This window comes from Myotis yumanensis, unplaced genomic scaffold (genome assembly GCF_028538775.1).
Source record: "Myotis yumanensis isolate MYYU_CA2020_CCGP unplaced genomic scaffold, mMyoYum1.0.hap1 SCAF_18, whole genome shotgun sequence".
Classification (NCBI taxonomy): Eukaryota; Metazoa; Chordata; class Mammalia; order Chiroptera; family Vespertilionidae; genus Myotis; species Myotis yumanensis.
The window spans coordinates 1,753,096-1,821,172 of NW_027223769.1; the positions used below are offsets into that span (position 1 = coordinate 1,753,096).

General features: G+C 47.9%; 1 protein-coding gene across 4 annotated transcripts; it reads left to right on the forward strand.

Moving 5' to 3' along the window:
* The first annotated feature begins 17,425 nt into the window (after positions 1-17,425).
* On the forward strand, positions 17,426-54,095 carry LOC138997076 (cell adhesion molecule CEACAM6-like). 4 transcript variants are annotated; one of them, XR_011468891.1, is made up of 10 exons: positions 17,426-17,517; positions 18,396-18,755; positions 22,197-22,475; positions 22,933-23,187; positions 24,603-24,881; positions 25,834-25,954; positions 26,740-26,890; positions 27,302-27,333; positions 27,716-27,757; positions 27,994-28,006. XR_011468891.1 is itself a non-coding variant. In XM_070398497.1 (10 exons), the coding sequence occupies exons 1-10, from the start codon at positions 17,454-17,456 to the stop codon at positions 53,097-53,099; spliced, it is 1,551 nt and encodes a 516-aa protein (XP_070254598.1). In that variant the 5' UTR covers positions 17,426-17,453; the 3' UTR covers positions 53,100-54,095. The 4 variants fall into 4 exon arrangements, 3 of the variants coding, with proteins under 3 accessions (XP_070254598.1, XP_070254596.1, XP_070254599.1); XM_070398497.1 differs by lacking the exons at positions 26,740-26,890; positions 27,716-27,757; positions 27,994-28,006 and adding exons at positions 26,911-26,963; positions 52,753-52,794; positions 53,034-54,095; XM_070398495.1 differs by lacking the exon at positions 26,740-26,890 and adding an exon at positions 26,911-26,963 and having other exon boundaries at positions 27,994-28,466.
* Positions 54,096-68,077: the final 13,982 nt, after the last annotated feature.

Consider the following 68,077-nt stretch of genomic DNA (forward strand, 5'->3'; position numbering starts at 1 on the left):
GTTCGCAGGGAAAAGGTTGGATTTTGCAGAGGAAACACTCTGGCGCACTGACTGAGCTGCAGGCACTAAGCAATCAAGGCTGTGTGCCTCCTGCTGGCCCTCATCTCACAGCTCCCACCTCCAGGAATAAGGCTCTCTCCTCATGTCCACCTGCCCTCCCTCACCTGTGTTCCTTCATGGTCCACTCTACATGAAAGGGCTCTGGGTCTCTGTCCTACACAGCAGGGAGGGAGAGGGGAGGCTCAGTTTCCCACAGTCAACCCAGCAGTGGTGTCCTGAAGAGGGCAGGAGTCAGAGAAGTCCTCACCCTCCCATTTCCTGGGTCCTAATCTGAGAGAACCTCCCTCGCCCACCCTGAGCAGACTTCCACCTTGACTGCCATCATCATCAACCAACAGCATTTGGACACTTTCTTTTAATGGTGGTCAGATGCTTTTCAGCTCTAGGGGAAAATGTGACTCTCTAAGGCCAATAACACATCTCTCCTCATTCTTCAATAGGAAGGTTTTTGAAATACCCACAAGGACCGCCCACTGAGGAAGGCCCTGTCTGAAATATTTCACACCAGCCCAGCCAAGACCCAGATGCTAAGTGGCAGGGCCTTCAGAGCCACAGGCTCATGACCATTGTCCCCTGTGACCACCCCTCTTGCAGGAACATCTGGGCCCTGGGTGTCTATCCTATATTACCCACTGCCCCTGAACCATCTCCCTATACAATGACTTAGGCCCTGGGGTTGGTTCCAGGTCACCAGTCCATGCTGCCACACCCCAATGTGAGGGGCTCCCCTGGGGACCCTGATGTCTGAAGCAGGAGCTACACCCTGAACAAATTTAAAAAGTATTTGAAGTGAGGAAGATGGCGGCGATATAGGCAGACGCGTCCCAGGTCTTGTCCTGGAGCAAACGGAGTAAGAAGCTGAAACTAATAACACCCACCCCGAATTGGCAAATTTACTCAGCTGGTGAGACGGTTTGCAGCCGGGAAGGGCAGACCTCCCCTGGAAAGGTTAAAAACCAGGGATCTGGGCAGGAAAGTTTGCCAGACCTGAGCCCAGAGGGTCGGAGGGAGACCGCATGGCAGACAGCCGCGTCTCTTGGGACAGACACAGACCCTGACCGGGGTAAGGAGTTCCTCGGGTGCCAGGAGATTTGAGATTTGGATTTTGTGATTGCGGAGAACTGAGACTAAAGGGGGCATCCTGAGGAACTGACCAGACCATGCAGTGCCCATAAGAGAGGAGCGTTTCCCAGATCATGCAGTGCTGGTAAGAGAGGAGCGTTTCCCAGACCGGTAAGAGAGGAGCGTTTCCGCGCCCGGCCGGCGTTTGTCTGTTTCTTTGTTTTCACTGAACCCTGCTCATAGGACAGTTCAGATACAGACACTCACCTGTGCTGAAGACAGGGCGAAGGTGCAGACGAGGGGAATCTGGGGAGAGGCTGAGGAAAGAGGGGGAGCCGGAGGAGGTGGCAGCGAATTGAGTGCTGAGACACCCCTGGGCCCAGGACTGGGGCAGCCATTCCCTCCAGAGGGTGGAATTCCTCCCCCCAGCCCCCCAGGCAAGGAGCACAGCCACACCCAGATTCCACCCTGTATGAGATAAAGGATTAAAACAAGCTAATTAGTCCCTGGGAGTTACCAGGGTCTGGCCTATAGAGGGACTTTCAGTCCCACCAACAACACAGAGCAGGGTAAGGATTAAAAAAGGATAGAGAAGCTGTATAGCCTCAGAGGCCAACCCAAAAACACTGCCACCCAGAGGCTGAGCCACAAACTGACTCTTAGGGGAATACAAATTAAGGCAGACTGGATCACAAATACGGCCTGCTTTAAAATCAGGACTGTGATTTACAACACGGAGGAACAGTGTAATGCAGGGAAATTCAACACTCTCCTAAATACCTGGCAGGACTAAGGCGAACCAGGCTGAAGAGTAGAAGAACCGAAAGACCATCACTACTGCAAATTTTTTCTTTTTCTTTTTTTTTTATTTTTTCGCCTTTTTACTAAGAAACCAATTTTTTCTTTCTTTTTCTTCTTTTTCCATCACCTGATTTTACCCTTTCAATTACCACATTTTTATTTTTAACCAGTGTTATTACTGCTACCATTTTACCATTTTTTAAAGTGCCATTTTATTTTCTCTTTATTTTCTTTTGGGATTAGTGTTCTCCATTCTATTTTCATCGTTCCTTTTGCATTAATTTTCCCTATCTCAATTTCACCTCTTTGCTAAAACCCTCTTCCTTACTTTTCCCCTTTTGGTGTCCTGTTTCTCTTACCCTATTCCTGCTTCAGATTTTCCCAATTCCTTGTTTTTACCCCCTGTCTAATTCCACCCTACTTATATATCCTATTTCCAATCTACTGCTCTAAATCCTTATACACCTATTCTTTATCCTTCTTCACTTTCGAAACATTTTTTTTCTCTTATCTTTCTATTGTTTTCTTGATTGTTGAATATATTGGGCTTTGTTTTTTTTTTATTTGTTTGTTTGTTTTGTGTTGTGTTTTTTCTTCTTCTTTCTTAGGACTGGTTGTGAGGTTGTTTTTCTTTTTCTTTTTCTTTTTTTTTCTGCTGGTTTTTCCCTTCCCTCTCCCACCCCACCCCGGTTATTTTTGTGCTTCTGTTTTCCCTTACCCCTCTTGATATTATTGGTGGTTTGTAGTTTGCATTCATCTCCAGGGATCTGTTGCTGGAATTTGTTGAGATTAGTGGCAGTTCTATTGGAGTTTGCTCCTCATACAAATAGTCTCTTCCCCACTTCTACTTCATTCTCTTTTTTCGCTCTCTTTTTTTCCCCCCTCTTTTTTCCCAATTCTATTTTTGCACTCCTTTTTTGTTTGTTTTTTTCCTATTTTTCTTTTCTGTTCTCTCTTTTATCTTCTTCTCTTCTTTCTCCCTTATCCCCTAATTCTCTTAATTCGGGTGGTCACCTTTATTTGGGGTTATTAATATTGTGAATATACTTGTGTTCAGTGCCTGGTATGTTGTGCCTTGCTCTGTTGTATTTTGTGCCTTTAAATCAACGCAGCAGATCCAAGCAACAGCAGCCCCCTGATCACCGCAGCCTCCTGATCACCTCAGCCTCCTGATCACCACACCCTCTGTCTGTGGAACAGCAGCTGTACGTGAAGCCTCCCCCTACCAGCCAGAAGAGCCAACACAGCTGTGAACAACACCCACCAGAGGAGCTGCTGCCAACTGGAAAGCAGCTGCTACCGCAACCATCTAAGCAGCAACCACAACCCAAGGAGCCCCTGCCACCCAGGGAGCAGCCACTGAACATCTCAACATCTACATATGTCAGCGAGATCAAACATGGGTAGGCAAAGAAACCCCCAAAGGAAAGAAAAGGAGGACTCGCCAGAAAAGCAGCAAAGTGATACAGAGGCATGCAACATGACAGAAAAAGAATTCAGAATAAGGGTCCTAGCATGCATAAACCGGATGGAGGAAAAATCAACTACTTATGCAAGAAGCAAGAAGAAACAGATGAAAAAATCAATAACTTATGCAAGACCCAAGAAGAAATGAAGAGCGATATAGCTACAATAAAAAACACCATTGAAAGCATCAACAGTAGACTAGGAGAAGCGGAGGACCGAATTAGTGAATTAGAAGACAAGGAAGCAAAACACACCCAAACTGTACTGCAATTGGAGAAAAAAATTAAAAGACAGGAGGAGAGCCTAAGGGAGCTTTGGGACAACATGAAGCGAAACAACATACGAATAATAGGGGTGCCAGAACAACAGAAAGAGGAAGAAGGACTAGAAAACCTATTTGAAGAAATAATATCAGAAAACTTCCCTGAGGTGGGGAAGAAAAAAGTCACACAAGCACAGAGAGTCCCAAACAAGGTGAACCCGAAAAGACCCACACCAAGACACATCATAATTACCATGGCAAGTGTTCAGGACAAAGAGAGAATCTTAAAGGCTGCAAGAGAGAGACGGAAAATTACATACAAGGGATCTCCCATTAGACTATCAAATGATTTCTCAACAGAAACACATCAGGCCAGAAAAGAATGGATGGAAATCTACAAAGTGATGCAAAGCAAAGGACTGAATCCAAGAATACTCTATCCAGCAAGACTATCATTCAAATTTGAAGGGGAAATAAGAAGCTTCACAGACAAAAAAAGTCTAAGGGAGTTTAGCACCACCAAGCCAGCAATGCAAGAAATGCTAAAGGGACTGGTGTAAAAAGAAGAAATAAAAAGCTCAGAAAGAAAACAGCCACACATAAAAAAAGAAATGGCTACAAACAAGTACCTTTCAATAATAACTTTAAACGTAAACGGACTAAATGCTCCAACCAAAAGACATCGAGTGGCTGAATGGATAAAAAAACATGACCCATACATTTGCTGTCTACAAGAGACCCACCTCATTAAAAGGGACTCACACAGACTGAAAGTGAAGGGATGGAAAAATATCTTCCAGGCAAATGGAAAGGAAAAGAAAGCTGGGGTAGCAATACTTATATCAGACAAAATAGACCTCAAAGTGAAGGCCATAACCAGAGATAAGGAAGGCCACTTCATAATACTAAAGGGATCAATACAACAAGAAGATATAACCCTGGTAAACATTTATGCACCCAATGCAGGAGCATCCAAATACATAAAAAAAACTCCTGGAAGATATCAAAGGAGAGATCGACAACAATACAATCATAGTAGGGGACTTTAATACACCACTGACATCACTGGATAAATCCTCTAGACAAACAATCAGCAAAGAAACAGCAACCCTAAATGACTCACTTGATCAGATGGACTTAATTGACATCTTCAGAACACTTCACCCCAAAGCCACGGAATATACATTCTACTCAAGGGCTCATAAGACACATTCAAAAATAGACCACATATTGGGTCACAAACAAAGTCTACCCAAATTCAAGAAGATTGAAATCATACCAAGCATCTTCTCAGATCACGATGGCATAATATTAGAAATGAACTACAAAAAAAAACAACCCAAAATACGCAAACACTTGGAAGCTGAATAACATGTTATTAAATATTGATTGGGTTACCAATGAGATCAAAGAAGAAATTAAAAGCATCCTGGAAACTAATGACAATGAAAACACAACAATCCAAAACCTATGGGACGCAATGAAAGCAGTCCTGAGAGGGAAGTTTATAGCTCTACAGGCCTATCTCAAAAAGCAAGAAAAAATGGTAGTAAATCATCTAACTCTACAACTCAAAGAATTAGAAAGAGAGCAACAAGAAAACCCCAGAGTGAGCAGAAGGAAGGAGATAATAAAGATTAGAGCAGAAATAAATGACATAGAGACCAAAAAGATAATACAGAAAATCAATGAAACTAAGAGCTGGTTCTTTGAAAGGATAAACAAGATTGACAAACCTCTAGCCAGGCTCACCAAGAAGCAAAGCGAGAGGACCCAAATAAACAAAATCAGAAATGATAGAGGCGAAATAACAACAGACCCCACAGAAATACAAATGATTGTTAAAAAATACTATGGACAGCTCTACTCCAACAAACTAGACAACCTGGAGGAAATGGACAAATTCCTAGAAAAATACAACATTCCAAAACTCAATCAGGAAGAATCTAAAAATCTCAATAGGCAAATAACTATGGAAGAAATTGAAGCAGTCATCAGAAAGCTTCCAGCAAACAAAAGCCCAGGGCCAGACGGGTTCACAGGAGAGTTTTACCAAACTTTCAAGGAAGAACTAAAACCTACCCTCCTCAGACTACTACAAAAATTCAAGAGGAAGGAACACTTCCAAGCTCATTCTATGAAGCCAGCATCACCCTAATACCAAAACCAGGTAAAGACAACACAATGAAAGAGAATTACAGTCCAATATCCCTCATGAACATAGATGCCAAAATCCTCAACAAAATCTTCGCAAATCGGATCCAGCAGTACATCAGAAAGATCATACACCATGACCAAGTAGGATTTATCCCAGGGATGCAAGGATGGTACAATATACGCAAATCAATAAACGTGATACATCACATAAACAAATTGAAAGAAAAAAACCACATGGTCATATCAATTGATGCAGAAAAAGCATTCGACAAAATCCAACACCCATTTTTGATAAAAACTCTCAGCATGGTGGGAGTAGAAGGATCATACCTCAACATAATAAAAGCCATATATGACAGGCCCACAGCCAACATCATACTCAATGGACAAAAACTAACACCATTTCCCCTAAGAACAGGAACAAGACAGGGATGCCCACTCTCACCACTCCTGTTCAACATAGTCCTGGAAGTATTAGCCATTGCAATTAGACAAGAAGAAGAAATAAAAGGCATCCAAAATGGAAAAGAGGAAGTAAAACTGTCCTTATTTGCAGACGACATGATATTATACATACAAAACCCTAGAGACTCCATCAAAAAACTACTAGACTTAATACACGAATTTGGCAAAGTAGCAGGATACAAAATTAATGCCAAGAAATCTGAGGCATTTCTATACACCAATAGTGAACTTGCAGAAAGAGAGATTAGAAAAACAATCCCATTTACCATCGCACCAAAAAAATTAAGCTACCTAGGAATAAAGTTAACTAAAGAGGTAAAAGACCTCTACTCAGAAAACTACAGGACATTGAAAAAAGAGATAGAGGAAGACATAAACAGATGGAAGAACATACCGTGTTCATGGATTGGTAGAATCAACATCATTAAAATGTCCATACTACCCAAAGCAATCTATAAATTCAACGAACTTCCCATTAAAATACCAACGGCATACTTCACAGATCTAGAACGAACTCTCCAAAAATTCATCTGGAATAAAAAAAGACCCTGAATAGCTGCAGCAATCCTGAGAAAGAACAAAGTAGGTGGGATCTCAATACCAGATATCAAGCTGTATTACAAAGCCACTGTTCTCAAAACTGCCTGGTACTGGCACAAGAACAGACATACAGATCAATGGAATAGAATAGAGACCCCAGAAATCGGCCCGAACTAATATGCTCAATTAATATTTGACAAAGGAGGCAAGAACATACAATGGAGCCAAGATAGTCTCTTCAATAAATGGTGTTGGGAAAATTGGACAGATATATGCAAGAAAATGAAACTAGACCACCAACTTACACCATACACAAAAATAAACTCAAAATGGATAAAGGACTTAAATGTACGACAGGAAACCATAAAAATTCTAGAAGAATCCAAAGGCAACAAAATCTCAGACATATGCCAAAGCAATTTCTTCACTGATACAGCTCCTAGAGCAGTTGAAACTAAAGAGAAAATGAACAAATGGGACTACATCAAAATAAAAAGCGTCTGCACAACAAAAGAAACCATCAACAAAACAACAAGAAAACCCACTTCATGGGAAAACATATTTGCCAACATCATATCTGATAAGGGCCTAATCTCCAAAATTTATAGGGAACTCATACAACTTAACAAAAAGAAGATAAACAATCCAATAAAAAATGGGCAAAGGATCTAAATAGACACCTTTCAAAAGAGGACATTCAGAAAGCCAAGAGACATATGAAAACATGCTCAAAGTCACTAATCATCCGAGAGATGCAAATCAAAACAACAATGAGGTATCATCTCACACCTGTCAGAATGGCTATCATCAACAAATCAACAAACGACAAGTGCTGGAGAGGATGTGGAGAAAAAGGAACACTTGTGCACTGCTGGTGGGAATGCAGACTGGTGCAGCCACTATGGAAGACAGTATGGAGTTTCCTCAAAAAACTGGAAATGGAACTCCCATTTGACCCTGTGATCCCACTTCTAGGAATTTATCCCAAGAAACCAGAAACACCAATCAGAAAGGATATATGCACCTATATGTTCATAGCAGCACAATTCACCATAGCTAAGATCTGGAAACAGCCTAAATGCCCATCAGTAGATGAATGGATTAGAAAACTGTGGTACATCTACACAATGGAATACTATGCTGCTGTAAGAAAGAAGGTACTCTTACCATTTGCAACGGCATGGATGGAGCTGGAGAGCATTATGCTAAGTGAAATAAGCCAGTCAATGAAGGAAAAATACCACATGATCTCACTCATTCATGGATAATAGCGACTATTATAAACTTTTGAACAATAGTAGATACAGAGGCAGAGCTGCCTCACACAGATTGTCAAACTGCAGCGGGAAGGCCGGGGAGGGTTGGGGGGCAGGAGGGAGGGGGTTAAGAGATCAACTGAAGGGCTTGTATGCATGCATATGAGCATAACCAATGGACATAAGACACTGGGGGGTAGGGGAAGCCGGGGTATTGTCAAGGGCGGGGGGGGGAGGGGGAAAGGACACATATGTAATACCCTTTGTAATGCTTTAAGCAATAAAAAAAAAAAAAAATATTTGAGCCGTAACCGGTTTGGCTCAGTGGGTAGAGCGTTGGTTGGCAGACTGAAAGGTCCCAGCTTCGATTCCGGTCAAAGGCATGTACCTTGGTTGTGGGCGCATCCCCAGTGGGAGGTGTGCAGGAGGCGGTTGATTGATGTTTCTCTCTCTCATCAATGTTTCTAACTGTCTATCTCTCTCCCTTCCTCTCTGTAAAAAATCAATAAAATATATCTTTTTCAAAAAAGAGTATTTGAAGGGTGGAGCTGTTGCAGGAAAAACACTGGCATTTGTCTCAGGTGATGGAAAGGTCCCCAGGAACTCAAGGAAGACTGTGGGTGCCCTCTAGTGGTTTGTTCTTGCTAGAAGAGGAGAGAAAGGAGCAGTAGAGTTGAGAGATTAGGGCTGACCTTGGACAGAGGGCACATTCAGGAGGCATAGTTAGAGGTGATGACTGATGGCTGCCCACAAATCAGAATGATTCCAGTGGGTTCTACTGCAAAGTCGGGTGAGGAAATTTCTGTAGACACTGCAAGAGAAAATCATAACAAACCTATATGCCATGCCATTAGACAACCTACTCTGATGTTCTTACCATCTCAAGCATCTTAGCAGTAAACCCAGTCATTTCTATCCTTACGAAGAAACATCTTATTAAATAGAAAACTATATCATAGGAGTTTGTCTATATTTTCAGAATCATACACTGTGACTTCATAACTTAAAAATGAATTTATGCCCACAAAATGGACAGTGTCAGGTCTCATTCCCAGCACTGTGGGCTGACAACCCCTGTCCCAATCCGTAGGCCCCTCTCTAAACTACAAGACCTTTAATGTTCCCTCATTAGCGAGTTGGGTGGGGGTCTTTGTAGTGTCCTCACCATTAATCCCGCCACCTCTCAGACTCTGGGCAGATCTTCTGTCCACTCTTGGGTATGATACCTCAATTACTGACCTCTATTTCTGTCCTTCCTCCATCTGAACTTGTGACAGGTGCCTTCTGCAGGCAATTTTGAGGAAAACTTTCTCAAAAACTGTTGCCTTTGCCCACCCTGAACAGACCTCCACCTTCAGCGCCATCATTATCAACCAGAAGCATCTGGACACTTTCTTTTTAATGGTGTTCAGATGTTTTCCAGGCAAAATGTGACTCTGTACAGGGATGAGTAACAAACAGACAGAGGGAAATGGCATTAGTGTTCACAGAAGGTGACCTATATGAACACTTAAAATCACAGGAGAATCCACATAAAGTCCACATTCTTGAACTAAAACATGGATCATGGGCGGCTTTCACCACTTCCTAAGAGCTAAACTACAAAAAGTGTTATCAGTGATGAACTAGAAAAATTAAACTTGCATCACAGTTACTGATAAATGGAAAATGGTTATTGCATTTCCTTTAAAGAATATTCCAGTGCATTGTTTTCATTTTACAATGATGTAAGAGTTCCTTCTATCAAGAGGCTAGCTACATTTTTTTAAAACAATTTCCATTGTTGACAGTAGTACAGATGTCCCCCACTGCACCCTTTCCCCTTCCCATCAGGCCCCTGCCCCACCCTAGGCCTTCACCCCATTATAGCCTGTGTCCATGGGCTATGTATATATGTTTTTGGTTCTCTTCCTGTTGCCCCCACTCCCTTCCATCTGAGATCTGGTCCATGTATCCATGCCTCTGCACCTATTTTATTTGTCCGTAGGAATTACTACCCTTTAGCACTTTATATCTGAAAAGCAAAAGTAGAGACGGCTAGGGGATGCTCACCCAGATTCCACCACCTCCCACCAGCAGAAGGATAAGCTAACAGCTAAGCTCCCATGGCCCTCAAGACAGATGTGTGTGCCCTGCATGCTGTCCCTGAGCCCTGATAGCCCTGGACCCACCAGCACTGATTGGTGGCTCTGGCCTGAGGCTGGAAGAGTCCAGCCCCTCTTTATTCAATAGGGGCCTTTGGGCCAGTCCACAGATAGCAGGAAGCTCTTGAAACCAATTCAATGCATGAAAGCACCCACAGGGCTCTCAGCTCTCAGGGCAGCTCCTGGGTGCTCCCGGGTGCACCCTCAAACCACATGCCACCCACCATGATAGGACCTGCCAGTCCCCACAGGTGGTGCTTACTCAGAGCTGGAGGCCCTTTCCCATGAGGCGGCACTGATTCCAGCACCTGCCTCCAATGTCTGGAGAGTTACTGACGCGTATGGTTTGATCACTTGGCGCTTTGAGTGCCTGGACCTTGTGCCACAGCGGCCGTGCTCAGCAAGGAGGGAATCAGGAGTCTGAGGATGAGGGAACCTGCAGTGAGAGCGAGAGGTGGAGCCTGGGCACTAGCATCTAAGATAACCCCTGATGACAGATGGGAAGGTCAGTCCTTGTGCCCAGGCAGGGAATCTGAACAGAAGCCTCATTCCAGCAACAATGTCAGTGAGGATGAGACAGAAGCCAGATCAATACCCAGCTCTGCCTGTCTGTACCCTCACATTGCTTCACAGACACCATTAAGTAAATGATGAAAACCACACAATTAAAGCCTGGAACCTGCCCTCTTATCCTACCACCTGTGACATCTGTGGGCAGAGAATGTTCTGTGGAGAAAAGGGTCTGGTGTCAGCATGGGAGGAGGCCAGGAAGTTTCCTTCTTTGTCCCAAAAAGGGAGGGCAAGGGTCTCCTAACAGTGAGGGGTCAGACCCCCATTCATTCCTCCAAAATCACAGCCTTACCCACCTCTACCTGGTGAGTGACATCTCATCTCCCCAGGGTAGGTCTTGGTGACAGCCTGTGTCCTTCCTCCTCTCAGTGACACCTGACCTGGCACAAATTCTGGACTCTGGACCCGGGTGGAGTTACTACCAAAGGAGGAAGGAGCCCACCTTTACCTCAAAGGAAGTCAGGGGGCAAATCCCTGTGCCAAAGGCCATGATCTGTGGGGTCACCTGGCTGTGTCTCTGAAAACATCTCACCAGCCCATGATGTCCTGGGGAACTTCCCATGCAGGATGGGTTAGGAGAACCCAGGATCTAGGGTGCTTCCCCCTCAGAGGAGCTGAGTGAGCCAGGGGGGGCTTCCTGTCAGGATCCCCTGGTTGAGTGTCCATGTGGAGCTGCTCCAGATCCTAGGCCTATGGGGAAGCCTATAGCAGCTGACAGTCAGGGACACAGGGGACTTGGATGCAGTACCCAGTGCTGCGATGGGGACACACAGGGCATCCTGAACATCTGAGCCCCAGGCCAGCACCCTCTCCTGGAAGCCCCACAGGAGCCCTCACCAGGCCCTTCCTTGAAACCTCAGGGACAGCGAGCTCCTCCTGGGTGAGTAGTTCTCCTCACACTGGATCCAGAGTCCTCTGGACAACCACCACCCTCTCCCTGCGCTCACCCTGTCCTGGGTGAAGTCAGGCAGCCTGGGACACACAGTGACTGGCCACTCAGCCTGGATGTAAGAGCCCATCGCTGCCCAGGGCTCAGGGTCAGCTCCCACCCTCTGGAGCAGTGATTCCCAAAGTGGGCGCTACCACCACCTGGTAGGCGCTGCAGCGATCCAGGGGGGCGGTGATGGCCACAGGTGCATTTGTTTTAACTCTTTTTGTGTTACCTTTCTATTCTGAGTTTAATAAATAGTTTCATAATTTCAAACTTCAATGTTTCTAATTTACTCCTTTCTTTACTATATTTTACAAAAAAGGTAGAAACATTGATACATATATCTTTCTGTTTAATTGCTATTAAAATTTTTAAAAAATTAATTTCCAGGGGGCGCTGAGTAATATTTTTTCTGGAAAGGGGGCGGTAGGCCAAATAAGTTTGGGAACCACTGCTCTGGAGCCTAGTCAGCAACACTGAGCCAGCTGCAGGTTCCCTTATGCCCTCCAGGGAGCGACACTGGGACACACAGACAAAAGGAAATTAACATAGGAACTGGCTTTGATGAAGGAGATGGGAAAGGAGCCTGATTTCCATATCACAGACCCTTCTGGGCCCCTCCCATGTGTCTACTTTGTCCCACAGGCTCCTTCTAAGGGACTAGGAGCACCTGCTCTCTCAGGGAGAGTGGGGACCTTGTGGAGCTCCCCACTCCCTGCCTTGTACCATCATGGGGAAGGCAGGGGGACCACAAGCAAGTTCCTCAGGCAGAGGACAGAGGCTGCCCCAAGGGTCAGGGAGCACATGGACCAGCTTAGCCAACAGAAAAGGAGAGGGAAGATTTCCCTAAAATCATGGCCCTCAAGAACCAGGGAGCTCACAGCCACATGACCTCCCACCACAGTCCCCTCTTCCCAGGACACGCAGTATACCACACACACACACACACACACACACACACACACACACACACTGAAAGTCCTACTGAGACTCCTGGTCCTGGGACTCTGTCCCTGGAAGCAGAAACCAGGCTGGTGACACCCAAAGACAGAAGGTGGATCCACACAACAGTCATCACTCAGACAGCCCCTTCTCACCCCCAGAGTCACCTCTGTGACCTTCCTGCGGGGAGGAAATCCAACCTTCCCAGCAGTTTGAGAACACAGGGAAGGTGTGGTGCCCAGCTGGGTTTCTGTGTCACACAAATAAATCATCCCCTGGGTTTGGGGATCCCTGGGGCTCTCTGTGTGGTGCTGACAGACCAATGGCCAGGACACAGCACAGGACAAGGGTGGGGTTAAGTGGGTAGGTTGTCCTCTTAGGGAGCAGGGATCCCCATCATCCTTGCCATTGGAAGTGATCTGCAGACCAGTATAATCAGCATCTCCTGACAGCTTATTAGATGGAGACTGTCGGTCCACTAAACACCTTGAGTCACAATCTGAATTTTTAGCAGGACCTGCAGACCCTACCTGTGCACAAGAGAGGGGGAGGGGCTTCCCCATCCCCAAATCCCAGGGTCTCATTCTGGCTGGGCATCCACCTCAGCTGGCAGCTGCCGAAGCAGCATTTCTAAGGTGTCACCTGGGCATTGAAATCTTTAGAAAGTTCCATATACAACGGTGTGGCATCTCTGTGACAAGAATTCCTGATGTCGGGAGAAACCAAGATGGCGGCATAGGTAAACACCGGAGTTTGCTGCCTCGAACAACCACTTCAAAGAGTTGGGGGGCAGGAGGGAGGGGAGTAAGAGATCAACCGAAGGACTTGTATGCATGCATATAAGCATAACTAATGGACATAAGACACTGGGGGGTAAGGGAGGGTAGGGGTTTGTCAAGGGCGGGGGGGGAAAAAAGGACACTTATGTAATACCCTTTGTAATACTTTAAGCGAAAAAAAAAATAAAAATAAAAATAAAATAAAATAATAATAATAAAAAAAAAAAAAAAAAAAAATACAACTAAAAGACGGAACGGACATCAACCAGAACCACAGGAAGGCTGGCTGAGGAGAGACTCTTCAACTAGAAGGAAAAACAACAGCATTACGAGGCTTAGAGGAGGCGCAGTGTGGAAAATTTAAAGGTACGGTGGTGCGGCGGTGGGCGCGCAAAGCGGGCTGGTGGCTGAGGGCGCGGTTGTCGTTTTCAATCAGGAGTGAGTCTCAGACTCTGGGCTACAGATCCGGGCAAGTCTCTAGGGACCCAGACTCAAACGGGAGAAGCGGGACTGTCTGGCTACGGTCCCTCCGAGGTTTGCAGCAGTTGTGGGGACAGAGAGGCAGAGCCCCTGGAGTCGGACTGAGAGCAGCCATAGCTGCTCCCTCCCCCCGCCCTGTTGAGCCTGCCCCGCCCAGGCCCTGCGCAGAGCCATTTGCCGATCGCCTCGGGCAAAGGCTGGACTAGCGCCTCCCCAGAGGACTGAAGTTTTCCACACAGCTGATTCCTTCAGCCAGTCAGCCTGGTGGTCAAATCCCTCTAGTGTTAACTACAACAATTAAGGCTTGGCTAGAACAAGACTGCGCACAAAGACCACAAGGGGGTGCACCAAGAAAGCATAAAAGATGCGGAGACAAAAAAACATGACAGAAATGGAGGATATGGAGCTAAGAATCACAATTTTGAGGGCTTGCTATAAACTTGAGCAGAGCCTCACGAAAACTAATGAGACCCTCGATGCTACGATAAAGAAATTAGAAAGTAAGCATACATGGACTGAAATAAAGAATATTATACCCAATAGCAGACCAGAGGAGCACAAGAATCAAACCAAAGATTCGACAAAAAACACCCAACTGGAAAAGCAAAATGAAAAAAGAATCCGAAAGTGTGAAGATAGTGTAAGGAGCCTCTGGGACAGTTTCAAGCGTACCAACATCAGAATAATAGGGGTGCCAGAAGATGAAAGACAGCAAGATATTGAAAACCTATTTCAAGAAATAATGGCAGAAAACTTCCCCCACCTGGTGAAAGAAATGGACTTACAGGTCCAAGAAGCGCAGAGAACCCCAAACAAAAGGAATCCAAAGAGGACCACACCAAGACACATCATCATTAAAATGCCAAGAGCAAAAGACAAAGAGAGAATCTTAAAAGCAGCAAGAGAAAGAGACTCAATTACCTACAAGGGAATACCCATACAACTGTCAGCTGATTTCTCAACAGAAACTTTGCAGGCCAGAAGGGAATGGCAAGAAATATTCAAAGTGCTGAATACCAAGAACCTACAACCAAGATTACTTTATCCAGCAAAGCTATCATTCAGAATTGAAGGTCAGATAAAGAGCTTCACAGACAAGGAAAAGCTAAAGGAGTTCATCACCACTAAACCAGTATTATACGAAATACTGAAAGGTATCCTTTAAGAAGAGGAAGAAGAAAAAGGTAAAGATACAAATTGTGAACAACAAACATGCATCTATCAACAAGTGAATCTAAGAATCAAGTGAATAAATAATCTGATGTACAGAATGAACTGGTGATTATAATGAATCAGGGACATAGAAAGGGAATGGACTGACTATTCTTGTGGGGGGAAGGGGAATGGGGGATTCGGGAAGAGACTGGACAAAAATCGTGCACCTATGGATGAGGACAGTGGGTGGGGAGTGAGGGCGGAGGGTGGGGCGGGAACTGGAAGGAGGGGAGTTATGGGGGAGGGAAGAGGAACAAATGGAATCTGAACAATAAAAATTTAATTAAAAACAAAAAAAGAATTCCTGATGTCATCCCAGGCTTCTGCTCTGAAGGTAACAGCCAAGTGGGGATGAGAGAAGGCGGTGGGAAGGCTATTGTGCACTCCACACAGAGCTCTGGGAGACGCCCTGGATACATACACCCCAAGCTTCTGCTTGTCCAATTGTGAGCGGTGGAAAGGCACCAGGTGTTAACCTGCAGAGTTAGGCCCTCAGTTCAGCAACCTCGGTACCTGAGTTCAGCTGAGAGAAGAATTCACAGTCAGGAACTCAAATTATAAGAGAGAGTTTATTTAGGAAGTCATAGAGGTAGAAGTGAGCTGTGGAAGAAATGGGCTCAGGAAACTAGTTACAGCGGCAAAAGAAGGACCCTTGGAGCTTAGGAGAAAGAACACAAAGATAAGAGCCTTGAGGGAAAATGAGGTAGGGAAAGGCACGGGTGTGCTCCAGAGAGGAAGAGCCGATCTGCGTCCTACTTTTTCTATTTTTTGGGGGGAGAAGGGCTTTCTTTTACTTTATTTGTACCTATAAAATAAAAACAATTTATGGAAATATTTCCCTTCTCAAAATAGAGAAACTACAATCTTTGCAAAAAATACACACCCATAATTGTTACAATACATGTCCTTGTACATACCTTGGACATTATAAAAGTATTTAAGAATCACAACCTATAAAAGTCGAGAGAAGAAACATTTTCTCCAACCTTGGTCATACATTTTGACATTCAAGTACTGAAACTACGTCGTTGAAATAAAATGTCTCTAGTTTCCAGGGCCAAAGGGATTTAACTTTCAAGGCCCCATAGGTTCTTTTCTTTGTGTAAGATCAAGAACCAGGAGAGGGATCCCTGAGCGTTATGTCAAGCAGTGGTTTACTTTCCATACTTTATCATGGAACTAAGGGGAGCAGAGGAAATAAGGGCATGGAACCCTTTTTCGGGCAGGTCCCCTCCCTAGCATTCCTATTTATGTAGTGTGGCTCCTACAGGAGGATTTTTAACCCTTGAGCTCTAAAATGCTGATTCTGTACTAGTAATTATCTAAGATACTTTCAAAACCATGCTTTTGCAAGTCTAAACTCCTATATTGTGAATTAGAATAAAGTTATGAAAGTGTGACTCCCCTAAATAGACTTCATTTAGGATTTGTCAGGTGGGGAGCATTGGGAATGATCAGTAAACCAAAAATTCCCTCTTGGGACTATGGGAGAAGATCCTTTCTTGGTAAGGCATAAGCCTCAGAAGCCAAGTTCCTTCTTACTTTGGAATAAGGAACTACCTCTTAAGGGCGGTTGTCTGGAGGGCTCAGGGAAGGATCCCAATGAAACATTTATCAGCTTTCCAGGTGTGTCCTTTCGGGTCAAAGGTCATCAGTCAATGCAGTAGATCCTGATGTCAGCTATGTCCTCACTCATCTGGTTTTGCTGCTTTCCTGGGCTTGCAGCTGAAACACAACTGAGGCCTAGATGTATTTGATGCCAGTCAGAAGCTCATTGTCCTGGGGGCTTAATGCTCAAGGGCTATTCTTTACTCCACTTGTTCATTTCCCCTCTAATAGCGTCTAACCCACATGACTAAGAACCTGCCAGGGGAGGAAAGGTCAGGGGAGGGTCTGAACCACATGACCAGTGAAATGAAAGATCAGAAGGCCTAAACTGCAAAACCAGGATACGCTCGGTCCTAACTGCCTATTACACAAGCAAGGTGTGTGTGTGTGTGTGTGTGTGTGTGTGTGTGTGTGTGTGTGTGTACATGGAGAGGAGTCACTGCAGAAGAAGGTAGAAGCCTCAGCAGTTACAGGGAATGCAAATATAGAGGAAAGAAAAGGGGAGGCAGGAATAAGGGGAGGGCAGGGAGGAACCTGGGTACACACCCCACCCCTGGCCCATGTGACCAGGGAAGTGATCTTGGCCCAGGAGGAGGCTCAGTGCACAGGGAGGAGGAGCAGCACATCTCACACAGCAGGGCAGCAGTGCTTGTGAGCAATTCTGGAATCCAAGCTCTTCATATAGAAGGAGGGACAGAGCGGGCAACAGACACCATGGAGACCCCCTCAGCCCCTGCCCACAGAGGACTTGCCCTCAGGCAGGGGCTCCTGCTGGCTGGTGAGAGGGGACAACTACCTGGTGGTGGATGGGAGGAGGAGAGGCATGGGCTAGCTGGGGACTCCTGGGGAGCACAGGGCACTCAGAGAAAACAAGGGGGAGGAGGCAGGCTTCTGTGTGGACTTGAGGGGAGCAGACAGGAGAGCAGGATGAGAGAAGGGACCAGGCAACAGGAAAATGATGTGGAAGTGGTGAGGGACAGGAAAACTCAATGGCTGCTCATTTTCCAAGTTACTCATCACTGAGAATTGAATGCTGAAAACTTTTGATAATAACAAGTTATGTGAGGAGATAGGAAATTTAACCAGGGGCACTAAACATTGTCCTTACCACCAAGCTCAGAAGTGGGCAATTACCTCCCAGGAGGTGCAGGACCCTGCAGCACTCACTCATTCACCCACAGGTACTTACAGCCTGTTGCAGGCGCTGGGGTTCAACAAGATCAGACAAGCTCCTACCCCCATGAAAATCATGTTCTATGGAGAGGAGACAGACAAGGGAAGATCTAGATGTGATGTCAGGTCCCCACAAGTGCCATTCAGGGACCAGCCCAGGGACAGGTCAGAAAGAGAAGACAGAGGTCTTTAGAGGAGGTGATCAGGGAAGGGATCTCCAAGGACACTCCTGAGTGTCAGCAGGGATCTGAAGGCAGAAACCTTGGTAACAGTATTCAAAACAGAGGAAATAAGAGCAGAGGTGTTGAAGTATTGGTGGACACACTGCTGAACTTGACCACAGGAGACACACACACACACACACACACACACACACACATACACTAAGGCTGATAGATGAAGAGACCTGCTAGGTCCCAGGGCTCATCTCTCCTTACCAATACAGAGCTCCAAACCTTGATCGATTTCTCTCTTCCCTCCTAGCCTCACTCTTAACCTTCTGGAGCCTGCCCACCACTGCCCAGCTCACTATTGAATCAGTGCCGCCCAATGCTGCCGAAGGGAAGGATGTGCTTCTCCGTGTCCACAACCTGCCTGGGAATCTATTCGGCTATGCCTGGTACAAAGGAGAAATAGTGGATACCAGCCTTCAAATCATATCATATGTAATAGAGACTCAAACAGCTACCCTCGGGCCTGAAAGCAGTGGTAGAGAGAAAATATACCCCAATGGATCCCTCCTGTTCCAGAACTTGACCCTGAAGGACACAGGATACTACACCCTACAAGCCACAGGGAAAGATTTACAGAACAAACAAGTAACTGGACAGCTCCGTGTATACCGTGAGTGATTTCTCTCTGACCTCTGGGTGTTGGGTGGTGAACTCTACTTCACACACAGACTGACAGCCCTGGACTCTGCCTCAATCCTCCTCTGCATCATCTCCCAGGGTTTGGGCATTTAGTGCAGGACACACAGAGTGGAAACAAACTTCCTAAGATTAGAGTTCCCTTCACAGATTCCAGCCCTACAGACATTCCCCACAGAGAGGTCTGATGGAAGTGAGTCAGCAGAGGGAGACTCAGGAGAGTCTCAATCCAGCCCCTGGAGCCCTTCCCATGAAGATGACCTTGAAAAAGCCCCTGCAGAGCTTGGTGGGGGCCAGGCCTGAGGGGACCCTGGAATCCTCACAGAGAAGCTCAGCCTGGGAACCCCTCCCACACCCCTGTCCCAGGGCTCCTGACTCCAGGGAACCTGGGGAGCCTATGTCAGGTTGGGTTTGACCTCCTGGAAAGGCTGGATGGGAGCAGTGGCTCTACTCCTGCTCACCAGCCAGGGCTCAGCCCCAAGAGACACATCAGGACAGAGACAGAGCCTAGTCCTCACCTAAGGGGGTGTCAGGAGAGCACAGATAGACAAAATACCCTGTATCATTAGCTGACTCTTCTGAGGGACTTAGGAGACTCTGGAGTGAGATCAGGACTCCAGGAAGGAACAGAGGATAGAAGATGCTCCTGGCAGCTCCTTGTCCACCAGGGGTCAGCCCAGAAATTCTCTCTCATGGAGGCAAATAATGGTAGTGGCCATTTAAGTTAGTGTCTGCTCTATACTGGGCTTGAGGTCAAGTATTCAGGGATGTTTTAAGGTCAATTCACAGACAACATGGTAATCCAGAGTCCATTTACCATTTGTTCTGTTTTTATTCAGGGGAAACGGAGGCACAGTGTGATACAGTCACTAACTCAGGCTCACACAGACACAGCAAGGTCCTTGCACAGCCATAGCCCATCCTCTCCTCCACCACAAGGGTCTTAGGTGGAGGGTCTGTGGACCCTGAGACCAGCCATTGGTTCAGTGCTTGTTCTTAGCAGTCCCCAGCTCAAGGTAGATTTTCTGGTCTGGTGATTAAGCAAATGAAGAATTAATTTTACTGTAGAATCAAATTACCTACAATAACATTCAGAGTCAGTGCTGGGAATGCCCAGGCCTTCCCCTCAGGTTACTGATCCACACCTCCCTGCACTGGACTTGAAACCACTTATTTGTTTCCTGATGTGTTGGTGCCACTCCCACTAGCTACGAAGGAAAGGACTTTGCCTTCTCACTCTCCACCCTACACCTGCTACCAGTTCAGGGACCAGCACTCACTTGCTCTCTCATGAAGGAGGGAAGGAATGATGGTGAATGCTGACAGAATGAATGAATGAATGAGTGAATGATGCATAATCGCTAGAGAGACTGGAACCTGGATGCAGAGTCCTAAAAGGTTTTGGCCACACCTGTTCCCTGTCCCTACAGGTGCTGAGAGCCATGTCCATCCCTCTGACCACCTGTCCCTGAAGCCCCCTCAGGAGCCAAGTCCCTTGGTGACTGTGGGGCTGTTCCACTGTGGAAGGTTTTCTAGGCTGCATTGCTCCTGCCCTGGGGCAGCTGTGGGCTCTTGGTCCCTGGGGTCTTTGAAGTCACCTGTGACCCCCACTGCTCACCAAGGACATTCTGCCGCTATCTGCTCCTTCCATGTCCCTTATCTACCTCCTCCATCACTCCAGACACACTGCCCTGTTCTGCTCTGCTTCCCCCACTGTGCAGATTGTCCTGCTAACACCTGTGTCCAGGCCCCCACTCCCAGGCAATAGGAGAGGACACAGAAATCAGTGGGAGCAGCAGCCCCAGCTCCATCAAGAGTAAGTTTCCCAGGTCACCAGGAGAAAGAGATTCTGCTGGGCCCCCATCAGGGCTATTCCCCCAGGCCCTGATTCCAAAGAGAGGAACAGGCCACGTGACAGGGGAATGTAAACCATTGACCTACTCTCTACATGACTCAACCAGGGAGTCAAAGGCAGAACGACAGGTTTCAATCCCCAAAGGCACTCAGGCTCACTTCACCCCTGACTGGTGACTCACACCCTTGTCCTGGTGTGAGGCTCCCATTTCTCCACACGCTGCCCGATTTGAATGAATATGACTAAACTCCAGTTGTTTCCTGAGTTAGAAAAACAAGGAAGAACATATGCCACAGGCCCATGCGGGGGCTCCTCCCCATCTGCCTGATTGTCCATAGAAACATGGAGGGACCTTCTCTCCAACTTTACTAACATGGCACATGTCCTTTCTACCAATTTTGTGTCTTCCCTCACTATATACAGCCGAGACACCTGGACTCGCCCTCTGCCCCCACCAACCCCCCATCACTCCGTTCTCTTTGCAGGACTCACCTTCTTTCTATCCCAGGGAGTCCCTGATTCCAAACCCACTGTGGCATCTCCCTTTGGTCACAGTGTGACCTGGTTGGACGGTAGAACTTGGTCTATGACCTTCGTGCTCTCTAGACAGAAATTCCTCCAAAATCTGGCATTAGAACTTTGGGGCATGAATAATGATTTTCACATACTCTTTCACAGTTTAACTCAAAATCTATCTCATAACTGCCAAACACAAATAGACCATGAGGGCTATATTTTCAGCAAGTTCATGCTCCCCCACCTCCCCAAGCCCCCCTTCTGTACCTGCTATTGTCTGTGTGTTGAGGAAGGATACCTGCCCTCTGCAGTAGCAGAAAGGACATTACAGAACAAGGACAGAGAGCATGGCTCTGCTGCCACCGCCAGCCACCTCCCACTGTCCCTCACTCTTTTGCAAATCATTTCTGGACTCTGCTCTGCCCTTTATGGGGTCACTGTCTCATGTCAGTCACCAGTGAACTCCTGGGCAGACGGCCACACCTCGTGGCCCTGCAGCCTGAGTATTAAACTCACCGCCAGACTTGCTTCTGGTCTCCTGTGTATTTTTTCTGCTCAGACACCCAGTTCGGTCCTCTCGGGGTTTAAGGACCATGGGTGGCCCATCACTACTCATCTCTAGGTTAACCCTGGAATGTGAGGCTTCAGTAGAAACACATCTCAATCCGTCAATGTAGGTGTGTGTTGCTGGAAGGGACTCAACTCCTGCACATCCAGGTGAGACACCAACATCAGCCAGAAAGTCAGCTGGTCAGTGAGGAACCAGGACAGGTGCCAGGTGGTCTCTGACTCCCACTCCTGTGTCTTTCTGTGACCAAACCCTGATAGTTGTCTGACACCTGAAAAAGTCTACGCTTTTTCTCCTACACATAGAGCAGGCAGCCTTACAATCTCTGAGCACTCAGATCCTCATACATTTGTTTGTCTTGTGATGCAGACCTACCTTATTTCTTTAAGAACTCAAGTTGGCTGACAGGCACCAATTCTGACTGAAGAAGCCTTTGGAGGACTCAATGGACAATGTTCACTCTGTTTTCTGCACAGCGGAGTTACCCAAACCCAACATCACAAGCAACAACTCCCTCCCCGTGGAGCACAAGGACCCTGTCCTGTTAACGTGTGAACCTCACGTTCAGGAAACCACCTACCTGTGGTTGATCAACAGTCAGAGTCTCCCAGTCAATGCCAGGCTGCAGCTGTCCAAGGACAACAGGACTCTCACTTTACTCTCTGTCACAAGGAATGACACAGGACCCTATGAGTGTGAAACCTGGAACCCCGTGAGCCCTGGCCGCAGTGACCCATTCACCCTGAATGTTGTCTGTGAGTAACTTCTGTCCCTGTCTGGGCCAGGCTGCCCTCCCAAATTCACACTGCCAGAGACCAGGCTACATCCGTCCTTCTCAGGTCCACATACACAGACACCCACTCTGAATACCCAGGGGGGGACATGAGTTCCTGTCCCAGGCACAACTGGCAAGGCTCGGCCTTGAGCCAAGACTAGGAGGGGACAGGATACTCCTGTTTGGAAAGGCTCAGGGTTAACAAGTTTTCATGGGACAACCAGGTTAATATTTCAGACTCAGGCTCAGTGAACACAGGGGGCTATGGGTGGGACATTTTACACTTCATCTTAGCCAAAAGACCAAGAAGTGATAGGTGGGACATTTTAAAACAAGGCTGTGATGCATTTTAGAGGGAGAGTGTGGCCCTTACACAGACCAGGACCTTCCCCTTCCCTCTGATTACATCATGTGTGACTGTGTTCTCTTTGCTCCAGATGGCCCGGATGCCCCCACCATTTCCCCCTCAGACTCCCATTACCTACGTGGGACAAACCTCAACCTCTCCTGCCAGGCAGCCTCTAACCCGCCTGCACAGTATTCTTGGCTTATCAATGGGAGTTCCCAGCACCCCACACAGGAGCTCTTTATCCCCAATGTCACTTCGAATTATAGTGGATCCTATACCTGCCTTGCCCATAACTCTGTCTCTGGCCTCAATAGGACCACAGTCAAGACTATCACAGTCTATGGTAAGTGCCTCCTGGATTATTAGCACCAGGCTGTGGGGTGCTGGTCTGTCTGGTTTTCACAAAAGAGCCTGGTGGGTGTTGTCTCCCATCCTGTGGCCATAGACACAAGCAAATCACAGTCTTCCCCTGAGCCCTCCCACTGCATCTCTGTACACTCTCCTCCCCTTGCTCTTCTGGTTTCTCATGGCAGAGCTGGGCTCCAGCCTAGGAACATGAGGAGGGGGCTCTCTCAGCCCCAGAAAGAGTCAAGTGGTGGATGGAAGGGGCTTCCCAGAAGGGAAAACAACAGTCCTCAAAGTCAAGCTGCTTCTTCTGTCACTAACACTTTCCTTCTGTCACCTCCTGTCTGTTACCTGCTCCATGTGCTACAAGGAATATACAAGGCTTTGAACAAGCTCACCTCTTTTTCCACAAACTAAAGGAGGAAACCACCTCTGAGGAGGGGTGAGCAGGACAGACCCCCGCTCTCTGCTGTGCTCCAGGCTCACCTGGTGCCTGGCTGCTCTGTGTCCTCTGTGGTGGGACAGGGTTCCTGGGTGAAGGTGCATGGACGGCCTGTCCTCCGACTGGTGAAATCATGTCACCCATCGACACCATGGCCTCCCTGACACAAGGCTGCATGGAAATGGGGAGAGAGCGAGTAACAGGGGAGACCCCTCTGAGCTGTGTCCTGGCTCTTAAGTCACCAGCTGCACAACACTGGGTGACACGAGCCTATGTGACATTCCTATGGAGCACAGTGAACGGTGGTGCTTACTTGACAGGTAGGTAGATTCATGGGACAGTAGGAGCAGTAACACATGGTGTGTAGTTTACTGAAGACGCTAAGAGTACCAGCCTGATGTTAAAACTGACTACTTCTCTTTAGGGACTTCCTTCTCCCTGATATTCAATCCACAGGCCAGAAAGTGAAAGTCCTATTCACACTGAGAAATCCTTTAGATTGAAATTTCTCCAGGTACTAAGGTCATGAAGACTGACTGGGCTATATTCTCTAATAAATTATTTAACAAAAGGGAAATGCCTCCCCATCTCTATGAATAGCCACTATACCAGAAAGGGGATGTGAGTATTTAGAAAGTTAGAGAAAGGTCGGGGAAAGAGTCACACAAAAGTCATTGGGTGGAAAATGCCACCTGGTGATGAAGATGCTGAAAACACGCTATGAGGCACCTGGTATTAATACCTCAGATGTCCAGGGAGACAGGTCAGGGGTCATCCTGAGGTGATCTGGAGGGCGGAGGGGAGGTATAGCCCTCTCCTTACAGACTGTCACCTGAACAAAGGTCCTCACCCTGCAGAGGTCAGAGTCCTCCTCTGGTGACCTTTACAGAGATCACTGTGGACTGTGAGTGGCTGACATCTCTGAGGAAGGAGCCCACTCTCAGTCAGTTACCTCCTCTGTTTCTCCACAGAGCCCGTGGGGAAGCCCTCCATCCGAGCCAGCAATGCCACAGTCACAGAGCATAAGGACGCCGTGGTCCTGACCTGCCTCACCAATGACAGGGGGATCTCCATCCAGTGGCTCTTCAAGAACCAGAGTCTCCTGCTCACGGACAGGATGAAGCTGTCCCAGGGCAACAGCATCCTCACCATAGACCCCGTCAGGAGGGAAGACGCTGGGGATTATCAGTGTGAGGTCTTCAACCTGGTCAGTTCCCACATAAGTGAGCCCCTCAGGCTGGATGTGCAATGTAAGTGACTCTCCACCTCCCTCACTTGCTCTTTGTATATTTCACGGGCAGGGGGTGAGATGGATGAAAGCCTTGAGGAGGTGGGAGCCTCCTTCAGAGCCTATAGAGCACATGGGTAAGGACCCCAGAATTAGCCTAATCTCATCTTTGTCTCGGCTCTATGAGTATAAACTGTCTGACCCCGGGGAAGGCTCTCACCCACCTGAGCCTCAGTTTCCTCATCTCTAAACTGGAATAAAACAGCTGGACCTAAACACCATTGTTAGGATAATTCTTCTGAGGTTAATGATTTAAAGCCCTCAGGGTCATGCTCAGTCAGGACTCAGTCAGTGAACCAATTAGTGTTGTTATTTTTATAAACGCTGTTGTCAGTAGCTGTGAAGTCAAGCAGAACTTGGTGAAAATATCATTAATCACTCATCAGTTCTGTGACTCCAGCAATTTATTAAGCACCTCCCATCCCTGATTCTGTTTGTGCTCATGGGGGTAACACCCCTGTCCCTCATGGGGGTGGAAGGATCAGATGACATGAAAGTAGAGTATTTCCCACCCTGGACCATTGAAAACACTCAGCACATTCTTATTACTCATCAGAACTGAGTTGACAGGTAAGATGCCCGCTAAAACTGTCCATAGTGATGGAAAAGAAGAAACGGGGGTAAGAGACAGAATATGTGAGGGAAAGAGGAGTTAAGAGAAAAATTACCAGGACATGGGAATGGTGGGTGTGAGAGTACATGCAAAGGTAGAGCCAATGGAAGGTTTCAAATGTGCAAAACAGAGAATGATGCAACCGCCAGAAGTGGGGTGTCAGGAGGATTGACACTCCCAAACCGCACAAACTGAGTGGCAGTTCCTTCCTCCCTCACCAGGCCTCCCCCTGCAAGGCCCCTCCTGGTTTCCCCTGAGTGGACTGGGCCTTCACCCCTCCCCCTCTCCATTCTCCTTTCAGCAGAACAAAACTACACAGGCTACTCCGTGGGGACCATCGTTGGCAGCGTGATCGGGGTCCTCGTCGTGGTGGCTCTGGGGGCCTCCCTGGGCTATTTCCTGTACCTCAGGAGGACTAGGAGGTACCATGGCATTTCCTTCACCCTCACCCTAATCCTGCCCCCTGATCCAGTCTGACCCCCAGTGGTGCCCAGGCCAAGAGGAACAAGACCCCTTCCTCAAAGGGTTCTGGGCCGGCACCCTATGACCTCCAGATCCCCGTGGGTGCCCCTAACTCCCTCCATGCAGCTCCTCCCTCATCAGCTGCTGACCAGGGTGGTTTCCTCAACAGCTTCATCGCCTATAAATGAGGCACAATTAAGGAACTGTACCCTCAGGGTTGTCCTGGTTCTCTCCACAAACCTGCAGGGGTGCCAGATGGTAGTAAGTGCTCAGTAAGGCACCTCCTGTTGTTTGTCTAAGTCCACCCTTCCTGGTGAGGGGATGGGCTGCCTCAGGGTCTGAAAGTCTTCCTGGCCAAAGCCACACAGCTGAGGGTGGAAGAGCCTGGACAGAGTGGGTTGGGTCAAATGCCCCCATGAAGCCATTTTATTAACCACAGTCCTGATGTGTGAGACAGGAGGACAGTAGAACCTGTGGTGTGGTTTTTGCCTCTAGTTCAGGTGGATGGAGACAGGACAAGCCACTGTCACAGTGTAGCTCTGAAAGCCTGAGGGGCAGGTCTGCCCACAGCAGGGCAACGTTCATCCAGATGCTACATGAGTCTGGCACTGCTGCCCCCTGAGGCCTTGACCTTTCTACTAAGTCAGACCCTCGGGGTGGATTCCTGTCCTGGGTCCTCAGTCCCTTCCCTGGTTACTCCTCCCAGACCCTCATCTGCCTGTGGGTCCTTCCCCTGTGGGCCCAGGTCACCCGTGGATCCTTAAGGCCTTGCATCAGTTCCCCTCTCCTGGACCCATCCCCTCTAAACAGTGGAGAGAGGCCTCCACCCTCTGCTGGGAAAGGAGACCCTCCTTGGCCCCTGTTGTGACACCAAAGCTCCCCTGCAACCCTCACAAGTAAGTCTGACCTTTCCCAGGGCCAGCGACCCCCATGGCCTCCGAGAGCACCCACCTCCAGCAGCCACCCCTGGTGAGTGTCTGTTCAGCCTGGAGCCCCTGGGCCTTCCCCACAGTGTCCACCCCTGCCCTGGTCCCTCAGGCTCTGACCCTTCCCTGGGCTTCAAGGGGGATTCTCATCACCACTCTGCACAGGGGACCCTGGTTTGCCAGTCAACCTGACCTGTAGACAGTGTCATGTGTCACCACCTCTCCCTCACTGGACCCTAAAATGGCCAGAGGGTCTCACCCTGGGAGATGAGATGATCTTTCACCCCTGGTTCTTGGGAGCTAATGAACCACGCCCTCTTGGGAGAACAGGCCAAAACTTCCTCCCCCCTGGGTGCTAATGCCTCCTGTCTCTGCTCCCAGGCCAGGGTCCCTCTGGAACCTCTGCCTTCCCGGTAAGTCCATCCCCTCCCTGTTCCCTCACCCAGGGCCTCAGTGACCCACGCTCAGGGCACAGGCACCCTCCAACCTCGCAACACAGCACAGACCCCTTTCCCAGAACAGCCAGCACAAGTGGAGCCCTGCCCTGGCCTAGTGGGGCCCTCACATCAGGGAGGGACAGGGCAGGGCCAGAGTCTGAGGGGAACCCTAGAGTCCAGCATGGAGCAGAATGGGCACTGGGAACACCAGTCAGAGGTCCCAGACTAACAAGGTTGAGGGGTTGCAGTGTGGGCTGAAATTGGGGTGCTGGGCTACAGGTGTAAAGACAGCAGCTCAGGAGGCAGAGTGACAGCTTCTCCCTCCCCATCCTCTGATGCCCTCTCTATCCTTGCACAGGGCCCCCTACCCGACCCCAGGACAGCAGGCCCCATCTACGAGGTGAGTTTGGGTTATGAACGTTCTGTCCTGCAGGTCCCAGAGGTCCCAGGACCTGCCCCCATCTCAGCCCTGGCTGTGCTTCCAGGGTCAGGAAAGGACAGCGAAAAGTTAAAACAGAGGGTGGGTGGAAGGAGATGCCCTGGGACAGACACCCCAGCACAGTCAGCCCCCATAGAGCCCCACAGCACTTGTTTGAGGAGGCTGCAGGGCTCTGAGATCTCTTCTTTCTTTGACAGGAATTACTCAACCCAAACACAGAGGTGTACTGCCGCATCATCCCCAGAGCAGACATGGCTTCTTAGTTCTTCCAGGACCTGAGACCCCAGACCCTGTGGATATGGCCTGCACCAGAGAACCAGCTCTGAGCATCATGCTAAGTGAAATAAGCCAGTGGGAGAAAGATAAACATCACATGGTCTCACTCATTTGTGGAATATAATGAACAACATAAACTGATGAACAAAAATAGACACTGAAGAAATAAAATATTTTAGAATATAATAGTAGTAATCCTGTTATTGGCAGATTTTTAATAATTCCTACAATGCTTGCTATAGCATACTGTTATACAGTTATGATAATATTATTACACTTAAAATCCTATTTTCTTGATGTATTGTTTATTGCATGTAATATTATGTTGAAGATCATTCTTCTTGAGTAATTGATGTTCATTGCATATAACATTTTTGTATTTAAAATAGTTTCTCTTGAGATAAAAATAAAATAAAATAAAATGCTGTAACGGAATGTTGAGAAGAAGAAACAGAGAAAACTAGCCATACAGAATTAAGATGGCTATAAATAAGTACTTCTCAATAATAACCTTAAATGTAAAAGGATTAAATCATCAGTTCTCAACCTGTGGGTCGCGACCCCTTTTGGGGTCAAACAACCCTTTCACAGGGGTCACCTAAGACCATCGGAAAACACATTTGTATTACATATTATTTTTGTGATTAATCACTATGCTTTAATTATGTTCAATTTGTAACAATGAAATTCGGGGTCACCACAACATGAGGAACTGTATTAAAGGGTCGAGGTATTAGGAAGGTTGAGAACCACTGGATTAAATACTCCAATCAAAAGGCATAAGGTAGCTGAATGGATACAAAAATATGACCAAACTATATGCTGTCTACAAGAGACTCACCTCAAAACAAAAGACATACACAGGATGAAAGTGAAGGGATGGAAAAATTTTTTCCATGCAAATGGAAAAGAAAACAGAGCTGGAGGAACAATACTCATATCTGACAAAATAGACTTCAAAATGAAGGCCAACTCAAGAGACAACAAAGGTTACTACATAATACTAAAAAGAGCAATCCAACAAGAGTATATAACCCTGGTAAACATATATGCACACAATATAGGTGCATCTAAATACATAAAAAATCTTACAGAGGACTTTAACGGAGAGATTGACAATAATACAGTCATAATAGGGGACTTTAACCACCCTCTGACTTCACTGGACAGATCTTCCAGACAAAAACTTAACAAGGAAACACAGACTCTAAAGGACACACTGGATCAGATGGATTTAACTGACATTTATAGAACGTTTTACCCCAACGAAGCAGAATATACATTCTTCTCAAGTGCACATGGAACATTCACAAAGATAGACCACATGTTAGGACACTAAACAAGTCTCGAAAAGTTTAAGAAGATTGAAATCATATCAAGCATCTTCTAAGATCACAGTGGAATGAAATTAGAAATCAACTACCGTAAAAACACCCAAAAACATTTAAACACCTGGAAGCTAAATAGCATGTTATTAAACCATAAATGGGTTACCAATGAGATCAAGAAAGAAATCAAAAACTTCCTGGAAACAAATGAAAATGAACACACAACACCCAAAATCTCTGGGACACAGCAATAGCAGTCCTGAGAGGGAAGTTCATATCACTACAGGCATACCTCAAAAAAACAAGAGAAATCACCAATAAACGAACCCTACAACTTCAAGGACTAGAAATAGAACAACAAGAAAAGACCAGAGTAAGTAGAAGGAAGAATATAATAAACAGCAGAGCAGAAATAACTACAAAAGAGACTAAAACACAATACAAAATATCAAGGAAATGCAGAGCTGGTTCTTTGAAACGATAAACAAAATTGATAAACCATTAGCCATACTCATCAAGAAACAGAGAGAGAGGACCCAAATATTGAGTTACAACTACCTTCTTATCTATCTCCGAGAAAATATCCATGAACTCTCTGTTAAATTCCCTTGGCAGCCACTACCAGCATCTAAATTAGCTGGAAGTTCTGTCATTCCCTGTGTTCCTGCCCCACATGTCCACTTGCAGACACACAGGGTGATAACAATTGTACCTGCATCTCTCCTTTGTTTAGCTGCTGCCACCTCCTGGCGGGCGATGGTAATCAGGACATGGAACCTGAGAGCCAGGTCCCACAGCTGACCAGGGAGGCAGGATTGAGCCTCCACACTGGTGGGGTCGGGGGCAGCAATGACCATTCCGCAGCCCTGGGGGGACTGGGCAGTTGGGCAACATGTCTGCCTGAGGGTGAGGGGGACAAAGAGTTGATGCAGGACTGAGTGGGGGAAGGACTGAGGCCTGAGCTGGGAGCACTGTAGAGGAAGTAATGGAATGTTTGCAGGGAAAAGGCTGCATTCTGTAGAGGAAACGCTCTGGCGCACTGACTCAGCTGCAGCCACTAAGCAGGCTGTGTGCCTCCTGCTGTCCCTCATCTCACAGCTCCCATTTCCAGGAATATGGCTCTCTCTCCTCGCGTCCATCTGCCCTCCCTCATCTGTGCACCTTCATGGTCCACTCTACATGAAGGGGTTCTGGGTCCCTTTCCTGCACTGCAGGGAGGGCCAGGGGAGGCTGAGTTCCCCACAGACAGCCCAGCATGGTGTCCTGAGGGTGCAGGGGGGCAGGGAGGTCCTCACCCTCCCACCTCCTGGGTCCTGATCTGAAGTTGATGGCGAAGCCCAACACCAACTGCTTCCTCGGGTGCTGAGAAAACCTCCCTCACCCACCCTGAGCAGACCTCCAGCTTGACTGCCATCATCATCAACCAACAGCATTTGGATACTTTCCTTTTAATGGTGGTCAGATGCTTTCCAGCTCTTGGGGAAAATGTGACTCTCTCAGGCCAATAACACATCTCTTCTCATTCTTCAATAGGAACGTTCTTGAAATACCCAGGAGGACCCACCGCCCACTGAGGAAGACCCAGTATGAAATATTTCACACCAGCGCAGCCAAGGCCCATGTGCACAGATGCTAAATGGCAGGGCATTCAGAGCCAGAGGCTCACAACCATTGACCCCTGTGACCACCCCTCATGCAGGATATCTGGGCCCTGGGTGTCTAGCCTATATTACCCAATGCCCTGAACCATCTCCCTCTACAATGACTTAGGCCAGGGTTGGGCAACCACTGGCACACGTGCCCAACATGGCACGCCAGTAACTTTTGCTGGCATGCGAAACCCTCTCTTAGAATCTTTCATTTACAATTTTTGTGAACATTTGAATGACTTAAATGTTACATTACAAGGAACCGACAAGACACTTGATGTTATGTTTGGTTACATAAAGGCTTTAGAAAAGAAACTGGAAGTCTTTAAGAGGGATGTGGATGGTGAGAGATTTAGATATTTCCCAAAACTCAAGAGGCACATCAAAGACCTCCCAAAAGATGACAGAACAGATTGTCAATGCCTTCAAAAGCTGTTTTTAAACATCATTGAGTCAACTACTGAGCAGTTCTTCTCAAGATTTGCGAAATTCAGAGAACTGGAAGAGACAGCAAAATTCATGTGGTTTCCAGACAGCATGAAACTGGAGGAACTAAACTTACAAATGTTTTCATGGATATACGTGGCTGATTTTGAAATGCAGTTGATTGAATTTCAGAGTAGCTCAATTTGGAAGCAGAAATTTATTGACCTTAGAGTTGACTTGGAAAACATTGAAAAAAAGCGATTAGAGACATGAGTACCAGAGAGAAGTGTCGAAAATGAACTATTGAGGACTTGGAATGCCATTCCAGAAAATTTTTTCTGTTTAAAAAACTTTGCAACAGCGTTACTCTCCATGTTTCCATCCACACACGCTTGTGAATCTTTGTTCTCAGTGATGAATTTTGTTAAGTCTCATAATAGGAGTAGCCTGACTGATGAAAGTAGTAGCTCCTGCATACCTCTGAAGGTCACGAAATATAAACCTGATGTAAAATCTCTGTCATCAGTGATGCAGCAGCAAAAGTACCACTGATAATATCAAACGGAGTTATAAAGTTTTCTGTCAGACTATCAGTGTGCATGTATACACTAAAAAATAAATGTATTTCTCATCATCATATACTGTGTTTTTGTCGCTCAAATGAATTTTATTATTTCTTCAAGGTTCTTCACATACATACACCTTAAGAGATATCAAGTAAGAATAACATGTTCTCAAAAAATTAGGGTTGACACGCAGACGAATTTTTAGTCAGAGATTTTGCTGGTTTTGGCACCCACTCACAAAAAGTTTGCCCACCCCTGACTTAGGCCCTTGGAATGGTTCCAGGTTACCAATCCATACTGCCACACCCCAATGTGAGGGGATCCCCTGGGGACCCTGATGTCTGAAGCAGGAGCTACACCCTGGACAAATATAAAGAGTATTTGAAGGGTGGGGGCTGTTGCAGTAAAAACACTTGCATTTATTTGTCCCAGGTGATGGAAAAGGTCCCCAGAAGCTCAAGGAGGAGTGTGGGTGCCCTCTAGTGGATTGTTCCTGCTAGAAGAGGAGAGAAAGGGGCAGCAGAATTGAGAGATTGGGGCTGACCTTGGACAGAGGGCACATTCAGGTTCAGAAGGAGGCATAGTTAGAGGTGATGACTGATGGCTGCCTTAGCTCACCGGCTGGAAGACTGGGTTGTGAAAGGGTGTGCCCACAAATCAGAATGACACCAGTGGGTTGTACTGCAAAGTCAGGTGAGGAAAATCTGTAGACACTGGGAAGAGAACATCATAATAAATCTATATATGCCATACCATTAGACAGCCTACTCTGATGTTGTTAGCATCTCAAGCATCTTAGCAGTAAATGCAGTCATTTCTATCATTAGGAAGAAACATCTTATTAAGAAGAAAACTATATCATAGGAATTTGTCTATATTTTCAGAATCATACACTGTGACATCATAACTTTAAAATGCATTTATGCCTCCAAAATGGACAGTGTCAGGTCTCATTCCCAGAACCTGTGGGCTGACAACCCCTGTCCAATCCCTGGGCCCATCTCTGAACTACAGGACCTGTAATGTTTCCTCATTAAGGGGTTTGGTGGGGGTCTTTGTAGTGTCCTCACCATTCCTCCCTCCACCTCTCACACTCTGGGCAGAATCTTCTGTCCACTCTTGGGTGTGACACCTAATTACAGACCTCTATTTCTGTCCTTCCTCCATCCCAACATGTGACAGGTACCTTCTGCAGGTAATTTTGAGGGAAAAGTTCTCAAAAACTGTTGCCTTGCCCCTCCCTGAACAGACCTCCACCTTCAGCACCATCATCATCAACCTGAAGCATCTGGACACTTTCTTTTAATGGTGGTCAGATGCTTTCCAGGCAAAATGTGAGTCTCTCTGTACAGGGATGAGTAACAAACAGACAGAGGGAAATGGCATTAGTGTTCACAGAAGTTGACCTATATGAACGCTTAAAATCACAGGAGAGTCCACATGAAATCCACATTCTTGAACTAAAACATGAATCATAGGTGGCTTTCCCCACTTCCTAAGAGCTAAACTACAAAAAGTGTTATCGGTGATGAACTAGAAGAATTAAGCCTGCATCACAGTTACTGATAAATTGAAAATGGTTACTGGCTTTCCTCTAAAGAATATTCCAGTGCATGTTTTCATTTTACAATGATGTAAGAGTCCCTTCTATCAAGAGGCTAGCTACGTTTTTTAAAACAATTTTCATTGTTGACAGTAGTACAGATGTCGCCCACTTTGCCCTTTCTCTCCACAGGCCTTCACCCCATTATTGCCTGTGTCCATGGGCTATGCATATGTTTTTTGGTTAACCTCTTCCTGTTGCCGCCCCTCCCTCCCCTCTGAGATCTGGTCCGTGTATGCATGCCTCTGCACCTATTTTGTTTGTCAGTAGGAATTTTTACCCTTTATCCCTTTAAATCTGTAAGGCAAAACTAGAGGAGGCTTCTGGGCACTCACCCAGATCCCAGCACCTCCCACCAGCAGAAGGATGAGGTAACTGCTAAGCTCCCCTGGCCCTCAAGACAGAGGTGTGTGCCCTGCATGCTGTCCCTGAGCCCTGATGTACCTGCATCCACCGGCGCTGATTTGTGGGTCTGGCCTGAGGCTGGAAGAGTCCAGCCCCTCTTTATGGTTCAATCAGGGCTTTCAGACCTGTCCACAGACAGCAGGAAGCTCTGGAAACCTAATCACTGCATGGAAGCACCCACAGGGCTCTCATGCCACCCACCATGATAGAACCTGCCAGTCCTCACAGGTGGTGGTTACTCAGACGTGGAGATCTTTCCCATGAGGCAACCCTGATCACAGCACCTGCCTCCGACGTCCAGAGGGTTGCTGAGGCCTGTGATTGGGTCACTTGGCACTTTGAGTGCCTGGACCTTGTGCCACAGAGGCCGTGCTGAGCAAGGAGGGAATCAGGAGTCTGAGGAGGAGGGAACCTGCAATGAGAGCGGGAGGCAGAGCAGGGGCGCTGGCAACTACGATAACCCCTGATGACAGATGGGAAGGTCCAGTCCTTGTGCCCAGCCAGGGTCTCTGAACAGAAGCCTCATTCCAGTGACAATGTCAGTGAGGATGACACAGAAGCCAGATCGATACCCAGCTCTGCCTGTCTGCACCCTCACATTGCTTCACAGACACCATTAAGTAAATGATGGAAACCACACAATTAAAGCCTGGCACCTGCCCTCTTATCCTACCACCTGTGGCATCTGTGGTCAGAGCATGTTCCCTTGGAGACCAGGGCCTGCTGTCAGCATGGGAGGAGGCCAGCAAGTTTCCTTCTTTGTCCCAAAAAGGGAGGGCAGGGGTCTCCTAACAGTGAGGGATCAGACCCCCATTCATTCCTCCAAAATCACAGCCCTCCCCACCTCTACCTGGTGAGTGACAGCTCATCTCCCCAGGGTGGGTCTTGGTAACAGCCTCTGTCCTTCCTCTTCTCAGTGACACCTGACCTGGCACAAGTTTTGTACTCTGGACCCAGGTGGAGTTACTACCACAGGAGGAAGGAGCACCTTCACCTCAAAGGAAATCAGGGGGCAAATCCCTGTGCCCCAAGGCCCTGATCTATGGGGTCACCTGGCTGTGTCTATGAAAACATCTCACCAGCCCATGATGTCCTGGGGAACTTCCCATGCAGGATGGATCAGGAGAACCCAAGATCTGGGGTGCTTCCACCTCAGAGGGGCTGAGGGTACAAGGGGGGCCTCCTCTCCCCTAAGAGAGGGACCCTCAGGGTCCCCTGGCTGAGTGTCCACGTGGAGCTGCTCCAGATCCTGGGCCCATGGGGAGGCCTAGAGCAGATGACAGTCAGGGACACAGGGGACTTGGATGCAGTGCCCAGTGCTGTGATGGGGACACACAGGGCATCCTGGGCATCAGAGCCCCAGGCCAGCACCCTCTCCTGGAAGCCCCACAGGAGCCCTCACCAGGCCCCTCCTTGAAACCTCAGGGACAGTGAACTCCTCCTGGGTGGGTAGTTCTCCTAACACTGGATCTGGAGTCCTCTGGACAACCACCACCCTCTCCCAGTGTTCACCTTGTCCTGGGTGAAGTTGGGCAGCCTGGGACCCCCAGTGACTGGCCACTCAGCCTGGAGATCAGAGCACACCCCTGCCCATGGCTCAGGGTCAGCTCCCACCCTCTGGAGGCTGGTCAGCATCCCTGATGCAGCCACAGGTCACCTTATGCCCTCCAGGGGGCGAAATTGGAACACACCAAAAACACAGGAAATTAACATAGGAACCTGGCTTTGGTGAAAGAGATGGCAAAGGAGCCTGATTTCCATATCACAGACCCTTTTCGGTCCCTCCCAGGTGTCTGCTTTGTCCCACAGGCTCTTTCTAGGGGTCTAGGAGCACCTCCTCTCACAGGGACCCTGTGTAGCTCCCCACTCCCTGCCTTGTACCACCATGGGGAAGGCAGGGGACCACAGGCAAGTCCTCCAGGCAGAGGACCGAGGCTGTCCCAAGGGTCAGGGAGCACATGGACAGGCTCAGCCAACAGACGCAGAGAGGGAAGGTTTCCCTAAAATCATGGCCCTCATGGGCCACATGCACCTGCATGCAGGCAGCAAGCCCTTCCAGTGTCCCTACTGCTCCAGCAAGTTTAACCTCAAGGGCAACCTGAGCCGGCCATGATGGTCAAGTACACCATAATGGACATCGGCCTAGACAGCCAAGACCCTATGATGGAGCTGTTGGGCATCAAACCCTCAGAGCTTGATAGCCATCAGGAGATGGAGGACTTGGAGGAGAATGACTATGCATACGCGGGCATGGATGGCAGCACTGTTGCCAGCGTCCTCACTGAGCAGGACATGAAGGAGATGGCCTACTGCCACGTGCTATAGCAAAGCTGGGCCGCCCAGAACAGGGTGAGGAGGGTCTGGGCATCGGGGTAAGACCCATGGGCTGTGGGCTGCACTCCTGCAGGTGAGAAATGAGCTACTGCCCCACTGTGTGGAGCCCTCCCCCGACTCTGAGTCCTTTGCACCACTAGGGACTTATAGACCAAATGGACTGTACCACTGACCTCAGCTGTAATCCAGGCCAAGGTCCCAGGCCTTTTGGGGAAGGAAGGGTAACAGGGACCCAGATCTGTGTCTCCCGGGCCTGCTGCTGTGGGAGGGTGGGGAAAGGGGCAGGTCACAAGGGCACAGGTTCTCAGCTGTCTGCAGGCCTAGCAGTGCTGGGGCAGCCAGTGTGGGCAGGGCCAACTGATGGCCCCTCAGGGGTCATGACACTGAAGAAGGCATCACTTCGGCCAGGCCTTGTTTCTCCCCTGCCTGCCTCTAGAGATGTTGGAGCCCCAGCTGCTCAGCACTGCCCATTCTCACCCACGAGCCCCTGGCTGGGAACAGCCCAGGCCCAGAGCAGGCAGGGCCTCTGCCTTCTACCTCCCGGTGCCTCCTGAGCTGCCCTGGAGCCATTTGTGCGTGCGCCCCAACCTGGCCGGCAGACGCCTTCCCCAACCAACCCCCAGGAGCCCAGTCTTACCGCCCTAAGGTGGGTTTTGGCAGATGTCACCCAATTCTGTCTTAGCTGGGGCACCACACATGGTGTGTCGAGCTCAGTGTCCCCATCAGGAGCTGAGATGAGACACACCTTCGTCAGGCCACACTAACTAGGACTAGCGGAGGCCCCTTGAACAGGGGGCAGGGCACCTTGAAGAGGTCACTGGGGACCCATGGGAACTGTCAGGGGCAGGACTGGAGCATTTGTCTTCCTTAAGGTGCAACAAGTATTCATTTTGAAGATGGGAACAGCCAAGAGTCTGCAGACTCCCAGGAAGACCAATATTTAAAAAAAAAAAAAATGAGGACCGTAGTGGAATATATATATATATATGCAATTAAAAAATGGGAGTATTTGGAAGGTAATTTACTTTATACTAGAAGCCCATTGCATGAAGATTCGTCCAATAGGCCTTCCTTCCCCTGGCTGCCAGCACCAGTTTTCCTCTGGCACCCGGGACACAGGCCTTTGATCTGGCCGCAGTGGAGAACCAAGCCTCTTCAGTCTTCAGTCTTCACTCCAGCCAGAGCCTTCAGTCTTCCCTCCAAGCCTGCATATACAAATTAACCACCATCTTTGTTGGGTTAATTTGCATAATTGCTCTGATTGGCTGGTGGGTGTAGTGGAGTGACACCAATTTGCATGTTTCTCTTTTATTAGTGTAGATTTTTCCTTTTCAACTCTGTGTTGCCCATAACCTTTTCTGATGGAGACAGTTTTTCTTTTTCCCAAGGGAAGCTTTCTTGTGTGCTTTGTGTGCCCCCCAACCTAGAGCCGCCTGGCCCAGGAAACTCTGGGGGTTGTGCTCTGGTCCTGGGGGCCCAGCTTGTGGCAGGGAAGCTCAGGAGGCAGGTGTGAAGCAGGAGGAGGCAGTGGGGCAGGCCCTCCACCCCCTCCCAGTCCCTCGCCAGTGACTCTCTCTGCATCATCCACCAGAGGCCAGAGGACCCTGGGCAGCTGCCCTCCTCACCTGTCCCCAGCTGGCTGCTGCCCCTGGAACTGGAGGCCACAGGCCCCGGACAGGGAAATAGCACATTCAGGACCCAGGGGCCCAGACTCCCTCCCACCGGCCTCCTGAGGCCTCCATGGGGAGGGGTGGGCAGAGCAGACCCCAAAGGCACAGAAGGAGGTGAAGCCAACAACTTCAGCCCAGGAACCAGGTCGGGGGACAGCTGGGGGTAGGGGACCGCTTTGCAATGCAGCCCCTCCAAGGCTGTACCTTAATGAAGGGCCATGCCCAGCCTCAGCGTGGCTGTGATCAGAACTGAGGGCTGGACATGGTGGCCTGGTATCAAGCAGCCAGGGGCCATTCCTTCTCTGCTACAGCTCACACTAAGCAACAGATGAGAGGGCTGGGGCCCACGGAGTCTCACCCCAAATGTGTTCTCCAGACCCCAGGCCCCCCAGCGCCCAGGTGCCCGTCACAATGACTCTCAGGTGGAAGTGACCTTGTCACTGTGGAAGACATTTTCTCCTGCCCAGAGCATCATCCCTGCCAACTACCTCTTCCAACAGGTCTTTCTCCCCTGGTACCAAAAAGAACCCTGTGCCTTTTCCTCCTCCTCCTCCTCCTCCTCCTCCTCCTCCTCCTCCTCCTCTTCCTCCTCCTCCTCCTCTTCCTCCTCCTCCTCCTCTTCCTCCTCCTCCTCCTCCTCCTCCTCCTCCTCCTCCTCCTCCTCCTTCCTCTTCTGCCAGTGCAGTGGCCTTGGTCTTGGAAACCCAAAGGAGAAGGTTCAGGACCCCAGGGTGGGGCTCTCCTTCCTGCCTGCAGCCCCACCATCAGCTGACCCTCTGGGAGTTTGATCCTTGAACCCATCTACCCTATGCCTTGGACCTGAGCGATGTTAAGGAAAGGGACAGCACAACTCATGATGTGAGGCAGGGGTGGGGGAGGGTGGTCTTGCAAAGGCTCCTATCTTCAACCTTAGTCCCCAAACTTTGCAAAAGAGGTGTGAGGCCTCCAGGGGACTTGGAAACTCCTGGATCAATTCCATTCTAACTTATTTTGACATGTATACAAACCAACTGTTTCAAAATTCCACTTGTGCAAAGCCCTAGTGTGTTTTTATGTTCCTGTTTAAAAGAGAAGGTTACTTAGCAATAATTATAAATACGTGAATATTCTTTTTTGAAAAAAAATCATGGCCCTCACGAACCAGGGAACTCACTGCCATATAACCTCCTACCATAGTCCCCATATATGACATGCAGAACACCCCTTGCCCCCTTCACTGAAGGTCCCACTGAGACTGCTGGTCCTGGGACTCTGTCCCTGGAAGCAAAAACCAGGCTGGTGACACCCGAAGAGAGAAGATTGACCCCATCACCAGTCATCACTCAGAGGACCCCTTCTCACCCCCAGAGTCACCTGCTGACGAGTGCAGCAGGGTGGCAGGAGCCTCTCCCACCTCTGCAGCAGCACTAAGGTTATCCTACTGCTGGCTTAGGCCTACTCCCAGTGGGGAGAGGGCCTAAACTGTCAGTCAGACTTTAGGCAATAAAGACAAAAGCAGGCAAATTTAAAGGCTTATTTAGCAATCAATGTTTCAGTATTTCATGTTATTCATAATATCTAGAAATTCAATAACCTTAATTAAAATTTACTAGTTTAGAAAAGAATAGTTGAAATAAGTTAAAAGTTATTTCTTTAGGTGGCTATCTTCCAGAGATTTTTATTTTTTTATTGTATTTTATATCTCAAGAAAAACAATTTTAAATATAATAATGTTACATCCAATCAACATTAATTATTCAAGAAAAAATATTTTAAATATAATAACATTGCATACAATAAATAATATTTAAAGAAAAAAAGGATTTTAAGTATAATAATATTACCAAAACTGTACTAACATAGTATCATATCACAAAAGTTGTAGGAAATATTAAAAATTTGCAAATAACAGGATTACTTATATTATATTCTAAAATATTTTTCCCATTCTGGCTCTATTTTTGTTCATCAGTTTATGTTTTTCATTATATTCCATAAATGAGTGAGATCATGTGATACTTATCTTTCTTCACTGACTTATTTTGCTTACAGTGATGCTCTCTACATCCATCCATGCTGTTGCAAATGGTAGGAGTTCCTTCTTTTTTACAGCAGCGTAGTATTCCATTGTGTAGCTGTACCACCGTTTTCTAATCCACTCATTTGCTGATGGGCACTTAGGCTGTTTTCAAACCTTGGCTATTGTAAATGTGCTGCTATGAACATAGGGGTGCACATATCCTTTCTGATTGGTGTTTCTGATTTCTTGGGATATATTTCTAGAAATGGTATTATTGGGTCAAATGGGAGTTCCATTTTTAGTTTTTTGAGGAAACTCCATACTGTTCTCCACAGTGGCTGCACCAGTCTGCATTCTCACCAGCAGTGCATGAGGATTCCTTTTTCTCTGCATTCTCGCCAGCTCTTGTCGTTTGTTGATTTGTTGATGATAGCTATTCTGACAGGTGTGAGATGGCACCTCATTGTTGTTTTTGATTTGCAAGTCTTAAGTGGCCACAGGGGAAGGTGTTTTCCAATATGGTGTGTCGACTGTCTTCCCCCTATGCTAGACAAATGTCTATGTGGGAAATATGTCCTGCACTGTGTTAGAGAATGACTCAGCTGAGGAAAATTGGGGTATCTGCCTTCTGAGCTCTATCCCCAGAGCCCCCAGTCCTGGGTTCTACTCTCACAGCTCCAGTCCACTTCACCATCCTCTGCCAGAGCACAAGGTGGGTGGCTCCACAGGGAATTTTTGTGCATTGGCCCTTCAAGAAGGTGCCCAAACTTTCAGCTGCCACTCCCTGGCAGACAGCACCCCACTGCTTTTCACAGCTAGATGTTATGTGGGTACCCTCAGATTTGGTGCTCTCTGCTGGGGATCCCAGCTTGGGGATTAGATCCCAGAGTTCATAGTGGCAACCGTGCCCCCACCCCACACACACACACAGCTGAGATATCTCTCCAGGACTTCAGTTGCTGTTTGTGGGTGCCCTGCCAGCGCTTTCGGGCTTCTGCCCCTCCTACCAATCTCTATTAACTGTCCCTTTATATGCAGTCTCCACCTTCAGTCCTTGGGTATCAGGATTCTCTCCTGTGAGTTTTCCATTCATTATTCAGGAAGTCTTTCTGTATTTCAGTTGTAATTCCAGCTTATAGAGATTTGTATTTTTTAAATGGCCCAGACCAGAGTTCCTGATACTTGCATCTCAAAGGTCCTGGGACTTTGGATTTGGAAAGCCAATTCTACCATTTTGAGCTGAATAGGGGAATGCAAAATGATTTAGTGGGCTTTAATATTCTGGAGCCACACCTCTGACGATGAAAACAGGGCACAGTAAAACAAGAAGAGTACTTTAATCCCTCAAGGATTGGCAAATGTTGGCAAAAGGATGAACTAATTCATCCATTTTGAAATGCTTCTTTTTATTTGAGTATATTTTTCTCTGAGATTCTGTAGCAATTACAGAGAGATCTAGTTTACAGGTAGCATATAGCTGACTCATAACTGCTTACAGGAATGGAAAAGACACATTGATCTAAGTAGGCCTCATTCTCCATTCACCTCCCTGGGAATGTGAAAACAGGTGTAGCTGCAGGCAGGGTAGCATTAAACTTAATGGTGCCATTAACTGGCCAAACCTCTTCATTGTCCACTTTATAGTGGGGCCAGGCTATGTTGCAAAACAAGATTAGCCTTTTTTCCCTTTGGGGGCCCGGAGTCAAATTTCTCCCAGTTGAAGCGTTTGTACCCCAATAGAAAAGGGGACTCTCAAGGCACTGTGGCCTGGTTCCCCATCTACAGAGGCATGTGTAGCAAGCCGAGGTTAGGCATTTCTGCAAGTCTCTGGGCTGTTTGGGCCATTCTGAGTAGGGCGGGTCTCCTGTTAAGCATTCTCTCTGACTCTCATGGAAGTTAATAATGAAAAGATGGTTAGCAAACATTCAGTCAGTCTCAAGATTAGTTTCCTCTTGGGGGTTCCCTTAAAATCATTTTCCCTTTTTATTTCAGAATCTGTTTCATTTAGTTCTAAATACATATTAGCTTTCTGGGCCAGGGTCGGGGCGAGGGGGGCGGGGGGAACATGTGGGCATCACTGATTTTAAAATCTCTATCAGGTGAGTTGGGACCGAATTGACCAGTAAATTATGTTGACCCTTAACATGCCCTAATTCAATGGTCGGCAAACTCATTAGTCAACAGAGCCAAATATCAACAGTACAACGACTGAAATTTTTTTTGAGAACCAAATTTCTTAAACTTAAACTATATAGTTAGGTACAGTGTTATTAAATTAATTAGGGTCCTCCTAAGGCTTAGGAAGAGCCACACTCAAGGGGCCAAAGAGCCGCTTGTGGCTCCTGAGTCGCAGTTTGCCAACCACGGCCTTAAATGAAAGGGGACAGGTTCTAATTTTAAAACAGCCATAGGTTGCTTAGACACCCTTACCATTTGTACAGAAGCTTTACTCTGAGGGAGTGGGAAACGTAGACGGGTAGGGTTAAGAACAGATAAAGAAGCCCCAGTATCTCTAAGGGCCTAGTAATGTTCCCTTTTATGATAATTTCAATTTTTTAGTAAGGAGAAGGGGGAAATACCCTCTCATAGTCCTGGAGCAGCCTTATGTTTGCTTCTGTTTCCACTTTGTAAATCACACTTCAGGTTTTCTTTTTAAACAGAAAACCTCGCTTTTTATTGCAAAAGACTCCTCTCTGGTTGCACAGCAGACCTTATTTAGTAATCCTGTTGCCTTGCTCTCAGAAACAGTGGGTATATTAGTTGGAATAGGTCAGAATAGCCAGGATTACATGTTCTAACAGTTAAATTTTTGTGAATCCATCACAGTTCCAGACAAAGTCGGGAACAATTGCTGGTTCCTCTCTAGCTGAGACCAGCTTTTTCCAAAAGGGACTGTTAGAATTCCTATTCTCATTTTCCTTCAAGTCGGTGGTAATAGAGGAGACGAAAGGGGAAGGAAGAAGGGAGAGGAAAGGGGAAGTCCATACAAGAAAGGTTGGAAAGGAAGGGGGGAAATGGGGTGTAGGCATTTATTAACTTCAGAAAGGTTCTGAGACAGTCTCTAAAATTTCTTATTAATTTCCTTCCTTTTATTGGAAGAAGTATTTTTTCTTTTCTTCTCATAAGAAGCTTCCATTTTTCCAAGTAAAGATATGCTTCCCATATAGTCATTCAGTTTCATTTCAGAACCAACATTTTTCTAATTTCTGCATGCAAAATATTAATGTATAAACCCAAAAACAACTGCATTTTGGCCATTTCTAAGTTGATATTTTCTAGTTAAATCTTCCCATTTCTGTAAAGCACTTGCAAGTAAAGGCTTCCTAACAGGAATATTAAATGAGGGCTAGGGTTTGGGAGCTTCTAGCCTTGGAGGCACAATTTGCCATGTTATTTTTTCTTTTTTTCTTTTTGGGTATCTGTAGTCTGAGCAAATATCCAGGAGATGTTATATAGTGGGTCAAGTGTGGCCTCAGTTTCTCTCCCGGCTGTCTGAAACAACAGGAAGGGTTCGGTCCGGGCAGACCAAGCCTTAGGGTGGCCCATAGACAAGCCAGTTAGTTAATTACAGTTGAGCTGGGCCTTCCCTATGGGGCTCCTGCACTGACAACTCCACAAAGATTCTTAGTCACCTATGAATCACCAAGAATTGGACTGCAGGGAGGATGTGCCCCTATATCTTATGAGCTGATGAGTTCAGCTCATTTATACAGCCAAGGTTTTTTGCTCAGACTCTCAGAAAGCAATTCCAATTAAAAAGCCAAAATAAAAACCAGCCACCCATTTTTTTCCTCCAGTCCTACCTTAGCCTGAGTTCTGTCAACCCTTAACCTGGGTTCTTTCAACTCTTAAGTTTAATTCCACCTCAAGGATTTTAAGACACAGCTCAAATAAAGTCAGACCCTCAAACAAAAGTAAGGGAAGATCCTGGATCCAAAAGACAACTCATCCACGTTCACCCAACGGGTGGGGAACCAGCAGGCTCAATGGGCCCTTTGCTGGATCCTAGCACGGGGTTTGGGTCTGTTGGAAGGTCCTGGGTGAGTTTCTTTGCAGTCCTGCCGAGAATACGCCAAGTAATGGTAACATAAAATCATTTGAACCTGTAAAGAATTTGTGTGGGTTTATTTAAGCCAAACTGTCAACAATGGCCGGGAAGCAGTATCTCAACAAGTTGGGATACTGCTCCAGAGAATGGCAGTTTTTTCACCTATTTTTATACGTTGCAAACACAGGAGGGGACGTAGGTGGGTTTCATAAAATCCATTGGTGAAAGCTTAGAGAGGCAGGAGAAAACAAAGTGGAGAAACCTCTGGAATTGGATAAAAAGTAAAACGATAGACACATACTTAGATGGGTGCAGGATAGTTAATAGTTAATAGTCAACAACTAACATGATAACAATAACAATGAAGGAATTTGCGGTATCTGTCCTGGTGCCCAGGCACATTAGGTTGTGCCCCAGGGTGTCGGGGAAAAGGGAAGTTACAAGTTACTCTGACATTTCAAGGATATGTCATCATAGATGCAAAAAGACAAATAGGCTCAGTTAAAGTAATGGTAGACCTTGTCAGTGAAGATACCAACCTAGGATGTAACTACCCACCAGAACTGCTTTTAGTTAAAGTTTCATTACAGACCATCTCTTGTGATTACTTTAGGTTTCTGAGTTTACAAAACCGCCATGCAGGCCTTCCCTGAGCTTGTCAGGTTAACATGTGGCCCCTTTCATCCACATGAGTTAGAATCTGCATTTTTAGCAGAACCTGCAGCCCCTCCCAATGCACAGGAGATGGGGAAGGGAGTTCCCATCCCCACATCACTGGGGCATCTACTATAGCTGGGCAGCTGCCAAAGCAGCATTTCTAAGATGTCCCCTGGGCATTGAATCTTTAGAAAGTTCCATAGATGATACGATACACAACGGGGTCGCATCCCTGTAACAAGAATTCATGATGTTACCCCAGGCTTCTGCTCTGAAGATAAGAGCCAAATGGGAATGAGAGAAGGTGGTGGGAAGGCTACTGTGCACTCCACACAGAGCTGTGGGAGACGCCCTGGATACGTACACCCCAAGCTTCTGTTTGTCCAATTATGAGCTGTGGCATGGCACCAGGTGTTAACCTGCAGAGTTAGATGGGATCTCAGTTCAGCAACCTTGGTTCTTGAGTTCAGCTAAGAGAAGAATTCAGAGTCAAGAACTCAAATTATAAGAGAGAGTTTATTTAGAAAGTCACAGAGGTAGAAGAAGTGAGCTGTAAAAGAAATAGACTCAGGAAACTAGTTACTGAACAAAAGAAGGACCCTTGGAGCTTAGGACAAAGAACAAATATAACTGCCTTGAGGAAAGAAGGAGTGGGGGCAGCCACGGTGTGTTCCAGAGAGAAAGAGCCACACTGGGTCCTTCTTCTTGAGGGTAGCTGTCTGGAGGTCTCAGGGGAGGGTTCCAATAAAATATTCATCAGCTTTCCAGGTGTGTCCTTTTGGGTCAAAGGTGATTAGTCAATGCTGTAGATTCTGATGTCAGCTATGTCCAGACTAATCTGATTTTGCTGCTTTTCTGGTCTGAAGCTGAAATACAACTGAAGCTGAGATGTATTTGATGCCAGTCAGAACCTCATTGTCCTGGGGGCTTAATGCTGAAGGGCTATTCTTAGGTCCTCTGGTTTCTTCCCCCTCTGAGGGCGTCTAACCCACATGACTAAGAACATGCCAGGAGAGGAAAGGTCAGGGGAGGGCCTGAACCACATGACCAGTGATATGAAAGGTCAGAGGATCTAAACTGCAAAACCAGGGTATGCTCGGGGAGGAAAGGTTGCCAAGAGGGCAAGGTCCCAGTCCAGTTTTGCACATTGCTAGGTACCTGGTGCTTTCATTCTGGTGACCTTCCCTACTGGGCTATTGTCCTACTCTGCTCAGGCTTAACTGCCTGCTACACAAACAAGGTGTGTGTGAGTGTGTGTGTGTGTGTGTGTGTGTGTGTGTGTGTGTGTGTGTGAAGAAGGAGGAGTCACTGCAGAAGAAGGTAGAAGCCTCAGCAGTTACAGGAAATGCAAACGTAGAGGAAAGAAAAGGGGAAGCAGGAATAATGGGAAGGCAGGGGGGAACCTGGGTACAGACCCCGCCCCTGCTCATGTGACCAGGGAAGTGATCTTGGCCCAGGAGGAAGCTCAGTGCACTGGGAGGAGGAACAGCACATCCCACTCACCAGGACAGCGGTGTTTGTGAGCATTTCTAGAATCCAAGATCTTCCCACAGAAGGAGGGACAGAGCAGGCATCAGACTCCATGGAGTCCCCCTCAGCCCCTGCCCACAGAGGACTTGTCCCCAGGCAGGAGCTCCTGCTGGCTGGTGAGAGGGGACAACTACCTGGTGGTGGATGGGAGGAGGAGAGCACAGGCTAACTGGGGACTCGTGGGGAGCACAGGCTCTTAGAGAAAACAAAGGGGAGGGGACAGCCTTCTGATTGGACCTGAGGGGAGAAGACAGGGGAGCAGAGTAGGATGGGGGGGGGGACTCCACAACAGAAAAATGGTGTGGAAGTGGTGAAGGAGAGGAAAACCTTAATAGCTGCTCATTTCCCAACTTACTCATCACTGAGAATTGAGTGCTGAAAACTTTTTTAAAGAATATATTTGTATTGATTACAGAGAGGAAGGGAGAGGGAGAGAGAAACATCAATGATGAGAGAGAATCACTGATTGACTGCCTCCTGCAAGCCCCCTACTGGGGATTGAGCCCACAACCCCGGCATGTGCCCTTGACCAATAACAAACCCGAGATCCTTCAGTCCAGAGGCCAATGCTCTATCCACTGAGCCAAACTGGCTAGGGCTAAAAACTTTTGATAATAACAATTTATGTGAGGAGACAGAAAATTTAACCAGGAGCAGTAAACATTGTCCTTACCACCAAGCTGAGAAATGGGCAGATACATCCAGGAGGTGCAGGATCCTGGAACAATCACTCATTCACCCATAGGTACTTGCAGCCTGTTGCAGGCACTAGGGGTGTAATAAGATCAGACAAGCCACTGCCCCAATGAAGCTCATGTTCTATGGGGAGGAGGCAGACAAAGGAAGATGTAGATGTGATGTCAGGTCCCCACAATGCCATGCAGGGAACAGAGCAGGGACAGGCCAGAAAGTGAAGACAGAGGTCATTAGAGAAGATGGTTAGCAAAGGTATCTTCTAAGGTCATCCCTGAGTGTCAACAGGAAGTTTGAGGGCAGACACCTGGGTAACAGTATTCAAAACAGAGGAAATAAGGGCAGAGGTGCTGAAGTATTGGTGGTCACACAGCTGACTTTGACCACAGGAGACACACACACATACTCTGACCAAGGCTGAAAGATGAAGAGACCAGCTGAAGACCCAAAGCTTCATCTCTCCATCCCAATACATAGCTCCAAATCTTGATCAGTTTCTCTCTTCCCTCCTAGCCACACTCTTCACCTTCTGGAGCCTGCCCACCACTGCCCAGCTCACTATTGAATCAGTGCCGCCCAATGCTGCCGAAGGGAAGGATGTGCTTCTCCGTGTCCACAACCTGCCTGGGAATCTTGGAGGCTATGCCTGGTACAAAGGAGAAATAGTGGACAGCAACCATAAAATTGTATCATATGTAATAGACACTCAAAAAATTACCTACGGACCTGCATACAGTGATCGAGAGAAAATATATCCCAATGGATCCCTGCTGTTTCAGAACATCACCTGGAAGGACACAGGATACTATATCCTACTAGCCATAGACAAAAATTTTCAGAGCAAACGAGTAACTGGACAGCTCCGTGTATACCGTGAGTGATTGCTCTCTGACCTCTGGGTTCAGGTGGGTGAACTCTACTTCACACACAGGACTGACAGCCCTGGACTCTGCCTCGACCCCCCTCTGCATCATGTACCAGGATGGGTTTGAACATTTAGTGCAGGACACACACAGTGTAAACAAACTTCATAAGATTAGAGTTCCCTTCCCAGATTCCAGCCTTGCTGACATTCTCCACAGAGAAAAGTCTGATGGGAGTGACTCAGCAGAGAGACTCAGCAGAGTCCCAGTCCAGCCCTTGGGCCCCACCCCATGACCATTACACTGAGAAAGACACTGCAGAGCTTGGTTGGGTCCTGTCCTGAGGGGACCCTGAAATCCTCACAGAGAAGCTCAGCCTGGGAACTCCTCCCAGACCCCTGTCCCAGGGCTCCTGACTCCAGGGAACCTGGGGAGCCCTCCTGAAAGGGCTGGGTGGGAGCAGTGGCTCTACTGCTCACCAGCCAGGGCTCAGACCCAAGATCACATCAGGACAGGGACAGCTATCACAGTCTATGGTAAGTGCCTCCTGGACCATCCGCACCAGGCTGTGGTGCAGGTCTGTCTGGTTTTCAGAACATAACCTAGAGGGTATTGTCTCCCACCCAGTGGCCATGGACACAGAAAATCACAAATTCTTCCCCTCAGCCCTCCAACTATATCTCTGTAGACTCTCCTCCCCTTGCTATTCTGATTTCTCTTGGCAGGGATGCCCCCTGGGGTCCAGCCTAGGAAAATGAGGAGGGGGTTCTCTCAGCCCCAGAAAGAGTCAAGTGGTGGAAGGAAGGAACTTCCCATAGGGGAAAACAAGGGACCTCAAGGGAAAGTTGCTTCTTCTGTCACTAACACTTTCCTTCTGTCACCTCTTGTCTGCTACCTGCTCCATGTGCTACAAGGAACATACAAGGCTTTGAACAAGATCACCTCTTTTACTCCAAACTAAAGGAGAAAATCACCTCTCAGGAGGGGTGAGCAGGTCATACCCCTGCTCCCTGCACTGCTCCAGGCACACCTGGTGACTGACTGCTCTGTGCCCTGTGTGGTGGGACAGGGGTCCATGGTGAAGATGCATGAGTAGCCTGTCTTCAAACTGGCCAAATCATGTCACCCATCAACACCATGGCCTCCCTCAGACCAGGCTGCATGGAAATGGGGAGAGAGTGAGTCACAGGGGAGACCCCTCTGAGCTGTGTCCTGGCTCTGAAGTCACCTGGTGCACAACACTGTGTGACACGAGCCTATGTGACATTCCTATGGAGCACAGTGAATGGTGGTGCTTACTTGACAAGTAGGTAGATTCATGGGACAGTAGGAGCAGTAACACAAGGTGTGTAGTTTACAGAGGAAGCTAAGAGTACCAGCCTGATGTTAAAACTGACTGCTCTCTAAGGACTTCCTTCTCTCTGATATTCAATCCACAGGCCAGGAAGTGAAAGTCCTATTCAGACTGAGAAATCCTTTAGACTGAAACTTCTCCAGGTCTTAAGGTCATGAAGACTGGCTGGGCTATATTCTCTAATAAAATATTTAACAAAAGGGAAATGCCTTCCCATCTCTATGTATACCCACCATACCAGAGACGGGGTATGATTATTTAGAAAGTCACAGACAACTATGGAAAGAGTCACACAAAAGTCAATGGGTGGAAAATGCCACTTGATGATGAAGATGCAGGACACACTATCTAAGGCTCGTGCTGCTAGTACCTCAGATGTCCAGGGAGACAGGTCAGGGGTCACCCTGAGGTTATCTGGAGGGAAGAGGGGAGGTATAGCCCTTTCCTTACAGACTGTCACCTGAACAAAGGTTCTCACCCTGTAGAGGTCAGAGTCATCCCCTGGTGACCATTACAGAGATCACTGTGGACTGAGTGGCTGACATCTCTGAGGAAGGAGCCCACTCCCAGTCAGTCACCTCCTCTGTTTCTCCACAGAGCCCGTGGGGAAGCCCTCCATCCGAGCCAGCAATGCCACAGTCACAGAGCATAAGGACACCGTGGTCCTGACCTGCCTCACAAATGATGAGGGGATCTCCATCTGGTGGCTCTTCAAGAACCAGACTCTCCTGCTCACGGACAGGATGAAGCTGTCCCAGGACAACAGCACCCTCACCATAGACCCCGTCAGGAGGGAGGACACTGGGGGTTATCAATGTGAGGTCTTCAACCCCGTCAGTTCCTGCGAAAGTGACCACCTCAGGCTGGATGTGCAATGTAAGTGACCCTCGATCTCTCCCACTTGCCTTTGTATGTTCTACAGGCAGGGGGGTAAGATAGACAAAAGTCTTGAGGTGGGAGCCTTCTTCAGAGCCTATAGCGCACATGGGTACAGACCCCAGAATTAGTCTAATCTCATCATTGTCTCGGTTCTATGAGAATAAGCTGTCTGACCCCGGGGAAGGCTCTCACCCACCTGAGCCTCAGTTTCCTCATCTCTAAACTGGAATAAAACAGCTGGACCTAAACACCATTGTTAGGATAATTCTTGTGAGGTTAATGAGTTAAAGCCCTCAGACAGGGTCCTGCTCACTCAGGACTCAGTCAGTGCACCAATTATTATTGTTATTTTTATAAACGCTGTTGTCAGTAGCTGTGAAGTCAAACAGAACTTGGTGAAAATGTCATTTATCACTCACCAGATCCCTGACCTCCAGCCATTTATTAAGCACCTCCCATCCCTGAATCTGTTTGTGCTCAGTGAGGGTGACACCCCCGTCCCTCCTGGGGGTGGAAGGATCAGATGAAATGATGGTAGAGTATTTCCCACCCTGCTGGACCATCAAAAACACTCAGCACGTTCTTATTACTCATTAGCACTGAGTTGGCAGGTAAGGTGCCTGCTAAGACTGTCCTTAGTGATGGGAAAGAACAAACAAGAGTAAGAGATAGAATGTGTGAGGGAAAGAGGAGTTAAGAGGAAAATTACCAGCACATGGGGACGATGGGTGTGAGTATATGCAAAGTTACAGCAAATGGAAGGTTTCAAATGTGCAAACCAGAGAATGATGCAACCGCCAGAAGTGGGGTGTCAGGAGGACTGACACTCCCAAACAGCACAGACTAGGTGGCAGTTCCTTCCTCCCTCACCAGGCCTCCCCCTGCAAGGCCCCTCCGGGTTTCCCTGAGTGGACTTGGGCCTTCACCTCTCCCCCTTTCCCTTCTCCTTTCAGCAGAACCAAATGGCACGGGCTACTCTGTGGGGACCATCATTGGCAGTGTGATCGGGGTCCTCATCATGGTGGCTCTGGGGGCCTCCCTGGGCTATTTCCTGTACCTCAGGAGGACTAGGAGGTACCATGGCATTTCTTGTACCCTCACCCTAATCCTCTCCCCTGACCCACGCTGACCCCCAGCAGAGCCAGGCAAGGAGGACAAAGACACCTTCCTCAGAGGGTTCTGGGCCAGCTCCCTGTGGCCTCCCAGCTTCCCCATGGAGACCCATAACTCTCTCCATCCAGCTCCTCCCTCACCAGCTGCAGACCAAGGAGGTTTCCTAAACAGCTTTCTCACCTATAAATGAGGCTCAATTAATGAACTGTGGCCTCAGGATTGTCCTGGTTCTCTCCACACACCTGCAGCAGTGCGGGCAGGTAGTAAGTGCTCAGTAAGGCACCTCCTGTTGCTTATCTAAGTCCACCCTTGTAGGTGAGGGGATGGGCTGCCTCAGGGTCTGAAAGTCATCCTAGACAAGGCCACACAGCTGAGGGTGGAAGAGCCTGGAAAGGCTGGGTGGGGTCAAATGCTCCCACCAGGCCAGTTTGGTAACCACAATCCTGATCTGTGAGATGGGAGGCTTGGCCTGGACAGGACAGCAGCACCTGTGGCATGGTTTTTGCCTCTAGTTCAGGTGAATGGAGACAGGACAGCCCACTGTCACAGTGCAGCTCTTTAGGCCTGTGGGCCCAGGTGAGCCATGGATCCTTAAAGCGTTGCCTCAGTTGCTATCTCTTGGGCCCGTCCCCCCTAAACAGTGGAGAGAGGCCTCCACTCTCTGCTGAGAAAGTAGACCCTCCTTGCCCCCTCTTGTGACACCAAAGCTCCCCTGCACCCCTCACAAGTAAGTCTGACCTTTCCCAGGGCCAGTGACTCTGGTGGCCTCCGAGAGCACCCACCTCCAACAGCCACACCTGGTGAGTGTCTGTTCAGCCTAAAACCCCTGGACTGCCTCACAGTGTCCACCCCTGCCCTTGTTCCTCAGGCTCTGGTCCTTCCCTGGGCTTCAAGGGGGATTCTCATCACCACTCTGCATAGGGGACCCCGGATCAACAGTCAACCCTGACCTATAGGCTGTGTCATGTGTCACCACCTTTCCCTCACTGGACCCAGAAATGGCCAGAGGATCTTGCCCTGGGAGATGACCTTTCATCCCTGGCTCTTGGGAGCTAAAGAACCACCCCCTCCTGGGAGAACAGGCCAAAGCTTCCTCCCCTCTAGGTGCTAACACCTCCTGTGTCTGATCTCTCAGGCCAGGGTCCCTCTGGAACCTCTGCCTTCCCGGTAAGTCCATCCCCTCCCTGTTCCCTCACCCAGGGCCTCAGTGACTCATGCTCAGGGCAGGGGAACCACCCAACCTCTCAACACAACACAGACCCCTTCCCCAGAACAGCCAGTACAAGGGGAGCCCCGTCCTGGCCTAGTGGGGCCCTCACATCAGGGGTGGACAGGTCAGGGCCAGAGTCTGAGGGAAACCCTGGAGTCCAGCATGAAGCAGAATGGGCACTGGGAACACCAGTCTGGGGTCTAAGACTAACAAGGGTGAGGGGGTGCAGTGAGGGCTGAAATTGGGGTGCTGGGCTACAGGTATGAAGACAGCTGCTAAGGAGGCAAAGCTGTCAATCCTGCGGAGAAAACCCTCCCTCCCTGTCCTCTGATGCCCTCTCTCTCCCCGCACAGGGCCCCCTACCTGACCCCAAGACAACAGGCCCCATCTATGAGGTAAGTGGATTATGAACATTCTTTCCTGTGGGTCCCAGGGGCCCCAGGATCTGCCCCCAGCCCAACCCTGGCTGTGCTTCCAGGCTCAGGAAAGGGCAGTGAAAAGTGAAAACAGAGGGTGGAGGAGTAGGTGCCCGGGGACAGACAGCCCAGCACAGTCAGCCCCGATGGCGCCTGAGAAACACGGCACGTGTTCTGAGAAGGCTGCAGGGCTCAGAGATCTCTTCTTTCTTTGACAGGAATTACTCAACCCAAACACAGAGGTGTACTGCCGGATCATCCCCAGAGCAGACGTGGTTTCTTAGTTCCTCCAGGACCTGAGACCCCAGACCCTGTGAATGTGGCCTGTGCCAGAGAACAAGCTCTGAGCACCATGCTAAGTGAAATAAGCCAGTGGGAGAAAGATAAATATCACATGATCTCACTCTTTTGTGGAATATAATGAACAACAAAAACTGATGAACAAAAATAGAGACGGGGGGGGAGATATTTTAGAATATAATAGTAGTAATCCTGCTATTGGCAGATTTTTAATATTTCCTACAATGTTTGTGATAGCATACTGTTATACAGTTTTGATAATATTATTATACTTAAAATCCTATTTTCTTGAAATATTAATGTTTATTGCATGTAATATTATATTAAGTTCATTTTTCTTGAATAACTTATGTTCATCGCATTTAATTCTATTATATTTAAAATAGTTTCTCTTGAGATAAAAAAATAAAATAAAATACTGTAAGGAATTGCTGAGAAGAAGAAACAGAGATGTAATGGGGCGACCCTTGGAGACGACCACAAGGGACTCAGATCAAGATTTAGGAGCCTTTATTAAGCTGGCCAGTGACTACAGTTACAGCACCCTGCCGAAGCAAAGGCGGAATGGCAGTGCTGACTACAGGATTACAGCGTTTTTATTTGCAAAAACCACAAAGTTAGTTACAAAGACTTGTTTGCACAATTTGTTCCCGACACAGTACAGCATCAGTACAGTGACCACCTTCCTATCTATGTGTTCTAGGAACACAGAGCACGGCGTGCCTTGCCTGGCCCAAGCGCCAGATATGCAGCCCAGCACATTCCCTACTGGTCTTATTGGGAATCAAATCATTGATTCTGCTTCCTGCCAGCCTTCTTTAGGGATTTGTTGGTAGTGGGTGTGGAGGACCATGAGCTTGACAGCTTGGATTCTGCTTTGAATAATATTAAGTAAGCATTTAATGAGGCATGGACCGAACAGTGAAATTATAAGTAGCAGGACCAGTGGGCCGGCTATGGCTGACAGGAGGGTGGTTAAACAGGGCGACCAAGTAAAGATGTTTTCATTACCAATTTCCTTCTACTTTTCTTCTTTCTTCTCTGTCTAAGAGGCGTTTTCTAAGCTGGCTTAAACTTTCCAGAATAACTCCTGAGTGATTGGTATAAAAACAACAAGCTTCTCCCAAAGCTAGGCATAATCCACTTTGTTTAAGGAATAGCATGTCTAGCCCCCTTTGGTTCTGTAAAACTTCTTCTGCTAAAGAGCTTAGAGAGTTTTCAAGTTGTCCTACAGATTTTTCAAGAGTGCTGAGGTACTGGTCAATTTGCTGCCCTAGTTCATTGTAGTTTTGTTGTCCAGTTACCAGGGCAGCTGTCCCAACAGCTGTGGATCCTGCTATGCCTAGTTCGATGAGGAGGGGGACCAGGACTGATGCTCTTTTGTACCGCTTGGGCTCTAACCGTAGATGTTCTCTTCCTCCTTCTCCTGAGTAACAATATACCTGTGGGAGTATGTGGGTTAGGATGCAAATGCCCCGATCTGATTTTGATAGTAACATTGGGGGGAAAGCACAGGGAGTAATTCCATTATTACATGCCCACCAGGTACCCTCTGGTGCAACAAAATATCTATTTAAGGATTCATCATATTCCTTAGGAAGTTCTATTACCTGGGTACAGGAGGAAGAATACGGGGAGGACTTTAGCGGGTAATTTACCGGGGTTATACAGGTACCAGCTCCCTGTAAGTCCTCTAAGGTAAGACCTCGAGACTGGTGGCCCCATATGCAGAGACCATTGAGCAAGCTTTCAACTGAGTAGTTGCGAATTTTGGAAGCATTTCATCCAAAAAAGATATTTGCCCCGATCCCTACATAATAAGATAGTTCAGGGTTTAGACATAACCAACAGTCCTTAGTCATATTCGGTGAAGTTTTGTTAAGGAAGTGGAACATAGCCTCTAGAGTACCCAATAAACCCCTATGAGATGTATCCGGTGGTGGTTCAAGTTCCCCCGAGGATCCGGTTGGTTTTGGGGCTGGCTCCAGTGTCTCCGTGTTGTTCCAGTCAGCCATTCCCGGAACCGATGGAGGCGGGGTTGGAGCTTGCCTAGGCCTGGGGACCATGGGGGCTCAAGTTGGAATATTGGGGGCAGGGAGACCACAGGGTTTCAGACCAGGGGAAGGGTGCGACATTGAATGGTGAAAAGTTCGCTCGGATCCCAGCCTGACACATATAGTCGAATCCCCCATGTTTTCCCCCCTTCCCAATAGTCCGCCCTCCAGTCTAAAGGTTATAGTATTACTGGATTGCAGTCCCCAACCGAGCAGTTGGCCGTGGGTGCCCCAGGCCTCACTGTCCTGGTAAATAGGAGTAGTGAGTCAGTGGTCTTCCATGGGGCTAAGGTTTCACAGCCCCAAGAGGCACAGTAAAAATCATCTTCACCCCCACACTCCGGGGGCCCCTCTCAGGGGCAGACATAATGCTGGGTTCACCATAGGTCTTGTTCAAGTTTAAGGCTTCCACACCCATATGTCTGTGTAGATACATACCCAGTATTTCCGCCTAATATCCAAGATCCCCTTATAGTGAGGGGGCGGTTCTATTCTTTCCCAAATATTTTGCAAAGGTCAGTATGTAGCTTCAGGGGCCCTGAGGTGGTAGCCTTCACAATGATTTTACCGTCCAGTGTGCGGGTGACCTCCCAGGAATAAACTGGAGCTTGGTGGGGATTCCCACTTGCCAAAACCAGGAGGCATAAAAGGAGGATGCCTAGACAGTGTCCCTTTTCAGTCTTACCTTGAGTGGGTCTGCTGTGCACTCTATAGTCCATTGTCCCGATGCGTCTTCAGCCTTCTTGATTTGTGTGCAGTGAATCCAGCACTTCTTTCCCCCAACTTTGATAGCAGTTGGGGTGCTTAGGATGTCCTGGAAAGGCCCTTCCCACCGAGGCTCAAGAGTACCTGGTTCGTGTCGCTTCACCCAGACCAAATCACCAGGGATACACACAGGAGGGCTGTTTGGGTTGGGCATTCGGGCTTCCTGATGAGCTGCCTGGGGGATTTGGTGCACAGCCACTGAGCTGGTCCGGAGTGCCTGTAAGGACTTGAGGAGATTTCAGTTAGATAGTGCGGCCAGCTCTTCCTCCTGCAGCCTCAGGAGGAGAGGTGGCGGTCTGCCGAACATGATTTCAAAAGGAGTCAGCCCTTTTACATATGGGGTGCATCAGGCCCTGAGCAGAGCAAAGGGGAGGAGACTTACCCAGTTTTCGCCAGTCTCTAATTTTAGTTTTGTCAATGTTTCCTTAAGAGTCCGATTCATCCTTTCTACCTGTCCAGAACTTTGAGGTCTATAAATGCAATGTAACTTCCAGGTGACCTTAAGGGCCTCAACTAGGGATTGAGTTACTTTGGTGATGAACGCCAGGCCATTGTCGGACCCCATGTATAGTGGTAGGCCAAACCGGGGGAGAATTTCAGAGAGGAGTTTCTTAACTACTACCTGTGCTGTCTCAGCCCTGGTCGGGTATGCCTCCGGCCACCCGGAGAAGGTGTCTACGAACACTAGGAGGTACCGGTAACTTCCTTGTCCACAGGGTAGTTCAGTGAAGTCCACTTCCCAGTGTTCACTGGGACTCAATCCCGAGAACCGGCTTCCCGGTGGTACCGTCACCAGTGGGCTTGAGTTTACCTGGGCACAAATTTGCCACCTTCTGGCTATATCCCAGGTTATCGATGTAGCCTTGGTATGTAGTATTCCCTTCCCAGGAGTTCAGCTAGTTTGGTTCCTCCCAGGTGAGTACTTTGGTGTGTCTGGGAGGCAATGATTCGGCCCAAAGCCTCTGGAACAAAAGGCCTTCCATCTGGTAATAGTAGCCATCCCTGGGAAGTCCCTTTTGCGTATAATTTTGTGGCTGTTCCCTTTTCTTCTGAGGTGTAAACAGGGTTTGGCTGTAGATTCCGGGGTGGTACTGCTACCAGTACTTCAAGCGGCCCTACTGGTCTTTTTGCAGTCTCTTTGGCTGTTTTTTCTGCAAACTGGTTTCCCTGGGCCACAGGGGAGTCTTCGAATATAGTGGGGGAGTTCTTAAATCCCTGAGGGAGTCTGGTCCAAGTCAATTGTCCTGACTCTCCCTCCTCTGGGTCTGTCCACTCAAAAGCAAAAATTGGTTGACTCTGGGGTGCCAAGGGAAGGGAGAAGAAAGCATCCTTCAAGTCTAGGATAGTATAATACCGGTGTTCCAGCCGAAGTAAGCTAGGAGAGTATAAGGGTTAGGGACGGTAGGATGGATAGTTTCTACTCTTTTGTTTACCTCCCTTAAATCTTGAACAGGCCTAAAGTCTTCCGTTCCTGGTTTCTGGACAGGTAGTAAAGGGGTGTGCCATGCTGACTGGCAAGGTATTAGGATTCCCACCTTTCTCAGTCTCTGTATGTGTTTGGCTATGCCCAACTTTGCCTTCTGGCTCATCGGGTATTGCCTGACCCGAATCAGAGTGGCAGTGCTGGTGAGCTAGATCACTATGGGAGGCCGGTGTCTCGCCAGCCCAGGTGGATTCCCCTCAGCCCAAACTCCGGGTATCTCTTTTTGGAGCTCTCAGAGGTAAGGGTCTTCTGAGGGGGTCTTAGCCTGTCAACATTACCTTGGGCTCCTGGGGGCCTACAGAGCACTGACGCCCTCAGTCCACCTCCTCGACCAGCACTGGGTTTTCCTTTATCTCCGGTCTTTTGGGGCATTCCCTTTTCCAGTGTCCTTCCTTTTTACAGTAAGCACATTGGTTCTTCCCCAGCCTGGCCCTTTGGCCTTGTCTCTTTTTCCTGTCTTTCTTCCCAGTGCCTTGCCTTGATCCCTTCCCCTCGTTCATACCCAGTAAGATCTTTGCCATTTTGGTATTTAGGTTTGCAGTTTGGTCTTTCCGATTATTGAAAACCTTCTGGGCAACCTCTACCAGTTCTGAGAGTGACTTCCCCTCAAAGCCTTCTAACTTTTGTAACTTTTTTCTAATGTCTGGGGCCGACTGGGACACGAACGCAATATTAATGGCCCGCCAATTTTCTGGGGCATCCGGGTCAATTGGGGTATACACCCGGTATGCCTCATAAAGCCTCTCTAAAAAGGCAGTTGGGCTTTCACTCAGTCCCTGCACGGTCTCCGTTACCTTGGAGAGATTAGTGGGCTTCCGAGCGGCAGCTCGGATGGCCCTGAGGAGAGTCTGGCGATACCTGTCGGGAGCCTCCTTCCCTTGGTCCAAATTGTGGTCCCACTGTCGCCTTCTAGCCGGAAAAACCACCTCTATTCTTCCTGGATCAGTGGCAGGCTGTCCTTCCGGCCCAAGGACCAGCTTTCTTCCTTCATTTCTTATGCTCTTCCTCTCCTCTGAGGTGAAGAGAGTCTGAAGTAATTGCTGACAGTTGTCCCAGGTCGGCTGGTGAGTGAAGAAAACCGACTCAAGGAGGGATACCAAATTCTGGGGGTTTTGAGAAAAAGACGGATTCTGATTCTTCCAGTTATACAGATCACTAGTGGAAAAGGGGACATAAATCATAAAAGTTCGACCGTCCCGCCCTAAGTCCAGGGGGGCTGCCTGACGTAATGGCAACAAGGGGGCTGGCCCACTTGCGGAAGCCTCCTCAGTCCCTCTCTGGGGGTCCCCTGGAGGTCCATAAGAGGCCCCGGTCCTAGTGTGGGGTGGACTAAAAGGGTTTCTGGTCGACAGAGTTTGTGCGGGTGGCCATGGCAGAGGTTGTGGCGGCGGCGGGGAACTCGACTCTGCAGCCTGCCCCGCACCAGGGAGTGGAGCCTGAGGGATGGGGGGATAAAGGGGAGAAGCCCCCAGAAGACCTGCTCTGGCTTTCACCTCTGGACTTAGACCTGGGTCAGGAATAGTACCCGGGGGAGGCTGGGGAGATGACTCCACAGGAGCCGTGGGTCCTCTTCCCGAGGGTGTCCCAGGTGGGGGGACATAAGGTAGAGGCTGACGTCCTGAGACCTCATCCTCATGGTCATTGGGCAAGACCTTAGTTAGGGTCTGTCTTTTTTCCGCCTTTTGGGGGCTTTGTCAGCAAAATAGTCTGTCTCTGCCCCAATTTTTCTTCGGGGCATTGGCATTTCTTTAACCACCGGGGTTTCTCAGTGAGGATGTCTACCCATATCTGGATATAGGGAATTTGGTCAGGGTGGCTAGGACAACCGTAAACAATGTGATGAACCCGAAATGCCGTCCCTAGATCAAAGGACCCGGTGGATGACCACCCAACCCCAAATGTTCACAAAATTTCTGTAAATCAAAATAATTAACGGGGGTGGCGTAGTCCTCTCCGAGTCTCTTGAAGTCCTGAAAATTCTCAAGGAAACATAGTAAGGGGGTCGACGAAGATGACTGACCCTGACCCATTTTGACAAAGCCAAAGACAACAAAGAACAAAGACAAAACAAACCAGACGAATGCAACCTAAGGTTGCCCAGACCAGGACCCCCAGACTCCATCATGTCTGGGCAGTCTGACTCCCAGGTTCCGCTGCTTCCAGCCCTCTTTTGAGTCCTAAAGGGAACATTCCACAGACAGATACCAGATTCTTACCTCCCCGCTGGAGGTCTGGGTGGCTCATCGTTTTCAGATTGCAGTTTTGGGAGGAAAACACTCCGGCTCCCTGGGTCCCGGGACAGAGACTGGAGTGTCCTCACCTGGGGCGTCCAGGTTGTCCACCTGCAACTCGGCCGGAGTGGATCTCACTGGGGGCCTCCAAATGTAATGGAGTGACCCGCGGAGACGACCACAAGGGACTCAGATCAAGATTTAGGAGGCTTTATTAAGCTGGCCAGTGACTACAGTTACAGCACCCTGCTGAAGCAAAGGCAGAACTGCAGTGCCAACTACAAGAGTTACAGCGTTTTTATTTGCAAAAACCACAAAGTTAGTTACAAAGCCTTGTTTACACAATTTGTTCCCGACACAGTATAGCATCAGTACAGTGACCACCTTCCTATCTATCTGTTCTAGGAATAGAGAGCACAGCATGCCCTGCCTGGCCGAAGCACCAGATATGCAGCCCAGCACAAGAGAGAGAAAACTAGCCATATAGAATTAAAAAGGCTATAAATAAGTGCCTCTCAATAATAGCCCTAAATGTAAATGGATTAAATGCTCCAATCAAAAGGTGTAGGGTAGCTGAATAAACTAAAAATATGACCCAACTATATGCTGTCTACAAGAGACTCACCTCAAAACAAAAGACACACACAGGATGAAAGTGAAGGAATGGAAAATCTTTTTTCCATGCAAATGGAAGAGAAAAATAAAGTGAAGTAGCAATAATCATATCTCACAAAATAGACTTCAAAATGAAGGCCATCACAGGAGACAACAAAGGTCAAACATAATACTAAAGAGATCGATCCAACAAGAGTAGATAACCCTGGTAAACATATATGCACCCAATATAGGTGGATCTAAATATATAAAAAGTCTTCTAGAGGACTTTAACAGAAAGATTTACAAAATACAGTCATAGTAGGGGATTTTAACACCCTTCTGACTTCACTGGACAGATCTTCCAGACAAAAACTTAACAAGGAAACAGAGACTCTAAAGGACACACAGGATCAGATGGATTTAACAGACATTTATAGAACATTTTGCCCAACGAAGCAGAATATACATTCTTCTCAAGTGCACGTGGAACATTCACAAAGATAGACCACATTTTAGGGCACAAAACAAGTCTCTACAAGTTCAAGAACACTGAAATCATATCAAGCATCTTCTCAGATCACAGTAGAATTAAATTAGACATCAACTACAGTAAAAACACCCAAAAACATTCAAACACCTGGAAGCTAAATAGCATGTTATTAATCACTGAATGGGTTACCAATGAGATCAAGAATGAAATAAAAAACTTCCTGGAAACAAATGAAAATGAACACACAACAACTCAAAATCTCTCTGAGATACCAGAGAAGTCCTGAGAGGGAAGTTCATAGCACTACAGGCATACCTCAAAAAAACAAAAAACAGCCCTTACTGGGTTTGCTCAGTGGATAGAGCATCGGCCTGCGAACTCAGGGGTCCTGGGTTTGATTCCAGTCAAGGGCATGTACCTTGGTTGCGAGCAAATTCCCCGTGGGGGTGTGCAGGAGGCAGCTGGTCGATGTTTCTCTTTCATCAATGTTTCTAACTCTCCCTCTCCCTTTCTCTCTGTAAAAAATCAATAAAATATATTTTTAAAAAACAGCAATAAAGTATTTAACCCTAAAACATAAAGAACTAGAAAGAGAACAACAAGAAATGGCCAGAGTAAGTAGAAGGAAGAAAATAATAAACAGTAGAGCAGAAATAAATACCAGAGACAAAAAACAATACAAAAACATCAATGAAACAAAACTGGTTCTTTGAAAGGAAAAAAATTGATAAACAATTAGCCATACTCATCAAGAAACAAAGAGGACCAATATACTGAGTTACAACTACCTTCTTACGTATCTCCAAGAAAATATCCATGAACTCTCTGTTAAATTTCAAAGGCACACACTACCAGCATCTAAATTAGCAGGAAATTCAGTCATTTTCTTGGTGCCCCCCTCCACCTCCCCACCTCCCCCGCACACACACACACAAACACATTACCCTCCCCCACATGTCCACTTGCAGACACACAGGGAGATAATAATTGTCCCTGTATCACCCCTTTGTTCAGCTGCTGCCACCTCCTGGCAGGTGATGGTAATCAGGACACGGAGCCTGAGAGCCTGGTCCCACAGCTGACCAGGAAGGCAGGACTGGGCCACCACACTGGTGGGGTCAGGGGCAGCAATGACCATTCTGCAGTCCTGGGGGGGGACTGGGAAGTTGGGCAGACAGAGCGCCTTGAGTGTGAAGGAGACAACGAGTCAATGTAGGACTGAGTGGGGAAGGACTGAGGCCTCAGCTGGGAGCACTGAAGGGGAGGTAATGGAATGTTCGCAGGGAAAAGGCTGGATCTGCAGAGGAAACGTCCTGGCGCACTGACTCAGCTGCAGGCTGTGTGCCTTCTGGTGGCCCTCATCTCACAGCTCCCAAATCCAGGAATAAGGCTCTCTCCTCACGTCCACCTGACCTCCCTCACCTGAGCTCCTTCATGGTCCACTCTACATGAAGGGGCTCTGGATCCCTGTAATACACTGCAGGGAGGGTGAGGGGAGACTCAGTTCCTCACAGTCAACCCAGCAGTGGCGTCCTGAAGAGGGCAGGAGTCAGGGAGGTCCGCACCCTCCCAATTACTGGGTCCTAATCTGGGAGAACCTCCCTCGCCCACCCTGAGCAGACCTCCACCTTGACTGCCATCATCATCAACCAAAGGCATTTTTGACACTTTATTTTAATGGTGGTCAGGTGCTTCCCAGCGCTAGGGGAAAATGTGACTCTCTAAGGCCAGTAACACATCTTCCCTCATTCTTCAATAAGAAGGTTCTTGAAATACACAGGAGGACCCACCTCCCACTGGGGAAGGCCCAGTCTGAAATATTTCACACCAGCCCAGACAAGGCCCATGTGCACAGATGCTAAGTGGCAGGGCCTTCAGAGCCACAGGCTCACGACCATTGTCCCCTGTAACCACCCCTCGTGCAGGAACATCTGGGCCCTGGGTGTCTATCCTATACTACCCACTGCCCCTGAACCATCTCCCTCTACAATGACTTAGGCCCTGGGCATGGTTCCATGTCCCCAGTCCATGCTGCCACACCCCAATGTGAGGGGCTCCCCTGGGAACCCTGATGTCTGAAGCCAGAGCTACACCCTGAACAAATCTAAAGAGTATTTGAAGGGTGGGGCTGTTGCAGGAAAAACACTTGCATTTATTTGTCTCAGGTGATGGAATGGTCTCCAGGAGCTCAAGAAGGAGTGTGGGTGCCCTCTAGTGGTTTGTTCCTGCTAGAAGAGGAGAGAAAGGAGCAGGAGTGTTGAGAGATTAGGGCTGACCTTGGACAGAGGGCACATTCAGGTTCAGAAGGAGGCATAGTTAGAGGTGATGACTGATGGCTGCCTTAGCTCACTGGCTGGAAGACTGGGTTGTGAAAGGGTGTGCCCACAAATAAGATTGACACCAGTGGGTTGTACTGCAAAGTTGGGTGAGGAAAATTCTGTAGACACTGGTAAGAGAATATACATCATAACAAACATATATGCCATGCAATTAGACAGCCTACTCTGATGTTCTTACCATCTCAAGCATCTCAGCAGTAAACCCAGTCATTTCTATCATTAGGAAGAAACATCTTATTAAGTAGAAAACTATATCATGGGACTTTATATTTTCAGAATCATATACTGTGACTTCATAACTTAAAAATGAATTTATGCCACCAAAATAGACACTGTCAGGTCTCATTCCCAGAACCTGTGGGCTGACAACCCCTGTCCCAATCCCTGGGCCCCTCTCTGAACTACAGGACCTATAATGTTCCCTCATTAAGGGGTTGGGTGGTGTCTTTGTAGTGTCCTCACCATTCCTCCCTCCACCTCTCAGACTCTGGGCAGAATCTGCTGTCCACTCTTGGGTGTGATACCTAAATTACCGACCTCCATTTCTGTCCTCCCTCCATCCCAACATGTGACAGGTGCCTTCTGGCAGCCCCTCCAATGCTGAACCTTAGTGAAGGGCCAAGCCCAGCCTCAGGGTGGCTGTGATCAGGACTGAGGGGAGGAAACGGTGGCCTGGGATCTGGCAGCCAGGGGCCCCTCCTTCTCTGCTATAGCTCACACTAAGCAACAGATGAGAGGGCTGGGGCCCATGGAGCCTCTCCCCAAGTGTGGTCTCCAGACCCCAGCCCCACCAGTGCCCAGGTGCCGGCTACAATGACCCGCAGGTGGAAGTGACCTTGTCACTGTGGAAGACATTTTCTCCTGCTCAGAGCATCATCCCTGACAACTACCTCTTCCCAGGGTGTCTTCCTCCCCTGGTACCAAAAAGAACCCTGTGCCACTGCCTCCTCCTCCTCCTCCTCCTCCTCCTCCTCCTTCTCCTCCTCCTCCTTCTGCTCCTGCCAGTGCAGTGGCCTTGGTCTTGGAACCCAAGGGAGAAGGTTCAGGACCCCAGGGTGGGGCTCTCCTTTCCGACTGCAGCCCCACCATCAGCTGATCCTCAGTGAGTTTGATACTTGAACCCCCCTACCCTGTGCCTAGGACCTGGGCGAAGCTAAGGAAAGGGACAGCACAAACTCACAATTTGAGGCGGGGGTGGGGGAGGGTGGTCTTGCAAAGGCTCCTATCTTCACCCCTCATCCCCAAACTTTGCAAAAGAGGTGTGAGGCCTCTCAGGGGACTTGGAAACTCCTGGATCAATTCCATTCTAACTTATTTTGACACGTATACAAACCGACTGTTTCGAAATTCCACTTGTGCAAAGCCCTACTGTGTTTTTATGTTCCTGTTTAAAAGAGAAGTTTACTTAGCAATAATTATAAATAAGTGAATATTCTTTTTTAAAACAAAATCATGGCCCTCACGAACCAGGGAGCTCACAGCCACATGACCTCCTACCATAGTCCCCCCCATCTGACACGCAGGACACCCCCTGCCCCCTTCACTGAAGGTCCTACTGAGACTGATGGTCCTAGGACTCTGTCCCTGGAAGCAGAAACCAGGCTGGTGACACCCGAAGACAGAAGGTGCACCCCATTACCAGTCATCACTCAGAGGACCCCTTCTCACCCCCAGAGTCACCTGCTGGCAAGCGCAGCAGGGTAGCAGGAGCCTCTCCCGCCTCTGCAGCAGCACTAAGGTTGTCCTACTGCTGGCTTAGGCCTACTCCCAGTGGGGAGAGGGCCTAAACTGTCAGTCGAACTTTGGACAATAAAGACAAAAGCAGGCAAATTTAAAGGCTAATTTAGCAATCAATGTTTCAGTATTTCTTACTATTTCAAAATATCTAGAAATTTAATAACCTTAATTAAAATTTACTAATTTAGAAAAGAATAGTTGAAATAAGTTAAAAGTTATTTCTTTAGGTGGCTATCTTCCAGAGATTTTTATTTTTTATTTTATTTTATATCTCAAGAAAAACAATATTTTAAATATAATAATGTTAAATACAATCAACATTAATTATTCAAGAAAAATTATTTTAAATATAATAACATTGCATGCAATAAACAATATTTCAAGTAAAAAGGATTTTAAGTATAATAATATTACCAAAACTGTACTAACATAGTATCATATCACAAAAGTTGGAGGAAATATTAAAAATATGCAAATAACAGCATTCCTTATATTATATTCTAAAATATTTTTCCCATTCTGGCTTTATTCTTGTTCATCAGTTTATGTTGTTCACTATATTCCATAAATGAGTGAGATCATGTGATACTTATCTTTCTCCAACTGACTTATTTCGCTTACAGTGATGCTCTCTACATCCATCCATGCTGTTGCAAACGGTAGGAGTTCCTTCTTTTTTACAGCAGCGTAGTATTCCATTGTGTAGCATAGTGGACAGTTTTCTAATCCACTCATCTGCTCATGGGCATTTGGGCTGTTTCCAAACCTCAGCTATTGTAAATGTGCTGCTATGAACATAGGGGTGCATATATCCTTTCTGATTGGTGTTTCTGATTTCTTGGGATATATTCCTAGAAATGGGATTATTGGGTCAAATGGACGTTCCATTTTTAATTTTTTGAGGAAACTCCATACTGTTCTCCACAGTAGCTGCACCAGTCTGCATTCCCACCAGCAGTGTATGAGGATTCCTTTTTCTCTGCATCCTCGCCAGCTCTTGTCGTTTGTTGATTTGTTGATGATAGCCATTCTGACAGGTGTGAGATGGCACCTCATTGTTGTTTTTGATTTGCAAGTCTTTTTTTTTTTTTTTTTTTTTTTTTTTAAATAGCTTTTGACTTCTAAGAAACTGAAAGCCAGATTTGCAAGTCTTAAATGGCCTAAGGGCAAGATGTTTTCCAATATGGTGTGTCGACTGTCTTCCCCCTATGCTAGACAAATGTCTATGTGGGAAAGATGTCCTCCACTGCATGAGAGAATGACTCAGCTGAGGAAAATTGGGGTATCTGCCTTCTGAGCTCTATCCCCCAAACCCCTAGACCTGGGTTCTGCTCTCACAGCTCCAGTCCACTTTACCCTCCCTCTGCCAGAGCACAAGGTGGGTGGCTCCACAAGGAATTTTTGTGCATTGGCCCTTCAAGAAGGTGCCCGAACTTTCAGCTGCCACTTCCTGGCAGACAGCACCCCACTGCTTTTCACAGCTAGATGTTATGTGGGTACCCTCAGATTTGGTGCTCTCTGCTGGGGATCTCAGCTTCAGGATTAGATCCCAGAGTTCATAGTGGCAACCGTGCCCCCACCCCACACACACACACAGCTGAGATATCTCTCCAGGACTTCAGTTGCTATTTGTGGGTGCCCCGCCAGCCCTTTCGGGCATCTGCCCCTCCTACCAATCTCTACTAACTGTCCCTTTATATGCTGTCTCCACCTTCGGTCCTTGGGTATCAGGGTTCTCTCCTGTGAGTTTTCCATTCATTATTCAGGAAGTCTTTCTGTATTTCAGTTGTAATTCCAGCTTATAGAGATTTGTATTTTTAAAATGGCCCAGACCACAGTTCCTGATATTTGCATCTCAAAGGTCCTGGGACTTTGGATTTGGAAAGCCAATTCTACCATTTTGAGCTGAATAGGGGAATGCAAAATGATTTAGTGGGCTTTAATATTCTGGAGCCACACCTCTGACGATGAAAACAGGGCACAGTAAAACAAGAAGAGTACTTTAATCCCTCAAGGATTGGCAAATGTTGGCAAAAGGATGAACTAATTCATCCATTTTGAAATGCTTCTTTTTATTTGAGTATATTTTTCTCTGAGATTCTGTAGCAATTACAGAGAGATCTAGTTTACAGGTAGCATATAGCTGACTCATAACTGCTTACAGGTATGGAAAAGACACATTGATCTAAGTAGGCCTCATTCTCCATTCACCTCCCTGGGAATGTGAAAACAGGTCTAGCTGCAGGCAGGGTAGCATTTGTTAGGTCGGAGGGAGCCCGGGATCGGATACACGCGGACATGGGATGAGACAATGGACTTCCTCTGGAATTTCTCACAGATCTGGAATCTCTCACGGGTCAGCGTGCCAGACACAGATACCTGCTTCTCCTTGAAGTTCACAGAGATCCCCGCACAAGATACTGACCCATTCCTGAATGTGCCGCCCACCCCCTGCGGCCGAGACTCCCTCAGTTGAATGTGTGATGATCCCTGCTGCGGGCACTTCCTCAGTTCAGGCCCCCGCCCTCACCAAACACCTGAATAAAGAGATGTCCCTCCCTCCCTGAAGTCGCGAAATTCACTGGCCCCACCTTTTGGGCCGGTGGGTCTCGCCCGAGAACGCAAATAAACTTTCCTTTCCTTTCTTTTCTGATTCACTGGACTCTATTTCTTGCGCCGCTTTCCTGGGCCACCTAACATTTGGTGCCTTGAAACCCGGGTGGCGCGAACACCTAGTCTTGCCGTCCCTCCACGGCTTGAGGTGTCCGCCTCTCCCTCCTTGTGGCCCAGGACCCGTCGGGACCTCGTTTCTTCAACTCGGCAGCCTCTTCCCGGTGGCAACATTAGCGGTGAGTCTTGCCCCGCCCCATGCCGCTCCCCCGTGGCCACACACCTGCCGGCGTCTCTGTCCGCAAAACGCGGCCGCGTCAGAGGCTGACCTCCGGACCCTTCCAGGAAGGTTCCTCTGGACCTCAGGAGATAGTGGAGACGTCCCTAACTCCTTTGGTCTACTCCGTCTGTCCGTGGCGCGAGTCAAATCGCTAGGACGCTAGCTTTTTGGCTCCGCTACTGGCCGCGGGGAACGGACCATGGGCAACCAAAATTCCAAACCTGACCCGACCACACCTCTAGGGTGTCTGCTCACCAATCTGGCTGAACTGGGCCTGTCGCAGGACCTGCGTCCGAAACGTCTCATTTATTTCTGTAACGTGACATGGCCCCAGTATGAATTGGATAATGGCTCTAGCTGGCCTAAAAACGGGACA

Coding starts and splice junctions, on each gene's coding strand:
- LOC138997076 (XM_070398497.1), top strand. CDS start 17,454: ATGGAGACCCCCTCAGCCCCTGCCCACAGAGGACTTGCCCTCAGGCAG. Junction 23,188..24,602: donor CAAGACTATCACAGTCTATG/GTAAGTGCCTCC, acceptor GTTTCTCCACAG/AGCCCGTGGGGAAGCCCTCC. Junction 27,334..52,752: donor CTGGAACCTCTGCCTTCCCG/GTAAGTCCATCC, acceptor CTCCCCGCACAG/GGCCCCCTACCTGACCCCAA.